Consider the following 70544-nt stretch of genomic DNA (forward strand, 5'->3'; position numbering starts at 1 on the left):
TGACACTGGTGAGAAACACTAGGTGTTTCTAGTCAAAGGCAGAGATTTGGCAATCCCAGGGCCAGCTGTGAATTCCTTTAGTCACGCTAGCTAGCACCTTGTCATTGCAGATGCTTGCAGAGTCACCACATGGAAATCCAGGGGTGCTAATGCAGCTCCAAGGAGCTGGAAGGATCCAAGTCACACCACTCACACACAGCTTCTTTCTGGAGCCTGTCCTCCAGCCTGGAGCACAGCCACCCTCTAAGGGGTGACATGTGAGCCTCTGTCAGTGGGACACGGGGACACTCATTTTGGTGGCTGCCCCACTGCCAGCTCCCCAGGAGCAGAAGTGTTGGGGTGGGGACACCTGGACTTCAAAGGTGAGGAATTGTCTTGCTCACCCAGAGATGTCTCTGGTGCAGATCTGCCTGGCTGGGGAGCTTTGAGGCTGCTGGAGGTTTGGTCTGTCAGCAAAAGCCTCGCGGTGAGCCAAATTATGGCAGGGAGCTGCGATGCCAAGCAAAGCTGGGGCTGCAGAGTGCAACCTCCTGGGGGCTTGGTCTGCATCTCCTCATGGTCTGTGCACAGTGCCCAGCACCCTGCTCCCAGTGAGCAGTGCCACACAGCACTGCCACCCCCAATGCCACCCAGCTAGGACCTTCCCCGAGGGGCAGCATCGCAGCTGGGCACAGAGCACAGCTTCCAAATTCATGCCCCAGCTGACAGCACCACCAGGAGACACTCAACCCACCCCATCACAGACAGAAACACAGGGAGCCTCTGTCTGAAAACTGGGATCATTTCAAAGGCAGCATCACCGAGCACAGCAGGAATGTGAAATTATCACCATGGAGAAGCAGACTTCAGCTTGAAGCATCCCAAAATGATTTCTCCTATGGCTCTGCAAATGGCTCACAGGAGCCATAAACACACCACATTCCCAAGGACACCTCGTGGCAGGGCTACTCCACGAGAGTGCCCAGGGATGAATTCCTTAAAATGTGAATTTCTCAGCAGGCTGCCTGTATTTCTCTCCACACCTACCAAACCTGCAGGCAGAGCATCCAGGTGTGCTCCTGCCTGGTGCCAGCAGCACCTTGCCCCCAAACCCAGGTGTTTCTCTGGGCAGTTTCTGAAAGCCTGTCACACCACGAGGCTTGAGGAGCACCTGGTGCCCCTTGGCAGGACACGTGTCCCTTGTCCCAGCCACCAGGCCCTGCACAGAGCAGCCTCTGACTCCCTGGGAATGGGCACCTGGGGAGAACTGAGCCTGGGGGATGGGTCAGCCTAACACAAAGGGCTTTTTTCACTGTGTTTAAAGGAAAACAGCTTTAATGGGACGAGAGGAGGTCTGGTAACAGAGGGGAGTCTGAGGGCAGGCAGGATCTGCCTCCCATTGGAACAGGCAGCAGGAGGGGGTTGCTCTGCCTGGAGACAGGATTAGCTGGCATTTCAAGAGGAGGTGGCTGAGGAAAGGATTTGGTAGGAAAAACCACATGCTTCAAGCGTGCACTGAAGTTTCAGGAATTTTCATTTTCATATGCCTCTGAAATATTTCCTGCTGGACAAAGCCCGAGAAGGACCAGAAGAAGAGCCTGGTGCTGCCTCGTGTGGCATCTCTTCAAACAACTCCACAGGAAGGACTCCGAGGTTGCCAGAACAGGCATTTCTTGCTGCACTTTCTTCTCTGAGTAAGGAGACATCTTCTTACACATTCATATACACAAGCATCTGGAGACCCAGTGGTTCTGCATGCACAAGGAAGTCTGGTACGTGCAAAGAGCGTGAAAGGACTTGCAAGGCAGCGGGGCTGGCTTCTTACTCAGAGGCCACCAAACTCCAGAAGGTAATAGGGCTGTGGGTGCCAAAATCATTCATTGTTGGAACTCAAAATGTCCCTCAGACATTTTTAGAGGTTCCAGGCCTTGGTCAGAAGCATTTGAGACCCTGGCAGGCAGCTGGAAACAGCTGGGATTTTGGGTTTGAACCATGGAATGATTTACCAACTTTGGAGGTGGAACAAGCAGTCACAAAGGGTTAGATAGGATAGTAAAAGTAGTTACAAAACAGAGGGGAAATTTTTATTTAGTATTGTACAGGGGGGTTTTAGCACCTGTACAGGGGGGTTTTCACTTTGTACATGGGGGTCAGAAGTTCTAAGATGGAGGAAAGTGGGTTGATCCTGTTCTTCCTCCTTCTTCTTCCTTGCCTCCATGTTCTTGGTAATATTGGCACTCACAAATGAGTTTAGAGTAGAAAAACACTTTATAATATAGGTAGTAGATATTGGGGAAAAACTGTAAACATGTAACACGTAATGTACCATATAAAAAATAGCAGCAGCCCTGGGTGGGGGGAGAGAAGAAGAGGACAGCAGACAGAGAGGATGTCAGGGTGTGTGTGTGCCTCTGCCTGAGCTGTGAGCAAACCACAGCAGCCCCAGAAGAAAATCTTTTAGATAACTTGCAATAAACTGCCTTGAGACCAAACAACAAGAGGCTGCAGAGTTTTCTTTGGAAGCATGGGTTGGAGGAGAGACTTTTCCACCACACGAGACCCCAGACCAAGCCCGGGGTTCTCACAGTTCATCAGGTGGGAGGAGGAAAACTTGAGGCAAAGATTCCTCTGAGGAAGGGTTGAAGGGCTGTGTAATAATAGATGAGGGTTAAAAAATTGTCTGAAAGACAAGAAGTGTGGTCCCTGCACAGATTGGTGGGTCCTGGGAGGGCCTTGCTGCTGCTCCAGAACTGTATTTAAACCTCAAGCCATTGGGCTGATCAGCTGTAATTAAAGGAGAGATGCTTCAAATGACTTTCACAAGAGAAGTTATCCCAAACACTATCCATCATTTCACTTTGGAGGGGCGTGATTGATTTTCACCCTTCCCTTTAGGGAGAGCCAGGATCAACATGAACTTTGGTCTTGCTCTTAGGTCTTAATAACCTTTGAGTAGATCTGTCCAGCCATGAGATGTCCACAATTGCCTTTTCTCCAAGCCTGGAGTGGCTCCAGGGCAGCAGGAGCAGCTGGGCTACAGCAGAGTTATCTCTGTGCTCACTGAGCACCAGGCAACCCCACTGCACTAAGGCAAATTCTGGGCCTTTAATTATTAGCCAAGCAGGGAAGCACTGCTCTGTCTTTAAAGCAATCTGTGTCTGTTTAAAGGGAAAAACAAAGCTTTGAAATCAGAGATTTAGAAGGGGGGAGAAAAAAACTGAGCTCAAAATGATTCCGTTGGTCAGTGGCATCTCTTTGAACCAAAAGTTTTTTTGGGAAAAAAAAAAATCCATCCCTCTTGTCCCTCCTCTGAAAATCAGTCCTTGGGGGTGTCAGGGCTCCCCTTCATTGGAGGGAACTGCAGAGAGGGGAGGTAGGGGTGCCTCAAAGGAAAACTTCCTGGAAGCTGCTGGACCGCTGCCTCCATCACCTCCCAAGCTCTCTGACACCCAGATATCTTGCCCCAAAGCCATGACCAGCAAGCTTTTTCATTTTTCATCAAGCATGTAAGATAATACCTATATTAATATCTGCACCCAACAAGACACACATCTAAATCTGAAAGCTGCACAGCAGAGGGGCTCAGGAGATCAAAGGTTCTTCTGCCTTCCTTGAAGTTGTGCTTGAACCAAACAACTATTGTTTTCAAACCCTGCATTTTATTCAAAGCTCAGTTGGAGCTGATGCCTTGCCTGTTTATTTTCAGTTGCCAGTGGTTTGTCTGCACCCAAAATAAGACTTTTCTTAATCCTTTCTGTGCAACATCACTCGAGGAATGGAAGCCATACGTGTCCCCATGCCAGCCTCCATGCACAGTCCCAAGCTGCATTTTGGGGATGTGCTTTGAGGTTTTACTGCTGCAATGTCTCAGTGCTGTCGCCAAGTGCTCACCACAGAATTTCCTCTGTTTGCAGGGCCCTGCCAGCAGTGGCCCCACACTCGCTGTAACCTTGTGCAGCTGGGTTTTTAGCACCAAGTCCCATTTCAGGCAGAACCCAATAAAATCATTAGGTGTTACCATATAAATCTCCATCTGCCACGTCACAAGGTGGGTGACATTTCCTGACAGCGTGTTCCATCACCACAGGACCTATTTTTAAAGCACTGATTTAAAGTTGTAATGAATATCAGGGATTAGCATGCTGATGAACCCACTTCTGCCCCAAAACCCCTAAAGCTTTGGACTCTTTTATTCTACTTTTCCTAAGAGGGACTGTGAAACTTTTAAGATTTTTTTATTGGCATGTACCACCTGGCACAGTCCTGCAGTCTCCATTGAGTAGGGACACTTGCCTATTTTCAGCAAGACACTTCAGAGGGTAGAACCCTCCAAGATTGTTATTAAGACTCCATAGTTTTTTCACAAAGAATGGTGAGTGGTTATAAAATTAAAAAATAATCCTGCTGACGGCTCTGGCTGTGGGTTACCCTGTCCCATATCAGACATCAGAGAATCCACATGAGAGAGCTGATGAAAACCAGACTTTTAGGCACACTGAGCAGGTCACTCCTGTGAAGCATCTCAAATTCAGATTCACATTTCTCCTCTGTTTTCTTTCCAAGATGGTCATTTCTTCCCATTGGGTTCACCTGCGTTTACAATACCCCACAAACCTGTCCCAGGCATGTGGGGACAGCTTGGGGTAAGGAGGAGAGGTATCCAGTACACATCAAAGTTTTGTCAACTAAGAAAATGAGAAAATGATGTTTCCAATTTCCTCCAAATGCACTTACTGCTGTCTCAGCAGATTCCTGTCACCCTCTGGGGTGCCAAAACCAACCAGTCCAGTCTGAAAGGAAGATCAAGTGCATCTTTTGCTGTTCTGTAACATGACAGACATTTCTGCAGTTACCTGGCTTCAAATAGGCATCTCCATGAGCAGAAAATGCCCAGCCTAAAGGGATGAGCAGCCTTTGGCTTCAGTAATCGACTGGTGAGATTCGTCATGCCCTTAACAACTCGAGGGCAGGCTCAGCTGCCAACGCAAGGATCCTACTCCTGATTCAAAACATGATGTAATTTAAGAATCAATCATTTTTCCTAGGAAAAAAACAGTTCAGTCTGCATGGCAAGGCTGTATATCTGTGCTGCCACAAGACTTCCCCTGCGTAAAACAGGGAGACCTTTTGACCCGAGGGACTTTGCCTCCTGCGCAGGAAATCAAGAGGGAGCGAAGTTCACTGCGATCGAAATAAATCTTGGCACAAGAGCAGATTTCCACACACTGTATGCAAGAAGGGGGTGCACAGCCCCAGCAGCCCAGAAAATATCTGGTCCAGAAAGACATTTTCACCATGGCTGCAGATTCACGCTGCCTCCAGGCTGTCTCTGAGCAGAAGAAAAGCCACCATGGTGCTCCAATTCGGTGTGGATCGCTAGCAAATCCCCAACCCCAACGTGGCCGTGGTGCCTTTGAGGGCCAGCAGCTAATGGGATTGGTGAGAGCTCTTGGGATATTTGAGGAAAACTGCCTTGGTCCCTGCTGTCCTCAGGCAGCTCCAAGTCTTTGCTGCCAGCAGGAATTTCTACCATGCTGGAGTTTGGTGCCTGGGTCAGCATCTCTGTGTTGTCCCTGTATCCACAGCTGGCCAGATGGGTGCCAAAGGGAAAAAGCCCTGGGAAGAAAAAGGTTTGAGGAGGGGGAAACCAGGATGTGCTCCTCTCTCTTTCCCACCCTGCCACCAGCAGAGCAGAAAGTGAAAAGGCCACGGGTGGTGGGAAAGGAAGTAAGCTTGAGGCACTTGCTGCATTCCCTCTGCATTCCCATGGTGGCTGGAGGTGGGTGAGCAGCAGAGCACCACCACCCCTGGGGACAGGAGCATCTGATCAGCCCCCCAGAATGAGGACAGTTACCCAGAATTTTGGAAACAAAGGCACCATGCAGGGTATCTGGCATTGGCAAGTGACTGAGGGGGGGATTTGTGCCCAAATGCCAGCAGAGCGAAATGGGATGGAGAAGGAGAGCAGTCCCTTTTATCAGCACTGGCTGCTACTTTTCTCACTGTTGGGGTAGAAAGTTGAGCAGCTGCTGCTGCTGGGACTGCAGGAAAGCTTCCCTGGGCCAGTTGGCATGGAGGGAGGGGAGCAGGTCCATCCCTGGGGAGTTCTGGAAGGAGTCTGGCTCTTCTTGTCAGCCGTTTTTATTTTGCTTCCTTTAAAGGCTGGGAGGAAAGAGGGAGGGAGGACCTGAGCAATGTGGTGTAAAAGAAAAAAAAAAAAAAAAAAAAAAGAAGAAAAAAAGGCAAGTTAAAGATGTGAAGTGCCTGGCAGAGACCCAAAGCACAAGAGCACAGAGACCGTGAGAAAAATGTAAGTTTGCTGTCCAACTGGATGGAAATCAGATGTCGCTTGGGACTTCACAGGACTTGCAAATGAATAAAGGAATGGGCAGGAAAGGGGAGAAGATCCAGCCAGGCTGGAGAAGACGAACCAGCAGGGCCTTGATCCCAAAATGGTTAATATCTGTGAGACTTACCCCTACAGGCAGCAGGGACTGTCCTATGGCAGCAGAAATCCTTCACTGACTGCTAAACCAGATCTCCTGAGAATGGAGCATGGAGACTTCAGGGCTTTGATGCTGCAAGCAGCTGAGGAGGAGGAGGGAGTCATGAGGATGGGGAAGAGAGCCTTGCTGGAACACGGGGGAACACAGCTGCTCTAGTGGCACTGGGCAGCTTCCACTGCTGTGCCCAACTCACCTACGTGGCCTGTGTATGCCAGGGCATCTGCTGGGCATGGATGACCCCGAGGTCCAGAGTGGCAGGAGAAGGACAGAGGGCTGGCAGAAGAGGGGGGATGCTCCCTTGGGAAGCTCTACAGCAGGATGGACACAGCTGCCTTTGGAGATCAAGTGACTTTTGCTGTTCCATGTGCAGACCATGGGATACCCCTGGAGACTAAAGGAAGGAGCTGCCCATGCCCGTGCCTTTATTATACACATGCACACACAAATCCTTGAGACACCACTCGATCCAGCATCTCCTGCAGGACCTCCTGTCTGCACCCACCTGCTAAAAGGGGAAACCCATGCAAGAAGCAGCAGGGACAGCCAAAGAAGCCTTTGTGAGCTCTGTATCACCCATGCCAAATAGGGGAAAGCTTAGAGACTTCTATGAACCCCTCGGAGCTGAACCTGGGTGGTGCTGGGCCCTGCCTGTCCTGCACGGAGGCTGAAGGGGTACACCATGATCCATTTTTGGACTGAGAGAGCAGGTCCAGGGCAGGCTCTGCTTGGAAGCACAGTGTTCCTAAAAGCCAGGGAAATCTCAGGAAAACGGGAAGCTGGACAAGACAAACGCAGATCTGAACCAATGTGGTTAATCAAACGTTCCCCCCTTATTGGAGATAAGATGGTAGTTTATATAAGCTTCTACATAGTTTACAGTTACAAAGGCACTCTGATTGGCAAGCTAACATTGTTTACCTTTGCCTTCAGGTGGCTAAACTTTTCGCACTGCAGCTCTGCTCTAATTCATGCTCGGATAGCTGATTACTTTGTAGTTACCTTAACACAATTTCTGTCTGCACCACAGCTGAATTCTCACTGCATCGAAGCCTTCGAGGCCCCACCAAGGCTGAGGGGTGGCTCAAACCTCATTCCAAACATAAACCATGCCCTCTGTCTCTCAGAAATTCAACAGTTCCTAGCGGCCCTTTCCATGCACCAGGCTCAGCCTGCCAGGCAGGCACACACAGAAAAAGCCTGTCCTTGCTATTTCCCAGCAGCTCGCTGTGGGAAGCCCATTCCTGCTCGCCCTGGGCTGGCTGTCACCATGGGCTGGGCACAGAGCCACCGTGGAGCCCCACAGGAGCTCCCAGGAGGAAACCAAGTCGTGCTCCTTGCACAGGAGCCTGGGTGAAGAGCTGGGAATGCCGAGCAGGACGGCTGCTGCCCCAAAATGCTCCCAGCAGAGCTGGTTGTGGGGCCAGGGCGCTGAGCTGCCCTCCCTCTGTTGGTGCAGTGCCCTTGGAGGAGATTCCAGCCCTCTCCAGCGAGGTTCAAGATGCTGGAGGTGGCTGGGGAGGCACTGGGGAGATGGGAACACGCAGAAATATTCGGAGAGGGCAGGCAAGCCCCAGCTGCAGCCGATGGAACCATGAGGGCAGCGTGAATCCTTAAGGGAAAAAAGCCCAAAAACCGACAAATCCCCCCAAAACCACCATGGGAACACGCTCAGAGCATCTTTGTGACCTCGCCTGGGGATGTCTGAGCTCGGGGCTCCCTCTAGAGGGTTTTGCACAGCGAATGGCCACGGCCTTGGGAAGGGCAAGGATGGGGCTCCAGGCCTGAGGAGCACCCCCAAAGTGCCCTGAGACACCGAGGGTGTGCAAGGAATGCTCACACCTGTTATGTGTAGGAAATATAATTTCATTCCTTGTATGAAATATGGAATATTGGATACTTGTTAGATTATGCCCGTTGTATTAGTTCTCCCCTTTGCAGGCGAGACTGGGTGTATATTGGAAACTGATTTGCAATTAAAAGGATTGGCTCGGCCAGGAGATGGGCCGTGTCCAGACTCCCATCGGGACTCCAGGTGTTGGTCATCGGGTGCTGATCATCCCATAAACAGCCCGAGATGGATCTCATGGAAATCCTCAGACAGATCCATGTGAATGCAGCCTTCCTGTAAAATCTCATCAGGAATTCACCTACTCCGGACACTGAATTATTTCTCCTCATCACCAAAAAAAGGAAAATATTATTAACCTATAGACTCTGAATAGAAGAAAAGACTGATTGCTGAAATCTTGGCCCCAGGCGGAATTTTCCCTATAAAATCCACATGTGCCAGGATGGAGGTGTGTGGGCACAGAGGAAAACCTCTGCTGAGGCTGACTCCTTGTGGCACACCCAGGGCAGACCCCGGGCTCGGCTCTGTCTTTTTCCATGGCTGGCTAGATAGAATTTAACCGCTAATGAAATTAATTTTTATTTTTAATCTGGCTGAATAAATTCCCATTTATAACACACAGATCATTTCACCAAGCAGGATTTGGGGACAGGGATGCTGGAAGTGACTTTGTGCAGAGCTGAATCCAAGCCTGGAAATCCTGCTGAGGGCTTGGAACCATTTGGGGCCAAGCAGCACATGCTGGGTGAGAGCAGGACTGTGAGCAGGAGCTGCTCACCTCGGGGCAGCAGAGCTTGGGGCAGGGGCTGCCAGCAGGAGACACGTCCCAGCAGGAAGGTCTGTCCTAGGGTGACGTTATGGGGTTTGTGTCTCCAATCCTGTGTTCTGTTTATGCCTGATATTCTGTTCTGTACTTTCAGAACTGACTCTGAAAGTGAAGGTTTGTTTTGCCTTGTTATCAGCCGGCTCACCTCCCACCATGGTCTGCTGGCTAGAAAAGGCTGGTGCTGGCTTGGCTTGCTTGCTTTGCTTTTTGCTTTGCTTGCTTCTGCTTTTGCCTTTGCTTCCTAGTGAGTTTAGCCAAGCAGTCCAGTTCTTTCCCTGGACCCTTTCCTTTCCCTTTCCCTTTTCCTGAATACCATCCAAGCTGCTCCAGACTGGGACCTGGAAATACCAAGGAACACCCAGAGCCTGCATTTTGTCATCTGCAGCAGCCATCCCCAGTGCCCAGACCCAGGAGAGATTTTCTGGATTTGTTCATCTCTTCAGAGTGGTGAAAGTGTTTTGTGGTCATCTGGTGTTGTTAATTTTTTGTGGTGCTGGGGAGTGCTTTGTTTGTTAAATAAACAGGTTCTTTTCCACTTCTCTCAGAGGAAATTTTTTCCCAAACCAGGTGGGTGGGGAGGGGCCATGGGGGTTTGTTTTCTAGGGGCTCCTTCCAGAGGGTTTTCCCCAAATTTGCCCTAAACTAGGACAAGGTCCTAGACACCAGGATGAGCCTCTCGTCAGAGCAGGAGCAGCCTTGGAGGAAAACCCAGCCAGGCACCCCTGGGGCAGCTCAGCACGGACAGGCTGCTCCTGGCTGGGGGTGCTGGCAGGGATTTGCTGTCACAGACTGCTCTGCCACCAAAAAGGCATTTTCACCCCTGCTTGACAGCCCTCTGAGATATTTTGTCATAAAGGGTGATTGTAAAGCTTAAAGTTTTCTTGCTAATAACTTAGTTACAGCCCAGACTGCCCAAAGCAATGAGGAACTTCAAACACATTAAAAAAAAAAAAAAAAAAAAAAAAAAAAAAAAAAAAAAGATGTTAGCCATGTTAGCTCATCCTTGAGGGTTTAATTAGAGCAGCTGCAGGGGCAGGCTGGCAGGTGGGCAGGTGGGCAGCATCTCACAGCTTTGGGAGGGAGTTGTGCTCTCCAACTCTCAGGCCGAAATCACAAACAGAAAGAGGTCACACAACAAAAAAGAGCACCAGGAAAGAGCTTTTGGGCGCTTTTAAGTTTTCCTTGCACAAAATGGTTTGAGGTCTAAACACATGGAGCTGTAGGGAACCTGAAATTGTCCCCAGGCCCTTTGACAAAGGGCTCTGCTCAGCTGTGGGAGCAATGCCCAGCTCAGCTGTGCCCAGCTGTGAGAGCAAGGCTCCTGCTTTCTGTCTGCATACACATTCCAGCTGCCCTGTCCCCTCCAGAAGGGACAGGAGAAAGCTGGAAAAAGAAGCACCACAAGCAGCTGCACTCCCTTCTAATGCCCACTTTTTCTGCAGGTGAGACAAATCTTCTCAGTGCAAACCCTGGGAGAAGACAAGCAGGATCCTGCTCAGTGCCTACCTAAGGTGTAAGCACCTACAGCTAAAGCCAAAATGCTCTTGAAAGGAAAGTCATCGTTATTAACTGAATATTCCCCACTGGAAGGGTGCTCAGACACTGGAACAGGCTGCTCAGGGATCTGGTAGAATCACTATCCTTGGAAATGTTTAAAAAATGCATTGATGTGGCACCTGGGGACACGGTTTAGTGCTGGGCTGGGTTCGTGGCTGGGCTCGGTGATCTCACAGGTCTTTTCCCACTCCAGCAATTCTGTGATTCTGTGATTCCAGGACACAGCTGGTCCCCAGGCCGGTCCCCTGGCTCGCCTTCACTAGATGGTGCTCTACACCCTCCCAAGAAATGCCTTTTACAGCCAGAGCCCTTTTCTCTCCTGCTGCATTTCCAGCTGCAGCCTCGGCTGGGAGGAGAAGGGATATTCTCCTGTCCGGGGGATGCTTTCTGCAGGATGGGCAGTGGGGTTTGGAGAACCCCAGGCTGTGCTGAAATGCAGTAGGAAATGCATCGAGAAAGAGGAGGAGGCTGAGCAGATGGAGCAAAAGGCACCATCATTCCCCCTGCCTGGGAGATCCCTGTTTGCACTGATTTGCCCCCACGGAGCAATCGTGTCCTGGCAGAGGATGTCCAAGCTTTCCCTCACCAGGACGTGGCTGAAGGAGGAAAATTTTCCCCTCTTTTTTGAAAAACTCCTTGGAAGCTTTGTGGGCAAACACTTCCAAAAACATCCTGGGAGCCCCAGCACCCCAGCAGCACCCGTGGCTCCTCCATCACCCCTTGGAAAGCCAAGGGCCGGCCCAGGCAGCCCTGCCCTGCCACGGGCTTTTCTGTCAGATAAAAAGAACCCTGTGTGGGGCTGCAGAGAGCTGGGGGCTGAGTGCCAGCTCTGCCCTGGCAGCACCAGACACACTGCAGCTCCCTCCTGGCACCCACGGGCAGGATGCCTCTTTGGGACCCTGGCAAAAAAAGCTCTTAAGCGGCGCTTGTCAGCCAACAGATAAACACACTTGCAGTTAAAAGTGTGTTCATCACCCTCTGATGGGGAATATGGCATGTGTTTATGTACAGCTGGGAAGTGGAGAGGCTTTCTGAGAGCTGCCCAGGGACACAGACGGGCTGCTCTGGCTGGAAAAGGGATTTTCAAGTTTTTTTTGCCTGAATATCCTGTATTTGCTTTGCAAAGTCTGTGTGGGGGGTCTCATCGTGAAGCCTCTGACCCGTGAGTTAGCCAATGGCTTTTTGCATTTGTTGCTCTTTTTGAAGCCTGTCCAACCCCCCGTGGCGAAGACAGAAAACATTGCCCGAGGACAAGCCTTTCCTGAAATCCAGTTTTGCAGGGCAAAACCCCCAGAGAGGTTTGTACACTGTCATGGATGCCTTCAGTGCACACAGCCTCTCCTTTGGAAGCTGTCAAGAGGTTTTGGGGGATCTTCTCTGCTTTACACACGCTGGTGGGAAAGCCTGAGCACAGAGCTTGGCTTTGCAGGAGTCACGAGCCAGGCCTCTTCCCACACGTGGCATTTTGGGCACTGCCACCCTCCCAGATTCATTAGAATCATTTCAGTGTAACAAAAGAATCAGGCCCAGCCTTAGAGACATCTCAAGCCAAATTCTCAAGCCAGATCACTGCTGCCCGTGGGGGAATGAGATTGTTTCCACAGGCTTTCAGAGCAGCAGGCCCCCGATATTCCCTTGGGTTGGCCACGTCCTCCATGCATTTCCTTAAAGCTGTGGCACCTTCCAGGCCTCTTAAAAAATCATTTCCTGAACATGCAGAGGAGAAACAAGCAAATATTGGGAAGCACGATCAGGATTTCAGGCTGTGATGTCACTTAGCCTTGCCCAGCCTCCAGGCTGGGACCAGAGCATGGATAATGTCTGCTGCTCACAGCAAGAGCTGTCCCAGCAGAAGAGCTTTGATTTGTGATCCATCAGTGCTGAAAGGCAGCAGATCCCATCCGGGCTGAGGAAATGAGCTGCCTTTCTACCAGAAGAGGGCAAAGGGATAAAATGATTCTTGTTTCACCAGCTCAGTTGGAGTAATGTTGTTGTCGAGGCAGGACAGGAATGAAGAGAACTCTGACTCGGAAGGCTGTTGAGAGTAAACTCCTTTATTCAAAATGCACCACTCTTTTATACAGAGCTCCACAAGGATCAAATCCATTGGTTCTGAAGTGAAAACAACCCACCACCATTGGTGCAAAGTGATGCACAGTGATAGAACTTAACTATAAACAATGTGAAAAACAAGAGAGATAAAGAATTATTTACATTCTTTCCCAGCTCTTTCCCAGGCCTCTTCCTGGACAGAAACTCTCCATTTCTTCCTTTGACTGAATCTGAGTCCCACAGAGTAATTTCCCTGACCATCTCCATCCCAGTGCTGCTCCAGTCCTGCCTCCCACCAAGTGTTTTTTTGCTTTTTGAGAGACATTTGAAGATCAGGGGGTTTCTAGAGGGGTGTGAGGAGATGAGTAATGAGGAAACAGCATTCAGGAGGTTGCTGGGGCCAGTGAGGAAGCCCAACCCTTTATGCCAAGCCTTGCATCTTTTGAGAGGCTCAACCACTTCTGCATCTGGACAGCATCAGTGGAAGAGGGAGAGAAATGGAAGCTTCTTTTCCCCCATGGGCTTCTCTGAGCCACACATCAAAGGCAGCACCATGGGAAACCCCACAAGTGTGTCTCCTCCTTGAGATGCTCTAGGGCTTCCTAATGTGGATTTTCTTTATGCCAGCCCCAAGTCCCAGTCTAGATATGAGTTTTTTCCTGCCCCCAGGCACTGGATAGCCCCAGGGTCTGGTTGAGGTGCTGAAGTTGCTGCTGCCCATTCAGCAGCACACCTGCAATCCCTGAATGGGTGGGAGCAAAGTGTTTTTAAACTTACCACTGGAGATTTTTGGTAGGGCTGAAGCTCATCTCCTAAGAGCTTGAGTTTCATGTAGCACGAGGGCTGGTGTCAGCCAGCCCCAGGACACCTGGTGCTGCTCACTTCCTCCCTTTTAACAGAATGAAACATAGAAGGGTTCATTAATATTGAAAAAAAACCCCATCTCCCTGCACCCTCATGCCTGTGGAGATCATCTCAGCTGCCTGCAGCAAGCTCTCTGCACCCACCAGTGGATGCCCACTGCCCTCAGTGTCCAGGCAGATTCAAACTTGGCTGGGTTTTAGCTCAGCCTTTGTGGAGTGGTGCTGGGGCTGGGCTGCAATTCCTGACTGCTTAAGGAGCACACATTTGTGACTCTCAGCATATATATATATATATATATATATATATATATGCCCTCGGGGAGAGCCCCAGGGCCAGGTTTTCAGGCAGAGAATGGGGTGGTGAGCAGGGCTGGCATCCCACACAGGACCATGGGCACAGCATCTGAGTGAGGTCACCAGGCCAGGATCAAGGGCATTTTTGGGATGGCTTTTTGCTTTGTTTCAGCTTCTCCCTGCCCAAGCTGATAACATGCAGCTGATCCTGCACTCAATAACCTGCTGCAGAGAGCAAAGGAATCCACAGGCAGCCGTGGCTGGCTCTGCAGGGTTTGGATTTGCTGCAGGATCCGTGTCCCCACTGCCACTGTAGTTCCTCAGCCTGGCAGCAGCTGTGTGACCAAATTTCCCAAAGGGCAGCAGGGATCCTCCCTGCCCTCAGCCTGGAATATGGGCAGGAGCACCACAGCAGTGCTGGAAATAAAGGAAAAAGGATCAGATGCTGCACAAGTCCTGACCCCGTTCCTACCCTGCCTGCAGATGTTCTGTGGTAATCTGTGATAATTCTCAGATGCTTCCTTTACATTTTCCCAGCCAGGCACCAACATCCCTGCCACCACCCCGTCTCCCTGTCTCCTCAGGAGTGTCCTCAAGGAGCACCTTTGCATTTGGCTGAACAAGATGTTCTTGTCTGAGGAACCACAACAGTGTTTTTCCTGGTTTTCCATCTATCCTATTAAACCACACCAGCAGCTTTTCTTCCCACTATTTTGAGTAGGATACACTCCTCTGGCTAGTGTTGTGTGGACAGTATATCCCTCGTTTCCTATCACCTTTTGGCCAGGTGAGCTCCAACTTCTTGGCCAAAGGCCTTCAAGACCCTCACTTCCCAAAGAGGAGGGAGGAAACAGCATCCTTGTGTGGCTATTCAAGGGCTTTGAGTCCAATTTTCCAGCAGGGAAGGCCCATGGAGCCATTCCCCCTGCCAATGGCTGTTCTGAGCAGTGCCCCAGCTCTGCTGGGAGCAGGGTCAGGCTCTGGGGCTGCTCCAGCATTTTTTTCCCACATGTTCAGCCCATGCATGAGTCCTGCCCCAGCCCACAAGCCTTTGCTGGGATGCCTTTGACAGAGGGAGTGAGCTGATCTCCCGACAGGGGCTGTCCCAGCAGATAAAATAAATATTTAGCTGGAGAACATCTAACAGTTTTCAAAGAGCTCAGGATGGCCCGGCGTGTTTAGACTGTGTGCACAGCAAAGGGCATTGCTGTCTTTAATCATCCCTGTATGTATTCCATGCTTTTATCTGCACTTCTTCCCAGTCCTCCACAGAGAGGTTTGTCCTGTTCATCTCTGCATCCCAGATAAGGAAATGGGGGTGCTGGGGGTGCCATGTTTAGAGCCACCCTTCCTTGTGTTCCCTGTCCAAGGCTCCTCCGACAAGGTGACATGAGAAGTGTTTTCCTGTTTTCCTGTTTTCCTGTTTTCCTGTATTCCTGTTTTTCTTTTTTCCTGTTTTCCTGTTTTTCTGTATTCTGGTTTTCCTGTTATCCTGTTTTTCTGGTTTTCCTGTTCTCCTGTTTTTCTGTTTTCCTCTTTTCCTGTATTCCTCTTTTCCTGTTTTCCTGTTTTCCTGTTTTCCTGTTTTCCTGTTTTTCTGTTTTCCTGTTTTTCTGTTTTCCTGTTTTCCTGTTTTTCTGTTTTCCTGTTTTTCTGTTTTCCTGTTTTCCTGTTTTCCTTTTTGCCTGTTTTCCTGTTTTTCTTTTTTCCTGTTTTCCTGTTTCCTGTTTTCTGTTTTCCTGTATTCCTGTTTTCCTGTATTCCTGTTTTCCTGCTGCTGGTGCCACTTGTGCCCATAACTCAGCAGCAATCCCTGTGTCCCACTGTGCCCCTGGATGCAGCCAGGAGAGAGGTTTTTACAAAGTGGAATTGCAGATGAAAATCAGTGCTGGTCTCTGTCCTGGTGCTTTGCATCGTGGACTAACATCTCTTTTCTCTCAGCTTTATTTACTTATTACTCCATTTCACAGATGTTTTAATATAAAGTAATTAGTCCTGAGGGTGACATTAAGGCAAGAACAAATCAGGCTGCAAGGCAATGTCTCCCCTGCCTGGGTGCTTGGTTTTTGGGAGCCCAGCGGGCGAGGCTCCTGCCTGGGCTCTGTACCAAGAGCATCACGAGGGGGTGCAGTTTTTGGGGGTGTGGGCAGGATGAAGTGCAGGGAGCTCTGCTTGGAGCAAGCTCCTGCTGCTGGGAGGTGTCCAAGGAAGCTGCCCCAGCCCCAGCCTCCCATCAGCTCTCACCATGGCTGAAGAGGAGCCAGCTGAGCCCTAAGGCAAGAAATGAAGCATGGTTTTCTCTGGAAGCTGTGTGGGCTTTAATAAGAGCCTGACTCAGGGTCTTATAACCTCTTTTTTTTTTTTTTTTAGAGGAATTCCTTTTGAATTAACACATTCGCTTTCCCAGTTCAAATGCATATTTCCCTTGCCCCACAGCTTCTCCCATGCAGCATTCTTTTGAATCAGATTTTCACAGAAATTTTACTGAAAACAACAGCCTAGCAGCCTCAGAAATGTCCAGCCCAGCCAGTACATCCCTAAGGAAAAGCTGTGATGAACTGATGGGTCATTCCCAGAGGGAGCTGGCCCCAGACTGGGGAAGGAGCATCCCCACACAGAATTAAAGTTGTCTACCCAGTGGTGTTTTACAGATCACTCTGCTTTTCCCTTTTTCTCTGCAGAGGTGGGAAGTGTAAACCCAGATTTTGTATCAGAAAGCAAAATAAACCTTTGTGTCCCGGGAACCTCATCACACCTGGCTTTGCCAGCCCCATCCATCTCCAGCCCTCGTGTCCAGGGCACTTGGGTCACATCCCAAGCTGGGCTACAAGGCACATGAACCTTTTCAGAACCACTTTTCCACAAATTAAACTTATTTTTCAGACCTTGCCTTCTAAAGGCCACCAGCTTTCCAAGAAATTTTAAATCCTCTAAAATTCACCCAAATCCCATAATCCCTAATGGAAACAAAGGCTGGACTGATTTTTTTTGTTGTTGTTTTTTTGCTAAAAGGTTGGCAGGCTTCCAGCTTTCTGAAATGCCTCTCTGCTGAAAGGAAGATCTTTTGTAGGCAAAATCATGTACACTGGTGGTTTTGGAAAGACAAGTAAAAAATGAGGCATTTCAGGAAAAAAAAAAAAAGCCTTTACAAATGGTCTTGAAGCTATCTTTATCCCCAAGTTTGGAAGAGGGAGGGTCACACTTTTTTTTTATCTGCTTCCTCCTGCTGTCCACTGAAAAAGAAAGGGGCAGGTGGTTTATTTTTAGGCTCCTGTTCCTGCTGCAGATGCAAGAAAAGCCATTTTCCCAAAGCTGGCTGGATCTTTGTGTGCTGGGACAGCTGTGGGAACCTCTGTCTGCCCCAGCTGTGAGAAAACAGGGCTCAGAGAGGGTTTTGAGGACCAGGAAATGATTTGTGGGTGGCCAAATGAGGGTTGGGGCAGCTCAGAGTTATCATTGCAGGGCAGTCATCAGGGGCTTTCTCACAGGGAGGATTAAATGGGCGAAAAGGGCCTTGGAGTCTCTCCTCACAGCTGGTTTTGGAGAGGTGAGAGCAGGGGAAGAGCAGCACCCACTGTGCCACCACCTCAAGGTGCCCATGGGGAAGGGGCTGACGTTCCTGAGCTGCTGCTCAGCTCTGGGAGCATCCCAGTCCCTGGTGCCATTGCTCTGCCCAAACCCAAAATAATCTCCTGGGAGAGCAAGGGCCAGTGCTGCACAAAGCCCTCAAGATGTGGGGGCACAGTGGCTCTAGAGAGGCAGGAGGTGCTGTAAATTTGACTCCTTTCCTGCCATTCCTGATCCATGGTTTGCCTCTGCTGCTGCCAGCTGAGGAGGTGTCTGGGTGAGAATGGCTGCCAGCACCCCAAACCCTGTGCCCAGGTGGCAGGGGCCAGGTAAGGGGGTGTCACTTGCAAGGTGAAGCACAGCATCCTTTGGCACAGCCCTGCAATGACCTCTGTCCTCTCTCAGTTCCAGAGCAGCTTTTTGCAATTCCCCAGTCTACCTCCTCCTTTACCATCCTAAATAATTTGTCCATCCCAAAGCAATCCCTTAATTTTCAGCGAGCACATTATCCAGCCCCTGGCACATGGTGTCATCAACCTCCCTTCCTGGAGGAACATCCCCTCTGCTTCCCAGCTTTAGTCTCCAGTGGGAGGACTTTGATTTTCGTGGCAGCTTTTGTGCCTCTGTAGTGGCCAGTGACAACAGGAGACCCTTCACCCTTGCTTGTGCTTTCTGAGCCCTTCAGAGATTTGTGAGACAGAGTTTTTTTCCCCTTTGCAAAAGCCCTGTCAACACTCCCCAGACAATTAATTGCATTCTTGATATAGTTTCTGGTCATTGGCCAGCACAGAAATGAGGTACAGACACCAAGAAACCTTCTGAGAAGGCATTTTTTTAATTTTAGTGCAGCTGCCCTGGCCCAGGAGCTCTTTGCAGTGCTCTTGCTGCAAGAGGGAGGCTGCAAAACCTGGCCATGCATGAACTGCTGCACAGCCTCACAGCAGCTTCTCACCTTGCCTGGACCCCCTAATCCCCCTGCCAGTGGCTTTAATACCTCTGTATTAAAGAAGGCAGCTTAGGGAGAGGCTGCTGGGAATTTATTAGCTGGGATCTTGGGAGGCAGAGCCTATAAAATAGAAACTTAATGAACAGCGTGCTGGTCAAAAGAGTTTAAATCATACCTAGCAATCTACATCCTCCAACTCCTCACCTCCATGAGATTCCAGCAAGGGACCAGAGTCACTCTGGAACTCTGGGCATGAGTGAGGCAGGGGCCAGGACAGCTGCTTTAGATGATCTACAGAGTTAGTGGCAGAGTGTAGAATTAGCTGATTTATTTGAAAATTAAAAAAAAAAAAAAAAAAAAACCAAAAAACAAACAGACCAGAATGATGAGGGGAGATGCATTACACTGCTTTTGGTTTTTGCTAAATGTGAACAATAGCACATGTTGTTTTAGAATTTAGCTTTGTTAATAATACTGCAAGATGCACTGAAAGCACCTTCCTGGTGCCAGGACTTTCCAGACACCTGTGAGGCACCACCAGCTCTCAATTAGGCACAGGAAGGAAAGGCAGTGGTCCAAAAATTCAGTCAATCCAGTTTTAGGCTTCCTAATCCCAACTCAGAAGTGGTGAAGCCACATGAGAAGGCAGCGATCCAGGATGAACTTGCTCTACAGGTTCCATTTTTATTTATTTTTTTTTTTTTAACAGGCTTCCTTTGAAGCATCAGGCTTCACCCCAGATCAGGGACCAGCTCATCTGTACATCTAACCTCCTTCCAGAGCAGCCACAAACTGCCCCAGTGAGAGACATCCAGCCAGCCCAAGCTGTGCACAGCTCAGGGAAAGGCAACACCAACAGGTTAGTGTCAGAAACCTTCAGTCCCTCCCCCTGCCCCCTTGAATACCAAACAGCAGAGCTGACACTGCAAAGGCAGATGTCAAATCCTAGTATCTGCTCCTGTCATGCTGAAGAGAAGCAGGAAAAGGAGCAGTGGCTGCCTGCAGGAGATCTGCTGACATCACCAGGCGTGAGGATGCTCAGCACTGATGCCAAGGGAATGAATGACAGTTCTCCCCCCTGGAACCCCAGGGACAGTTCACTTGGGTCTGCACTTCCAAGAAAGTGGGATACCAAGGGAAAAAACAGGAACAACTGTGTGTACAGGCCTGCTGGGTGCCTGTTGGCAGCCCTGCTTGCACTGGCAGGAGAAGAGAGCCACGGCCCAGGCATCACAAAGCTGCACAGGGCTGCTCAGGACCTTTTCCTGAACTTTTCCAGGATAAAACCAAAGGAACTCAAGACAGGGTTGTGAGTAACTGATCTGAGAGAATGTGGGAGCAAGACACATTTGCAGACACAAGACATCTGCATTTGGAACAGAGAATAAGAGAGAAATGCAGAAGGGAGTGGATGCAGGAAGGAAGGGCCAGCACATGCCCAATTCTTTTTTCTCCCTTTTCAAGTATCAGCCACCATGTGCCAGAGGTCTCAGGCCACTGTGCCTGATGGACCTCAGGGTTCTCATGCTTCCAGTGGTCTCTTCCAGTGTCTCCACATGACCAGTCCCAGCCGAACAGCAAAGATCAAGCACGTCAGTGCCAGCAGAACAACTGGGGAAAAAACACAGAGCCATGTCAGAGCATAAAAAAGACAGTTCCTCTTGTCATACTTTAACTCCCAGAACAGGGGTATTCAGGGAAAGAGAAAAAAACCCACAATTGCCTGTACAGGATCCAGAGTTGTATCTCTCAGAGTTTTACTGCTACACAGTGAAATTTGCCCAATGCTTCCAGGTCAAGGAATGTCTAAAAAGGGGGAGGCTTCCTGGACACAGGGGTTAAAATACATTACATTAACAAAATACTCCAAGAATAGTAGAACTATATAAAGAAACATGTACTAGTTTGGGAAAAGCACATTCTTGTCCTACCAGCCAAACCAGCTGAACCACTACGAATGAAGTTTTGCTGGTAAGAAATGTACCTGCTGCAGGAACAGAGCTGCCTGCTAGAGACCAAGCACACCTCCACACTCCTGGTGGCCACAGCCATCAGGACACGAGCTCCCAGTGCCCCCCTGGCAGTGGCAGAGAAGCTTTGCCAAGTCCTGCTGGGTGTTTTCAGTGCCAGGCTCCAGCTGCACTCACAGCAAAGGGAGCTTGACTGGAGCAGCTCCAGTGGTGGTGCCAGTCCAGAATTTAGCTTGAGCCACTGGTTTGTGGCAGTGGGAAGGCTGAAGGGTGGGAACATGCTCCCTTCAGCTGACCCCGTGGTGGGAATGGGCATCTCAAACTGTTTCAGCAGGATTCAGAGTTCACAGAGCTCAGTGCCTTTCATGCCAGCACAAAACTGCTCATAATAGTGCAGATCCTGCCAGACTGTGATTGTACAGAATTTGGACAGCTTAAGCCCTTTTACCACGGATGACTACACTCAACTCTGCTACAGTGGCTGGCAGCAAACAGATAATCCCAGGAAAACTTGTTAAGGCTAGCCTGAGCTGTGCATAGGAGAGGAGCATCTGAAGCCCTCTGCCCTCATGCACCTCCAATGGGCAAATGGGAGCCCTCAGCCTTCATCCCAACCCTGCTCTGTGTCAGATGGAGCTGCTGGAGGAGCCAAGGGGGTGCTGGAGGATTGCAGGACAAACACATTGCTCTGGGAAGTGAACTTGAGACAACACAAGGTTTGGGTTCAGCCCCGAGGCTCGTGGGCCATGATTTCTGCTCTGCTTTTTCCTTAGCAAAACAAATACCTTCCAATACATCCCTAGTTCTGCTTTGAACAAATAGAGCTCTTCATGTGGCAAGTCAGAGGAAGGATGGGAAGTGTTTACAGGCCTTCTTTTACAGGAGCTGGAGAGATTCACCTATGAAAACGTGGTTGGTCTGTGGGGATGAAAAGGAGCCGTTCCCACAGGCGCTGCCTGTCAGAGCTGCTATGACCACGGGGTAGACTGTGAGGTTGTAGCGGACGTACTTGTCAAGCAGGTAGTTTTCTAGATAAAACCTGTGAAGAAAAAGAGTGACCAAAGTAAGGATTCTCTCTGTATGTTGTTTTCCATTCCCTAAGAAAGGAATTAGACAGGGAATGGGGAGGTTTTGTGGGCCAGCTGGGACAAGAGACCAAAATGTTTCATTTTATAATATTCAAAAAGTTCATAAATCATTTATTTAAGGTAACTTTGGGGAAGAATAAAGCCTTGTTTCATATGGTTTCGGTATCACACCTTCAGCTGTAAACCTAAGGCAGGTTGGGCTCGTGCATGTCGCTACAGGACACGAGAAAGCACAACACGAGCCACTGCGATGGCAAGGTAAAAAAGAAGAAGGTTTATTTGCTGACTCCAACTTTTATACTTTCCCAAAGGTGACAGTGGATTGGAGAGTGAATGGGCCACCTCTCCAAAGACATTGGACAAACCACCAGTACATCAACTTCCTCCACCCCCACGAAGGAATGCAAAACAATATGTTGTTTATAGAAAATGTGTGGGAAAGTTTTCTAACAGAGTGTAAACTCAGAAGGCTTTAGAAAATCTTAAGGATCAAGGCAATACATGCAAGTCACAAAAACATGTTCCTGGCCCACAATACTTATTGGCATTGCTGAGGTCAGGGCATAAAAGCTCTGCCCAGACTCGTAGTTCATCTGCCATGAATTGTACCAGAGGCCTTTGTCCTCAGTGTTGGGGGAGGGACAAGTGATGAGTGAAGTGGAGCAGCTAGTCACCACTGGTGACAGGTGGAAGGGGTTTCTGAGGCTCAGTGGGGATCCTCGGGGTCGCTTACCATATCACCAGGCTGAGAGCCAGGATGCTCAGGGAAGCAGTGGTTGCTTTCTCGTTGGGCACGTTCCACTTGTGGATGAGCACGACGGTGAAGTTGAGCAGCGTGGCGATGCTGGTCCACGTCAGGTACAGAGCCAGCCCGTTCTGCACCTGCCACGCAGCACAGCAGGGGACAGGAGTGACACACTCTGCTTGTCTTTGCTGGCCCCTAGGCCCCGCTGGAGTTAAGCCAGACTTCTGGACCCAGCTGCAGGAGAAGTCCCTCAACACAGAGAAAAGGTGAAACCTTGGAGTCCAGAGGCGCTCTGGAGATCCAGCCCAGCCATGTGCTACACTGGTGTGCCAAGAAGTGCCAAGAACAGAGCCCACCCCCAGTTTGTGCCAAGAGATGTGGATGTAGATGACATGTAGATGCCTTTCCAAAAGTTCCTGCTAGGAACTTTCCTGTGCAGGGCAGAAATTTTTCCTTACTTATGTTCTGCCACTGGATATTTCACTCCTGATGCCTCCAGCACTGCCCAGAGGCTGTTTTTATTTACCATGTACCCACAGCTTCTCAAAAGCCACCTACCAGAATGCGGATGAGCCAGAGCTCAGCCTTGTGAGCCTTCACAAACCACGAGGAATGGATGCTCAAGGCTCGGTGGGAAACAAACAAGCAGGCACATGTGGTAAGGGACAGGACTGCCAGGAACACCAGGGCTGGAAGGAGGTATCTAGGACAAAGAACATGTACACACACAGCAGACATCACATTTTTCTCAGTGGTGTCACAATGCCCTAATTTGTAGCTTTAGTGTTTGGTCTTTACTGGCTCTAAGTTGATCGGCCTTTAATAAAGGTAATCACTACATAGCCCTCGTTTTGACATATTCCTGTTGCAGTTTTACTCTGTTAATCATGAAGTTGTTTTCCTGGCTGCAAATTATTTCTTCACCTCTTGACAATGGTGCTCTCCTAAGCCCTTAATGTGACCATCATTATGGAAACAATCCAAGGCAAGGAGCTTAACTGCATTAATACAGGGAGGCATGGCTCCTGTCTTACCTATGGAGGCAAAAATGTAGAACAACAGCTTTGAGGAGACCTTAGACTTCAGGGACCAGTCTGTTTCATGGGCAAGATGACAACAGAATGCAAAACCCCCAAACTTTTATGAAGGCTACATTTTGTCAAAACCTGGCATAGTTTTCCAGGTGTGATTAAGTGTTCACACACTGAGAAAAAAAAAATTAAAAAAACCCAAAAAAACCCCCCAAAAACCCCACAAAACTACTGGGGCAATCCCATGAAGAGTGTTAGAAAGTATTTGTAACAGAAGACTTTGTAACTTACTCTCGGTCCCACAGAAAGAGCCATCCAACATTGAGGCCATTATTCAGACACCACGCCACATAAAAAGGTATTGGCAGCAAGTCTGGCTTTATGAAGACATATCCAAGTTCATTCCTGCCAGGAAAAAGGGGGTATGGAGAGAGAAAAACAATGCCTGCATTGACCAAACAAATCTTTCTGGCCTAATTTGCCTTATATTAGGAGGGACTTTACATTGGAATTAAATATTTTGGCTCTGTAATCCATTAATTTTGCCCCTGTGGATTCTCAGCCTCTAGCAGTGGGTAAGTGCAGGTACTGGGTAAATCTGTCAGATTCCCTGAATTTCTGGAAACAAGGATTCATTGAGGACTTTACACACTTTGATAGCTGCCCACACTTCAGAGGAGTTCATGTAGACCTCCAAACTGTGTCCCAGGTTTGGATGCTGGATGTAAGAGACGCTCCAGCCACAGAGCTTCAACATTTCAGGCAATGGCAATGGGTTTGCTCTTGCTAGAAACCCCTGAAAGGAAGGTAAGAGCCCAAAAGAAAAGACACTGTCCCTTCTCATGTATACTGTAAAGAGAAATAGGGGAAATACCTTCGGCAGATCCCTGACAAGGCGTAGAGCAGCCAGGCGAGCTGCCAGGCGTAGATGACGTTCCAGATGAGGAAAGTCCAGCCAGCTGGTGTGAAATCTGTGCTGTACTTGGCTGAGATGTTTCCAGGGGTTGTCCTGAACAGACCTGTGGAATGTTGTTGCAGGCAAAAGTGTTATTGCATCCAGAGGATGGGGAAAGATGCTGATTTTCCTCAGCCTTCAGCCTTCCTCCCTGCCTCAGTGGGTTCAGGGATGATGAGAGCATGCCCTTGGTGCAAACCAGCCACGTGCTGCAGTTGGTTTAGACACCCATGATGGGATCACTGTCCTTTATTGGGAACACCGTGCACCTTCCCTCTTCCCCAGAGCCAGAAGAAACAGCTGTCTGTGTAATGCAGAGGGTGGCGTGATGGCAGGTTCAGCCAGGAGTGTTCAAATGCAGCACTACAAACCCACAGCAGCATCCTGAACCTCTTCCAGCAGGGATACAGGGGTGTGCAAAGACTGCCTTCCAACCACCACGAGCTCCAGTGGGGACATTGACTTGGATTTCCAGGGACTGGATAGGGTTCAGGCATTTGGCTGTAAACCTGGAGGATGCACCAGCTACTCCCACCTTTCACAGAACAAGGTGAGTTTGGAGAGTTGGTGAGGCAGCAAACACATCTGTCCCATATAAGACACCTTGTATCACTGCATAATACCAAGCATGAAACCCACCTCTGAATAAAGAAAATTTGCTTGTATTACCTTTGAAAGTCCCAGTGGCATTTCCAGCATTCATTATCACCATGATCATGAAAGTAGCCAGAGACAGAAACATCACCAAGATCTTCAACTTATGTAGAGCATCCATCTTACTCTGAAACACATCAGAGATATTGTTGGCTTATCCTAAAGGAAGCCTGGATTTGTTCCACATCCCAGAGACTGTTTTGGAAATAATGTTGCAAATTCACAAATTTTAACTGCCTAGTTTCATTTGTGGAGTTTTCATTAGAACTGAAAAGGCCTTTGCATGGGCTGGGAGCATCTCTCTTTGGTAAGATCTTATGAGGTTGCAGAATAGAAATGGGAAGTTTTGATAGAGCCACCTGCTCTGCCACCCTCCATTGCAAGAGCCATAACTTAAATTTGCCTAAAGTTTTCACAAAGGCCTAAATAATTAGCCCACAAAATCAGCTTATCTGGCATCACTGTTGCAGTTTTACTGAAGCAAACAGGCTTACCGATTTTGCCCACTCTAGGAAGCAAATATGAAAATGTTGCAGCCTTCACTTTGCAGCCAAATGCCTTTTAGTTCAACAAAACTTCTCACATTTACCTCTCTAATCCTATAACTGTGACAAATTAACTTCCTTTCATGGTGGTATTACCTCCTCATCTACTAGCTGCAAATAAGCTTTAAATGCTTTAGCACGTCTCAAGAACTTTATAGACTATAAAATCCACATTCTACAATTTTTCAAAGCTAGTAAGTAGTGGATTGATCTTTCCCAAGAGATTTCCACTAGTCCAGCATTTTTTCTATGCCAGAAAAATTCAGTGCCACCTCTAAGAGGAAGCACACACACACCCAACTATAGGCAACAGCTTTATTTCTCCTCACAGCTCAGCACTTGAGCTGCTCTCTCTCTACAGTGGCACGTCAATGCTTTCCAGGGCTGGCAGGAATAACAACTGAGTTGTTTCACGTTGCTCAGTCTTGAACAATAAATTCCAGTTCCCACTTCAGTGGATTGTTTTATAGTTCCAGCTTTTGTTCACAGAACGCGCTGCATCCAGACACGTCACAAGGAAGTGGGAAGGGAGGTCTTGTTTCCTGTGAATCCCTATATGGTTTTTTCCTTTTCAGTTCTATCTTAACAGAAAAAGCACCATTTTAAACAATAAAAATTAAAATCCTCTGTGGAAGAATGCAAGATATGAAATGCCATTTGATTTATGTAAGTCAAATCCCAGAACAACATGTTGTCTTCAACAGATACACTGGATTAGCAAATTCTGAAAAGAAAAATCCACTACTGTACCTTTGTGTTGTACTATTGCATTGCACTATTAGGGATACCATTTCTGGCTCAGGAAATAACTGACATGCAGATTTCTGAAGGCTATGAAAATGTAGATGAAAAATATCACTGTACACTTGTCAATGATCAAGGAAATAATATAAGAATAGGACATTTGCCTGCTCCAAACCAGCACACGGGGCTAGATGGTCCTGTGATCTCCCTGTCAGGCCAAAACTCTGACCTCCCATAGTCCTGTAGTTGACTTCAGAATCACATTTCTTTTCATTAGCATATTTAGAAGAACCTTGATTGCACAGCTTCAGAGAAATCCATGTTTGCTTTCACAAGTCCAGGAGGAAAGCCTTATTAAACAGGTCAATAGTTTCACTAGTGTCTCTCACCTCCTGCCGCCCTCTAACTTATTGCTTGCAATAAACTGCAACATTTCCTGCCTGCAGTCTCCAGTCACAAACACCCATTAGAAGAATCAGAAATATTACTCACAGGAATCCACACAGGCTTTATGGCAGAGTTTTACAGCTGTGGTTCAGCTATAAGCAGCGCTGGGGAATCTCCGCCTCCTAACCTTATCTAAAGAGATTTCATACAGCTCTCAGCAGATTATTAATCACTTATTATTATTTAAAAAAACACCTCACAGAAGTCAGACATACTTTCTCTCTGCGTGCTGCTGCAGCCTCCAATTGGCTAAAGCCTCCCAAAAACAAGCACTTATGCAAGAGAAGTGTGATTACTTAACCAAAGCCTTTTATAACAGCCAGACATCTCATAGAACATTGCATGCTCCCAACTTGTTGGCAGACAGAAGCTAATGAGTGCATGCTCTGGGCTGTTGCCTGCTTTGTCCTTCCCCATCCCTGCCAGGAGGAGGGAAACTGAGGAGTACTGCATCTCAAAATCTGAGCACTCCTGAGTGGGAAATGCTGGCAGGAGGGCTGGAGAAACGGACTGGATGTGGGGTTTTGTTGCCCTAATTCTTAAGATTTTTCTAAAGCCTTCTGATTTTACACTCTGTTAGAAAACTTTCCCACACATTTTCTATAAACAACATATTGTTTTGCATTCCTTCATGGGGGTGGAGGAAGTTGATGTACTGATGGTTTGTCCAATGTCTTTGGAGAGGTGGCCCATTCACTCTCCAATCCACTGTCACCTTTGGAAAAGTATAAAAGTTGGAGTCAGCAAATAAACCTTCTTCTTTTTTACCTTGCCATCATGGTGGCTCGTGTTGTGCTTTCTCGTGTCCCATAGTGACAGGGTTTGGGCAGGATGGAGATAAAAATGGTTTGAACTGGAAGGGACCTGAAAGATCCTGTGGCTCCAGCAGGGACACCTCCCACTCAGCCAGGTCACTCAAAGCCCCACCCAGCCTGGCCTTAAACATTTCCAGAGGTGAGCACAGAGAACCACGGGAAAGGTTGGGTTGGAAAAGAACTCTAAGATCCAGTCTAACCATAAACAACCTAGATCCATAGTCTGGATCCTGTGAGCATCTTCAGACCTTCCTACAGCCCCAGATGGAGATTGGGTCACAAGTAAATTTTTGTTCTTTGATATAGAAAAGGTTGCTGCCCCCCCCGTGCAAGCCCACTCCGCAGAAGCAGTGCAAGCCATGCAAGCTGATCACCTGCACCTTCTATCTGCTGCAGAACCAGTCTCACCACATCCACTACTTTCATTCTATATTTCTGCTTGTTTCCTCTTAGATTTTGATTTTATAGCCAATTTAAAATATTCCTCAGCACCAAAATGTTGTTTACCTTGTGCATCCACAGTGCTTACCAAACAAACAGTCTGGCTGGGAACTGCCCCATGTCAAATATAAAGGCAGTGAATTAATTAGCACCTATTTTACCCATTGGAAACAACATCATGGGACTGGGAATTAACCCAGCTGGAGCTTCCTTGGCCACTGAGCTAGGGTGGAAAGCCCACATGAACAGGGATTTGCCAGCCGTGGGAAGTGCAGGGCATCCAGCCAGCACTGTTGCTGTCTATTTATCAGTGTAGATGTGAGGTCCACCCTTTGGAGGCATTCTGAGGTCCACCCTTTGGAGGTATTCTGATGTGGAAACCAGTGGTTTACATATGATTATTTCTTATTAATTAAGAAATAATTGTGCTCTACACATGGATCAGAAACAAGAGCTGCTTGTGCATAGTGTGCTCCTTGAAGAAGGCAGAGGCCTGAGCTCACAGCATGGTGGCATTGGCATTTTTCTCTCCCTTTTTCACTTTGTGAACTCCCCCCAGATATGTGCACAGTGACTCTGCCCATGTCCTAGAAACTGCCTTCAAATCACAGGTTTACCAGCCCTTGTTGCAGCAAGCATGGGCTGAAGTACAAGCAGAACCATTACAAACACTGGATGGCCTCTCCTCCTAATAGATTAAAATCTACAATGCACCTTTTCCCACACTGGAGCATGTCTTATTTATGGCCCTCTCATACATATCTAGTGTCTATAGGCATATATATGTCTCTACTTATCAGACAGTCCAAATGACCTCAGCATGATGTCAGACATGACATTTTCTTAAACCCAAATTCTTCAATGAATACAGGCCACTTTATCAAGCCTTTGCCTGTTAGGCACAGCTGGTCAGCCAGGTCCATGCTGAGCTAAATCTACAGAAAGTTCTGCATGCAGAAAACACTAGACAAGTGGAAGAACATTCCCACACACAGCTTGCTGTTCCATGTTCTTGCTGGTTGTTCCAGAATGCATCTTTTGTTGCAGTGAGCCAAGTGGAAGCAATGCCACCACAGTGGTGGCCTTGTCCTTGGCCACACCCTGTAATCCAGACAGAAATTTAAAGCCCACATTCTGAGTTTAAGAAGGTTTTGTTTTTTTCAGAATAAATCACAACACAGGCCTTGGATAAAATATTCAGAATTATTTTATCATGCAGCTCTACAAAAATCCCCTCAGGTATGTTCATAAAATACAGAGCAATGTACTTAGTGCTTATAAAGTTATTAAAATTGAACGTCTCTTGCTTCACTAGGCTGCACAGATTCCCACTTTTGGGAATGCTGAGGACAGCTATAGCCTTAAGGTACCAGAGTTAAACTCAAAGGAATCCTTTATGGAAAGGCCCTACCTTTCTATAGTGTATCTTCTCTGAGAGAGCTTTTAGGCTTATTTCTTCGACATGGGTTTGAATATCTTTGCTGTGGAAGAAATAAAATTATATTGTCACAGGAGTGGCAAATGCAGTTATATGAATTTCAGACATGAAATGGATGCTAATGTTTGGATGCACAAAGAGAAGCGTGATAAAATCCATATTTACAAGAGGATGTGTCTTGAAATCCAGATAATGCCACCGAAGGGAATCACTGGGACCAATTCCATGACACAGACAGTGGTTGGTGTTTTTCAAGACAAGTTGCTTTGAATCAAATATAAGTTTGTATTCATCTGGCTCATGATAGAAAAAACAGTTTCCAGCTAACAGTTATTTCACCATCAAGGCAGTTTTCCACTGATAAGCAGAGGAAAATACACAAAGAGAAAGATCCTATATTTAAAAAAAAAAACCCTCGACATGAATCCTCCTGCTAGTAGCTGAAATAAAACATGATGAGCACAGACAGTTTGAGTCCCAGAAGAGAAAGTGGAAGCCAATTGCTTTCTACCTAGAGATGTGCCTGTGGAGGCTCTGTCCTCAAAATAAACTCATTTTGCACTGTGCAGGAGCTGAGAAAAGTTCATCTGTGGGCAGCTCACCCACCTAATGGCACACACTGCCATCAGCAGGAAACTCCAGAAAGCCAAGCTCCAGAAACACCTCCCCAGCAGGGCAGGAGCTCAGATATTATGATCAGCCTGCCAGAGCCTTCTGTCCCCACCAGCAGCAATGATGGGTTTAAGTCCTAAAGACATTCTGCACACTCAGTGCTCCAGTTTCATCCTTGCAGCCACTTTAACTCCAGGGCTTTCCCAGTGTGCTGGGCAAACTGGCACCCACGAGTCTGTGGCCTCTTGGGAAATCATTTTCAGGCCAAGTTCAGCAAGTGTTGACAACCAAATATACTAATCTTCTAACAACAGCTCAAGCATCCTAATCCTGCAGTGGGTTAATCTGGGTGCCCTCAATGGCAGGGATTTGCTTTTCCTTGCTGCTAGAAGGGATGGGATTTGGCTCTGCACTTGAGGATGGGCACACAGAGAAGAGGATCTGTGTTAGCAATCCCCTTTGGGTATTTTAAGAAGGAAAATCATCTGCTTTTTATTGTTGGAGAACAGAACAGATCCACCCTTTGGCAGCAGGGAAATATCCCCATGTTTGAGAGAGCAAGAAGAGTAAGGAACTCACTACCCTCATATTCTCAACTTGACTTTAAGCTGCCATGCTAAAAATCATTGATCTCCAAATCTTTTCATTGAACTCTAGATTAAGGACATTATTACAAACATTTAAGTAACTCAAACTAAATCCTGCCAACTCTTGTGAGAGAAAGAGGGTAAAAGACAATGTTTTTTCTCTAAACTGAACATCTAAGAAGTAATAAAACAAATTATCCCCAGATGTTCTCACTTACTGGTTAAGGACTGGTGAGTTTGCCTTCTTCAAAGGCAGCCCAAGAGTCTGCCTGCAGCAGTGTCCAGTGTCTGGCAGACAGCATCCACAGCATCAGATCAGGAGCACGGCAGCAGGAAGGCCCAGGGAACCAGAAACTCACCTGCACAGCCACCCCTTCAGAGAGGATGGCTCTGAAAAGGTGAGGAAAACAGCAGAGCTGAGCAGCAATGAACAGAGACACACTTACATGGCTGGATATCTTCCATTTACAGACTTCTTAATTGCATAAAGGTTATTTTATTCAATCCCATGGCACTACTGTTGCTCACAGGACTCTCCCAGGTTCTCCTCCACCGCTGAAGGAATGAAAAAACCAAGAGCACTCATTCAGCACCCTGTTTGCTCAGTGTCACTTCTCTGCCCTTACTGATGCTAAGAACACAGACATATTATTCTCCTGGATACCTCATCACTATCACCCAGGAATGCTTCACAAGCATTTCATTGTTTCTCTCCCCACAGTTCCACGAGAAAAGCAGAAGCCAGCCCCTTGCAGTGACAGCAGTGGAGCTCTAAGCCTTCACTGGGTACAGTGGCTGCTTTGCAGAGCTCACACCAGCATGGTCAGGAACAGAGACAGGAAGGAAAGGGAGGAAAAGCACCTGGACCGTGCTCAGAGCACCAGTTTTTCTTACTTCTGTGGGAGCAGAAAGCTGCCTCCATTTATAGCTGCAGCATCCAGGTCATCCAGAACCTCTCATGCAGAAAGCCTGCTTGAGAGGGAACTGTGGTGGCCTGATTTTCTTAATGGTGCCTTTTTTTGTGGCACTTTATATGCTTCAATGCAGTAGTGTCACCTATAATTGGCAGCATTCAATGCACCTCTCAAGCTGAGCATTTAGAAAATGAGAAATATTTGGATGGCAGCAGCTTTCCTACAAGAGGGCAATTAAACAGACAACTTCCATTCACAGCAGCTGAGTGCCACTCTTAGGTAGGAATACTCCTTTAACACAGCAACTTTGCAATCTAATTATCTAGGTGTTTTTTAAGGCAACTGGGGTTTATATAAAATGTATATGGGTATATGTCACCTCCTACATGCACTATTAGCAGAACTAGAACATTTAATCTCATTACTGTGGGAAATTTGTAGAACAAAACTCTTTGCAAGACCTTAGAGGTAGGGAAGGTGATTTTTTGTTAAAAAGATTCCAGTAAGCTGGTCCTACCCAGTCCCACTCTCCCACATGCACAGGACTGTATGGATCAACCTGCTCAGGATCAGGATCAGCCAAGCACTTAGGATAACACCACCACTTCCCTGCATCTCTGGGATGGGCTCTTCTTCATTTTTGTATGCTCCTTCCATACCCTTCAGCAGTGGATATGATGATCCTGTGTCTATCCCTTCAAGAGTTTCAGGCAAAACGGAGTCTTTTTTTACCCTTATCTGGGCATTTCACAGTTTCTCCACTGTGGGTCATCATCTTGTCACCTTATCTCTAAGGCTCCAGTTTGGGTTTTGTCCTCTGGTTATTTATTTGCATGAAACACATGGTGTGGTTCTGCAGCAATTAATACACGCCACTCCTTTAACCCTTCACCTGCTGCTTTTCTGGTGCCTTCAGGCAGCTGTTTCCTTTCACATCTGTATTGGTATTTCTGCTACAAAACCTCCACATCAAGCATGCCTTAACCACGTGAGACCCGGGCACAATTTGGAAGCTGTTAACTTCCTGTGAACCAGGGCAGGGAACAATTTTGGCAACAAATTACATGGTTTCTGTCTGGCCATACAGAAACACAGAGGTTGAAAATGTCTGTGTGTTGTGGCAAATTTTAGGCAGCAGCCCCTTTAAGTGATTCTTCTGTTTCTATGTTACCACACAAGCTTCATTCACCCTCCTGCCCACATCCCTTATCCTTGGTTTTCCATCTGCTCACCTGTCTCATTCTCAGTATTCCATACAATTGCTCCCATCCCCTTTCCCTTAGAAGAAATGCCACTTCCAAAGGCTGGTTTCTGCCAGTGCCTACCCTTTCCTCTCCCACAAGGATCTGCAAAAGTATTTTCAGACCTACAACTCAACAGAATCATTTGGCTACTTCCTGAAGGCAAAAAAAGCACACCCTTTACTCCATGTTCATCTTCCAGTCAAATTTCCAGGCTGCCTTTCAGAACATGGAAGTGTTCAAATAATGAAAAAAAAAAAAAATATTTCAGACAGAAAGTTAAGACAAAACATCAGTTCCCTTCTAAACTTAGTCAAAACCATTGAGACCTCTTGTACTGTAACTTTGCAAAAATAAGCCAAGCCTGAGGCAAGAAAGAAACAATGGAAAATTGCAGCAACAAGGGAAAACTGCAGCCAAAGTGGGAATTTTGGTGAAGTCAGAAGAGAAAAAAGGGAGCTCTAGCAGCAAGAATAAGGAGGCCATAACTGCAAACAATGGTGTGGTTTTTGCCTACAGTAAATGCATATTTTACTGAAGGCTGCATGCACACCCATCCATGCAGATCCTCACTTTGCAGCCTCCCCAGAGTCATGCAGTGGGTGCTTTTATTCCTTCAAGCAGGAGACCAGGCATTTCCATGGAAAGCCAGCTGAACACAAGGGCTTTGCACCTCAACAAGGTGAAATGCAGGCTCTCACAGAAGCCTTTTTCAACACACAAAAGCTCCCAGGCCCTGCCACCCACTTCTGGAAGCCTGCCTGCTCCTGCAGATGCACAGGAGGACCTGCCCCCTGTGCACCCCAGTGCAGCTGGAGATTTGGGCTACCTGTGCTTTGCACCTGAGATGCCCTATCTTGTCCTTTGGCTTATTCTTTGGAGGGACTGGAATCCTTTCCTTGGGCAATGTGGAATATTAGAATTGTTTAGGCTGAAAAAGATTTCTAAGACCATTGAGTCCACAAGTTAAGCCAGCAATGAATGTGTTTCCAAGTGCCACATCCTACACATCTTTTAAGTACATCCAGGCATGGTGACTCCACCACTTCTCTGGGCAGGCTATGCCAGGGCTGGGCAATGCTTTCAGTGAAGAAATGTTTCCTAATATCCAGTCTAAACCTCAGAACATCAGAAGCATCCAGAAGCATCCAGAAAGGTTAGAAGTGATCAGCTACCTCTTTCAAACACAATTAGCAACAGATTGATGAGGACTGAGCTCCCACAAGTGTCAGAAAAAGCCAATAAGAGTCCAAATCCTGTGCACATTGGAGAGGTGCCTCTTAACATATTTTCCACATATCTCCAAGCCTTATGTTGTCCTAGCTCAAACACCCTTCAGCATTATCGTGGTGCAACTTTTTGCAATTCAATCATCAAAGCAGTGTCTGCCCTTCCTCCTTTTCCTCCTTCCTACTAATTAATTTTTAAGCAAAACTTATGGTGTTAGCAGTTTTGATCTGGTTGTTCTGTTGAGGATTGCCTACAGTCAGAATCCACAAAGCCTCAGCAGTGCCATCACTGTGAGCTTGCTGTCACGCCTGGGAAGCCAGCTGAGCTATCAGCTCTCTGGAAAATAGCACAACAGCCTTTTCTCCTGCATTACACCTTCCAAATCTTTGGCAGACTCACAGACTAAGGCACCTCACTGGCACGTAGTAAAGTGGGCCATGCAAGACACAGAACACTGGCCAGTCAGTCCCCACCCCTCTCTCATCAGCTTTAGAAGCTCAGACACAAGTTGAGGCATATCGTGACTCAATTTTGTTTGAAAGTTTGCAGAAGTGACGGAGTCCAGTCCTACAGATAAACACAGCATCATTCTCACCAAGTGTATTTTTTTTTAAAGACACTGGTTATTACTGCAAAAGAGGTTATGTATATCTGCTACGTGGCCCTGCAAAACTCCTGTGCTAAAACACCAGCAGACCTAAGACCCACTTAGAAAAACTCATCTGCTGCAAATCAAGGAGACTCATGGCTGGTGCCAATTGCTTAAAGACTTGTTCTGACCACTGATGCTTCCAGACAGAACTCACCAACAATGTGAGAAGCAGAACACAGGAATTTTGCTTTCAAAAATTAGGAGATACACACTGAAAAGAGCAAACAAAAAGAGAAAAGGTTTGGGGTTTTTCTTTTGGCTTCTTTCCACCAACATAAAACCCTCCACACCTTCCATGCAGAGTGGTTTTTCTTGAGTGGGTTTGAACCACAACAACTCCAGTGTTATCCTTCCTAAGACGTTCATTCTTTGTGGCAAGTGTAGATCAAACCTACCTGTTACAGCAGTAAATCAGAGTAATAACATCACAATCCATGATTCATTGTGATGAAAGGACTGTCATGGCTGGATCACATTTTATCTGTGGAGGCCATAAATCTCCTTGTATTTTACTCCCCACGAAAAGAGCACTTTCCCAGTCAGAGAAAGCTGCTGAGCCAGAGCTGTGCTCTCAAGGCATGTGAGTGTTCTGCAGGAACACATCCGTCACTTGGCAGTGCTCACCCAAAAGGAGAGCCCTGGGTGATTCAGCACAGAAGTGGAAGCTGTTTTCTGCAATGTGCCGTACAACAGAAAGTGAAAGTGTCTGGAAGAAGAGAATTTCAGCTTTACTGGGGGAAGAGGCATCATGATCACTTGATAGAGCTCCAAATGTTAACAGCCATTATGCTGTACTCACACCCTAAGTATACCACACTGAAGAAGCTCCACTTCCAAAGGCTGCTCCACATGCCAGATAAATCTTTAATACATCAACTTCTACATCCAACATATAGGGAAATAAGTATGTAAAACCCAACAAAACCCCTCGAAGTCCCAGCTCCCCTACCTGACCATGAGCAGGAGGCTTTTCAGAGATGCCAACAGGATCTCTGCAGGTATGGATGGTTTACTCAGACCATTGGATGCACAGCAGCAGAACAATCCTGTTCAGTTCTGCCCTCCCAGCTATCAGTGAGAATCAGATTTATGCCCAGAAGTTCACTGTCTCTTAAAATAAAAGCTTGGAAAAGAGCTCAGACCATTCCAGAAGGATGAGTGCAAAGCCAAGGCCTCCCAACTAGACTATCTAGGGATCTTTGTGTCTTGGATAAGGCTAGAGTTCGAGTGCTCAAAGCTACTCATTCATGGCAGCCACAGACAGCAGGATTTCACCATCATCCAACACAGGGATTTCCAGATAAACAATTTCGTTCACAGCACTTGCTAAAAGAAAACTTGTGAAAACTCTCTGAGAACAGGAGAGGACTATACAAATATATATATATATATATTTGTATATATATTTGTATATGTATATCAGGGACCAGCATTGTCCCACAAAGCGGGACAAGGAGACCCACAGCACAGTCCCTGAGCAGAGCTGGGTGCTGGCAGGAGCTTTCCTCAACAACCCCAGACACAGCAAAGGGGTGGCCCAAGCCCAGGTGTCACCTGGGGGTGAAAAAGGCTGGAGAGAAGCTACAAAACATCCCCTCAAGGGCCCATCCTGACAGCAAAAGCAGAGACCAGCTCACCTAGGAGGCAGCCCAGGGCTGGCCTTAAATAAAGCTGCTGGGCAGAGAGTTGGGTGGAGGTTCCCAGTGAGGCTGCCCAGAGCACTTGGGATGCTCTGGGTGCTTTGGGAGTGTGTTGGGGGTTTTTCACTGGAAAAGCTGCAGCAGGTCAGAGGCAGGCAGCTGGAGGAGCAGCAGGATGGAGTCTCCATGAGCAGAATGGCAGCTGGGAGGTTTATGCCCACTGCACAGCAGCAGCATGCAGAACTCTGCCTGCTGTGTGAATGAGGGTGACTGACCACAACGGGCCTTTGTTCTTTGCTTTGGTCTGGCTGTCAGGACTGTCAGGGATTATAAACATCAGCACTGCAGATTTTGGTGTTGGTGCCAAAGAGCAGAGCAGCCAGAAGCTGTGCCTCCTCCTCCTTTCCAATTTAAAGTGTTTCAGCTAAAAACTAAAAAGATGTTGGTTTGGGTTTTTTTAATCGCTTCCATATAAACTTCAATGGAAAAAGCAAAATCATGGACTTAAATGCTCCTTTTTAAGGGCCATTTAAACTGGTGCTTGACAGAAGACCTCATTTATCCCTCACTAGTCCTGAAGACTTTTTTTCTCTTGTTTTACTTTTTTCCTTGTTTCTTTCACCCACATCCATTCTCATCGTTTCTTCTGGCATCGGCATCCGCTTTCCTGATCCCACATAACAAGCCCCCCCCCCCTTACATAATTGGACTTTTTACAGGGCCTCAGGGCAACCTCTCTCCAAGAAAACAAGAAGGACATTCACTGAAAAGGACTGAAAAGGTCAACCATGTCTCTTTGCTTCCAGGCTTGGGATGTGACCACACAACAGTTCATCTCCAGGGTAGTTAACAGGAAAAATGCCAGCAGGTGGCATTCCAGAATAGCTTCTGGAATTAGTGATGACAACAAAACCTGAGCTGCATCCAGGGCTCCTCTTACAGCTGTTGACATCTGCACAGTGGAAGGGGATGCAGGAGAGCTGCAGCAGCATCTCCACCCACAGCACCTTCAGATAATGGCTGCTGCTGCTGCTGCTCCTCTCTCCCTCTCTCCCTCCCTCCTCCTTGCCTTCAGTCTTTAGGTTGTTTATCACAAATAAGCATTTTCATGACATCTGTTTTGAAATTTTTCCTTGGAAGAGAGAATCCGGGTGATGGATCAGGCTGCCACCTGAACACTGAGTCAGTCTCCACTTCTCTCTACAAGCACTTGAGTATCTTTGAGTGCCACCTGAAAGCCCTGAATACAAAGTCACACTGGAGAACCTTCAATAGAAGATACGTACATGTACATGCATGCATTTGCATGTAGCATCCAGTGGTCACTTTGACTCAGCCTAGTTAAGACAGCAAGTTTTCAAAGATTTCTTTGCTTGCCCTTAAGATTTAGTAGGGTAAAAATAACATTCTCCTGTAGGAAGCTGAGCAAATGCTAAGTAGGTCTTCTGATTGTGGCTGGAAGTAAAAGCCATGATTCCCATTTACAGGTTTCCCTCTGCCATCAAAGTCACCCCTTGCCACAGCTGTAGCTACTTCCACTCTCAGCAAAAGCAGGTATTGCCCAGGCTGTGAGCAGCAAGACACCTGCTGGCTGTGCTAAAGCCTGTTATTTCAGCCTGGTGTAGAAACACCTTCTTGTCTTAAAAGCCTCACTGCTGCAATGTAATAAGTAATGAATCAAAGCCAGAAAAAAACTTGTTCTGAGCATTTTAACTTGATTTGCCTCCTGGAGTTGGGTAAATGGCTGTAGACACACAGCAGTGTGCTCAGGAAGCCACAGTGAGTGGAGCCTCAAAGCTCTAGATTACATTTTGACCCAAACAGGAAAATTATCTCAGTTGTGTAGCAATGAATTCTCCTCATTTGCTGAGACAATTCTATCACAACCATAGGAAAAGAAAACCCTAGGACAAGCAGGTGGATAAACCTCCAGAGAGCCTGTGGAGATGCCGTGAGCACCTTGGCTTCCAGAGCTGTTAGAACAGCTGGCAGTGCCTAAGGAAGACACAGCACCCAGGCTGTGCAGGCACTGAGGAAAAAGAGTTTGAATATTCCTGCCCCAGAGTCAGCAAGAGGGGTGAAAGAGAGATCCCTTCCTCTGCTTTGGCACTGTTTATTCAGAGCAGAACACTTTAAAGCTATCCTTCTCCCTCATCAGCCTTTTGGGAAAACAATGACTAAATGCTGGCTTTGAGGAAGCAGTGCCTGGCTTATCTCATCTCTGCACCTCCTAGTACAGCCTCTTCTTCCAGGCTGTGCCTCAGTTTTCTGGAACAAGGAGCCTCCCAGTGCATGGCTGAGTGGCCACAGGTCCTGTCTGAGCCTGCATGAGCATTCCTGCCATTGGAACACAAGCGACAGAGGTTGGGAACCAGGAGCCCTCTGTGGATGGTGCAGGGTGTGTATCACTGTGGCTGCATCCCAAACCTCTGACCTGGATAAAGCCAGGAGTCCCTGGCTGGCACAGCTGGAGTGGTGGAGCAGCAGGGAGCAGCCAGGTGGGCGATGCCTCAGCAGGTAACTCTTTCCCACAAGTAAACTTTAGGATTGTTGGGAGGACAAGACTATGACAATCCAGCTGGTCTCAGACATACAACGTGCAGGTCCCTGGTGCCAGGCTGTGTTCACCAAGTGCCAGCCCATAGGTGCATCCAGAGACATTCAGCTGGGCTGAGGACTGGCTGTGGTCTGGGCTTTGACCTAGTGGTACTTTTGTCATGCTTATCTCACTGTGGTGTGTACCTGACAGAGGTGGCACTGGGATCCAGGTGCCAGAGGAAGTCAGGAAAACTGGTTTCTGTTCTCATCTCTGCTACTCATTTGCTGTATATCCATGAGTAGTTAATTAAACCTCATCTTTCCACACTTTAGAGCTGTGATAATTACATTTATCTCTCTTTGTGAATAGCAAGGGCTTAGAGGCATTTGAATAAATGGCCTCAAAGAGCCAAGAGTTTTTATAGTTAGTTATAATAATCTTGGTCCTCCCTGATTTTTAGAAGCTCTCCTATTCCAGTGACTCTGCTTCATAGACAAGGCAGAAAAAACTGGAGTATAATTACAGAGTGACTCCATATTCTGCTGTGGGCTCCTTGTGTTTATTTGGCTGAACCCAGCTTACCTCCAGCCTTCTTGTTACCTTGCACAGGTCCTAGGGGAGCTGTCAGTTTTGCAATGATATAACCACCACTGCAAAGTAAGTAGGATTTTTGTCATGCTGTGATGGTGATTAAAAAGCAGCATCATAGCTTTTAACTTCTGAAATAATACTGGAAATTACTAAGCTACAGGAATTCTGGCATTGCCTAAGTGACCTTTTTTCAGAACAAGGGAAGAAATAAGATCTTACTCTTCAAAGGTGTTTAGCAACTTGTTTTTTTTTTCTTTAGGTGCCTAAATTTCAAATTAAATTGTGAGCTCTAATAAGCAAATACCTCAAGTATGGCTGATGTTTACAGTGAGGAGCCACTCCAGGTTTCATGGGAGACTTCATTTATGGTGCCAATGGGGAAATCCCACCCCTTATGTTCTGAATGAGCTTGTTTTACAGACTTGCAAGGTTCAGGGTTAATTTATTGCCTCAAGAATACTCTTGAGGGATTACAAAGTCTGAGGTAGAACTCACTCTTTTTGCTGCTAATAGATAGTAAAATGAGAGTAAGCTAAAACCTTTATATCAACTGCAATATTTAGTAAGTTGAACAGGAACAATCCTGGGCACTGGGAGATGATCAGTGCTGTTTAATTCCTTAGAAAAATGCCTGGTTTGACCCAGGCCAAGCAGCAGCCCCCCAGATGGAGCCTGAAATTGCCACTCCTGCAGGAGTTAGCATGGGGCACAGATCTTTGCTGTTTGCATGTGCCTGCTCAGTGCAGGAAGCTCAGGAAGTTTAAGGTGTGGACAAAAACCTATAGGATGAGCCCCACCAACCCTAAAAGCTCTGTCTTGCTTTTAGACATAAATAAAGGAGATACATAGCAGAAAGGGTTAATTGTACAGGTCAGATGTGCTGCTCCAGAACTTGAAAGCTCCAGAAGAAGAGGGAAGTATCTGCATTTGCAAATGTGTGTGACTCTGTGTGGGTGTGAGTGTAAACATGCACATTTAGAGGGAAAAATCTTTCAAGAAAATCACAGAATATCCACCACCTTTTTTTTACAAGGAAAAGAGATGCCAAGATCTTTGAACTAATTATTCTCTGTGAATCACTCTTGCAGTTAAAAGCCATACCAGCATTTCCAGAAAAACTTTCTGTTCAGTATATGTAAACAAATTTAAAGAAAACAAACAAACAGACAAGAAAATGTGAAGATAAAAGGCTTGAGATAATAAGATTAAAGATGTTAATTGGAGACTGTGGCTTCTACAGACTGACAGTGGTAGCTGAGTTCCTACAAAGGACTCCAGCTCTGCCCTGCCAGTCCCAGTCATTGTGAGCCTGTATCCCAGCAATGCTCTCCCCAAACCCACCTCATTGTGCAGCTTTGACTCAGAAAAGCACACAGGCACATGTTGAGGTGACAGGTTTAGAGTTTTAGGTTTGTGCATGTATTTAAGATCTTTGGGTCTGTGTTTAAATTCATAATTACAGGCAAGTGTCTGCACACGTGCTTTGAACTTGGGCAGGGATCCCCAAAGCATGCATGTCCCCCCAGCCCACTTCTCTCTGGGTCACTTCATTCCTCACCAAGGATGCCAACACTTCTCACCCCTGCCTCAAACCAAGACCTCAGTGTCCTCTGCCTGCACATCATCGTTGTTCCCCATGCAGAGCCCATGATTTTAAAGTCTTGAAATAATAAGCTTTCCAAAGGAGGTGAATCGTCTAAAGAACAGGTGGGGAAAAAAACAGGGCAGAAATTTTATGATGTGTTTGTTTTACTTTACACACTGGATTTACAGCTGATGAACTCACGGGGAGTCATCTATTGTTCTTATTCTGGCTGAATGGTTTTATTTGGAAAGGGAACCAGTGAATTAAAGCATTTGACTTTAATTATCTCACAGTTTTTGGTGTTGTTAAAAAATGCCTATCAGTTTTAAGCCTGTATTTTCCAGGAAACCACTGGGTGAGTGTGTCTACAAGGAAAGCACGCTCATAGGATAGGCAATGACAACATCAGGAGTTGGAAGGCATGTCAGTATGATTCTTTCCCACTGGTATTCACATGCACCATGCTATTGTAAGTGTATTGCTGCACTTGCAATACTCTGCAAGAGATGGTGTCAGCCAGAACAAGAAGCCAAGAAACACACTATGTCTTTACAATTAAGCTTTTTTACCTAACAAGTGTTTATTCAGGTTCACTCCAATTGCTGAAAAAGATAAAAGATTCCCTGAAAAAGGTTCACATCTCCTGTATGAGATACAGCCAGAGCAGATGAGGGAGAAAGGAAAAGCCTGTGCAATAATAGAGATGGGCTAAATGCATGGCAACAAAAACATTTCAGCCTGAGAAGCTGCTACTGGTTCGTGGGCTGCCAGCAGGGCAACGTGCCAAAACGCTTCTGAAATGCGACTGCGGTTGCAGAGAGCAATAAGAAAACGTCTCACATGCCAGTGCAAACCTCTGCTATCCCAACAGAAAGCACAGAGGAAATGGGAATGCAAGCAGAAGCCTGCAAGACCAGCTCTCACTCCCTGACATACTTGTCACCCAGCGAGGTGCGAGACAGGAGGCGACAGAAGTGTGCTCACCCCCTGCTCATAAGTAGCGACAAATCCTGCCTGCAGTTTCTGTAGTTCTTCTGAAACTGTTGCTCCAAAGTGCAAATCTGGCCTGGTTACGTAAAGGCTTCTGCTGTGTCGGACCAGCTCTCTTCAGATGAAGCAGGACGTGACTGTGCCTCTGGCCAGAATGCCAGGGGTTTAATTACTGCCTCTGCCACCAACGTCCCACCAGCCTCACACCAGCCATGACATCAGCTGCAGAAATCTGCTCTGAGTCTCTAAAACCCAGCTGGGTTCACCCCAGCCATGACGTCAGCTGCTGAAATCTGCTCTGAGTCTGTAAAACCCAGCTGGGTACGTGCTGTCTCCCACCCCTTCCCCTGCCTGGGTGGATGCTGCATCTCCCTGGGCAGAGCTGCTCTCCCACGTGGTGTATATCCACAGTGCTAAGCAAGGAGGGAGAGCAATGGGCTGAAATAAAACCCTCACTGGAGAATACTAACTGCTTGGGTCTTCTACCCTTGTTTGGTTTCATGTTTTTCCCTTGCAGGTTTTCCTTGCTGCCTTAGCCTCGAAGAACTCCTCTATAACTGGCGCCCACACCAGCCAGCCATGCCTGAGAGGGAACCTTCTGAGGCAGAGCATTTCTGGCATATTTTCTGCTTGCCATCTGTCTGTAGGGAGCCATCCTCAGGGCAGGAGCCTTCTGTGACACAGGTGATATTCTGTTGGTCCCTATCAGATGATAAAGCTGTTATGAATTAAGACAGGATGAGCAGGGACTGGTGCTGTATATACACAGTGTGCACTGCACCCAGGTGAGTGGGAGGTAAGAATGGGAGTCTGGAGGGCTACTGAGAACCTCAGGGGTCAAACACAGGATTTATCTAGGTTGATGCTGGATATTTACACTGTAAGTGGCAGTTCTGGGCTCCCTTAAAACCCTGTGGAAAGAAATAAACAATTGTAGACATGTTTCCACAGGAACCATGATGGCTCATTCCACCCTGAATTCCTGAGAGTCTCAGTGTCAAGCTGATGGTGCTGAAGTTGGACACCTGAAGATGGTGAGATGAGTCTGACTCCAACACACTTGATTTCTCACAGTTTTCCTTGCTGATATATTGAGAACATTTTTCAATTGGGTGGCCTTTGAGTGAAAAACAGTACCCATCTTATTTTTGTTTAGAGTTATAGTCAATGGCAGCACTGGCTTTTCCAACATATGAACAAAACCCATGGTCTTGCTAACATAATTTCCACTGATTCCCAGAACCCAGCATACATATGCATTTTTATGCTAGAAAAAACATACATACCTTTGCTAGAAAAGACTCCAATATTTGAATGTAATAAAACTGTCATTAAAATTAACTTCTTTTCCCAAGTAAAGCTCTTATGGAAAAAAAAAAAAAATCTAAAGGAGATGTACTCTCAGCAAAGAGGACTAGATACATATCCCTGTCAGAACACATGGAAGAAACTAGAACTAATATCACACAGACACTTCCATGCTGTAAAAGTCTGCCAGGTTAGGAAGTGGATTTACAGAGAGAAAAGCTTCCTAGTTATTCTCTGGCACAAATCAATGTCACAGAGCTGCTGTGATGGAATGGGAGCTTCATACAGCAGCACTGTTATTACATATTGATTCAGAGTGTCCTCAGGGTCTGTGCATTTAACTGGTGCACTACTTTCAGAATGGGTTTTGGTGTGTCCCATCATGCTGCATTCCTGCTTTTGGAAAGACCTGATGGAATGATGGAATTGTTTTCCATAAGGACACTGAAACCATGGCAGTTTCTGAAACAGGTGGCAGCAAACATGGGCACCTTAGGACCACCCACCCTGATAGGACACCAACTTGCTATTTGGGTCACGGTTCTGGGAAAATATGGCAACCTTGGCTTTGAAGGACAAATGGGAAGGTCAATTCTTCTGCAGATGGTTTGATCATTGAATGCCTTTGCCCTCCAGCTCCACTTGTTTAAATGCATAGCGCTTCTTTAGGGATAGGAGTGGCTGCTGACCTCGATATTTAATAATTAAACCTGATCATTGCAAAAAGGCAAAACCATCGCTTTTTGACACAGATGATTTTGGGAAGGAGGACATTTGGGACATTCAGGTTGCCCTTGGAAAGCCCTCTGTCACCCTGGGAATTGCCCACCAGAGCTGAAACAGCAGAAGAAAGTCACATAAAAATGGGGAGATTAAGAAAAGGGAGTGATGTGGGGAAACTGGAAGAAGCAGGGAGAGACCTGGAGGAGGAAACAGCTGGAAAATATGCTTTATTTATTCTGTGGACAAACAGTGCAGCTCCTCCATCATTAACAATTAATCACTCTGGGTGCTCTGGCCCAAGACTGACAAAGGGTTTAGGTGTGGTGACAGAAACTCCTCCACCTCCCTTCTGTGTCCTTGGATCCAGCAGGGAAATATCCAAACCCCAGCTACTCACCTACACCTTCAATATGAGGTACCATAATTGCTGGGTAATTGCAATTAATACCTAAAGTGGCCAAGATGAAACACTAAGAAAATGCACCTCCTGCCTCCTCCAGGTGGATTTTGAATCCCACTGGTACATAGGAACAAAGGATGATTGATCCTTGCTTTATCTCTTGTGTTGTCATGCCCAGATTTGGGCACTGTGACACTCACCAAAGGCAAGGCAGACACAGAAATGTCACCTTCAGTCTGAGATCAATCCAGCACATCCTGTCAAAGCACCCACGCTGGCTGGAGGGAAGGAAAGATGTCTTGGCTCATCTTGGCACCAGACCACTGGGCAGCCAATGAGGAATGACACAGAAGACACAGAAGAGATGGAGGAGGACCACCCAGCCCAGTAAAAAGAATATTCTTCTGGTAAGGTGTGAAGGAGAGGGATCTTCAGGTATCCCTCCCTGAGCATCATTTGTGCATGTTGTCCAAATAATTGTTTGTGAACAACAGCCTTGGTATTAAGGGAAGATTACTAAAGCACCTGGGGATATAAAATATTCAGTAGACAGCCAGTGGACTAGAAGCTAATGGGTGAGGGCCTTACCTTCCAGATAAAGCATCCTGCCAGGAGTAAGCAGATACACAGGGATCCCACCCACTGCAGCACCCACTGGAAGTGTCACTCACAGCACCTGGAAGGAGAAAAAAATATCTTTAGCAAACCTGCTTTCACTTGTAAATTCCCATTGATTTTGATGCTTCCTACAATATGAGTAGAGTGGGACAATCTCCCAAATTGTGTCTGTGTTTCAGAGGCAAATCCCTTTATGGAGAGCACTCCAAGATCTTCAATTAACTTATAGCCATATCACACCATGAAACTCGTGCCACTCATCCAGCAGCTGTCATCTAGTCCTCAGAGAGCACAATGCTCTCTTCTGAGCCATTAGAAGCATTCCTAAAATACCAGGGGGATTCTTTAGTGTATGTGCCTTCAGTTTTTGGCCAGCAGACCTGTGCCTCCCATGGTCTACCTTTCACAGGTCTGTTAAAGTTAAGGAAACCAACTTCTTATCAGCAGGTTTCAATTTACCAGCCCACCCAGAGTATTTCCAGAGTTTACAAATTAAGACAGCTTACAACCTGCTGTGTTAGATCTTCCCATCAAAATTCCCATTGAACCTCTCCCTCTCTGGGTAACTAGATGTGAGAGGACCATGACCCAAGGGGGCATGGCTGCAGGCATGAAGAAGCCTTCTCACTCAAGTTATTCATCAAATGAATAACATGAATGAGTCTTACTGTGCTGTGAGCCTCCCAGGTCTCAAAGAAGTTGAAGCTACAGAGCTGAAAGTCCAATTTTGTCTCTCCCCTTGGGAAATATTCTCCCATAAGTGGTTACTGGACGAACATTGTGAACATCCTTATTGCACCACACTGTATCCAGTTCCAGAACTCTGTTACAGAATAGAAAATGTTAAATTTAAAATGTTAAAAGCCACAAATCTGCAGCATTAAAGTGCTGACTAATCAAGTAGTTCCATAGGATAAGGCAACCCCCAACTGCAATGCTGAGACAAACGTGCCTGTGTGTACATGCAAGGATGAGTTCTTTGTGACTCCACTGCCGCAGTGATCACAGACAACAGGAAGGCTCAAAAATTCTCAAGTACCCCAAAGCTTTGGGAAAACAGACAAAGCTGAGAAGCTAGACTCCCCCAGTACCCTTGGTGAGAGAAAGACAAGTGGAACCTCATTATTGTGACATCAAAGGCAGTGTCACTGTTCCTTCACTGCACTTGGGACTCAGCTGTCCTGATTAGGTGAGGACAGGTTTGTTCTCCTCTGCTCTCTCACCTCTGCCTGCAGTACAGGCTCAGGGGACTCTTGCCCTGCTTTGTCACTGACCTGCTAAGCCACTTTCTCTCTCAGCACCTCTGTTTCCTCATCTTTGAAATGAGGATTACGACCTCTGTGAGACACTTTGATGTCCACAGATGAAGTGTGCTGCAGCACATATGAGCATTCTCTCTATTTTAAATATACTAGGCAATATATTGCTGTGGGGCTTTTTTCTTTTGTTTAATTCACTTTGATTATTAAAAATGGAAATCAATGAACCACCCTAAAATATATGTGTGTGTATATATATATATATATATATAAAGGGAAACATTTTGGATCAGCTTTCTCTTTTGAAGATAATTATGGGAGAGAAAGCAATTTTGAAACAAAAGTGGCAAAGTGCAATGCTCAGAAACTGAGAGGCAGAATGTATTTGTCCGCCCCGCAGTTTACTGTTGCAATATTCCTCTTCCATTTTTTAAGTCACGTAGAAAACATTCTTCCTAGATAAATTATTTAGCCCTGAATTGCTGCAATGCACAGCAGGATGCCTGTAAGAGCAAAGTGCTGCTCATGGAGGGTACCTCACATGACCCAGACAGGAAGAGGAGTTCAGACTGCAACAAGTGCTGGGTGGGAATGCAGTACCTGAAACCCATGTGCACAGGCTGGGAAACCTGGCTGGATCAGCCCCTCAGTGCAGCTCCCAGCTCTCCTTTTCCTCACAGGAATGGCCTTGTTCCCAGCCTGGGCAGATGTGCTGACTGAATGGGGTCTTCTGAAGGCATTGTGGACGTTGTGAGTTTTACACTGTACCTGCAGATGTTTGGGACTCAGTCAGATGCTGGCTCTGCTCCTGATGCACCAAAACCAGCAAACCACTTTGGACAAACCAGTGGTGTGCAGGAAATCCAGCAGGGACTGCATTGCCCACATATGACTAAGTGCAGAATTTGCTCTGCATAGAACTAGGACTGCTGGGCCACCAATTAAAATGTAAAGATGAGATTCCCATGTTCCACATTTCATTTGCAGAAAGTACTTCAAAAGCAAGAATATTAAGGCAGTTTTTTTTAAATTACAGGTGAAGAATATTCCCTGCAGAGGTTTTAAAAATAGTGAACAGCCCTCACCCTGTCCTGCAGAAAGTGAAAAGCTACAGGAAGCCTCTTCTGGACTGAGCAGTGTCATGGTATGTTTGGATACCTCATCTTCGCAGTACAAGGTACTTCATAAATTCAACTATATTTTATGAGCTCATTAGGAAAGCAAACAGGAAACCCTGGCAAATAAAGACTCAATCCCCTTTAAACATAGGAATCTAACATGTCATTTCACTCATTCACCACTTAATTCATTAGGTTTCCAACACCCAGGTTCTCTAATCCATAACAGCCCTTCTGGCACCATGCCCTGTCTATGTCCTGCCCCCACTCTGAGCATGTAGCCCTGCTCTAAGGAGATCCCCTAAACTCACCAGGACATGGTCCTGGCCAGCCTGCTCCAGGGAATACACCTGGGACAGATGTTGGACCAGGAGACCTCCACAGGTCCCTTATGCTCTACACTTGGGTGGGATACTATGATTTGGTTTGTCTCCTAAGGCACCTCAACTCAGACCAGCTGTTAGGAAGAATGCTGGGACAAGGAATGATCTCAAACTCAATCCTCCTTCAGGATTCATCCCCAAACAATAGTTCCCCACTCCAGAAAATCCTGTGGCAACACATTCAGAAAAGACCATTTTATTGTGGACATCAACTCCTGGGGGGCCAGGAGTCACAGCCTTCAGCTGCTGAACACGAATCCACACCTGCAGCAACAGAGTCCCAGAACTCTGAGAAAACCAGAAGGCAGAAAGAGGCAGGATTTTGTTCCCTTTGGGAGAGCAGCCCCTCAGCAGAAAGGACCACTGGTGAGTTGTCACCTGGCACTGGCACCTGAGGACAGCAGAGCCAGGACTCTGTGCTCCCAGGCTCCCTGTCCTGCATGACAGGTTTTCTCCCAGCACTGCCAGGGAGCACATACCAGTGCTGCTGGTGGCTCCCCAGACCTCTCCATCTCCCTGACTGGCACCAGTGGGACTCCACTTTGCTCCCTTCCTCCTACACAAGTTCAATCTGCACATCCCTGTACCACAGCATAGCCAGAGGCAGCTGAAAGTTTCCCACTGTCACCTCTGCTGGCCTCCACCAGTTTCTCCAGGCTCCCAGCACTGGCTGGACTCCACTGGGAGAGAGAGGAGTAGGAGAAGGTGTGCAGAGATGCCTCTACAGCTTGGCTGGAGCACCAGCACTCAGTGACAGCCCAGAGCAGAGACTCCCACTGGCATGGAGGCAGCTCAGCTCCAGCTGGGTCACCCAGGCTCTCCTGGTTCCTTGTGGTGTCCTGTGCAGCAGGAATGGACATGGAGTGAGCTGAGCTCCAAGCCACCTCTTCTCTCTTGTCAGGCAACTCCTGCTGCAGCCACAGGGACCCCTCTCCCCAGCTGGGAGCTGTGTTCCCCATCCCACCTGTGCCTGGAGCATCCCCCAGCTTACCCCAATGGTATGTCCACCCACAGCTCTTTCTGCTGCAGAAACAGCCTCAGGCCCTGCTGACCCCAGAAGGAGAGCAGAGATGGGTCTTTGCACTCCTGGGGAAGGGCACAGTGGCAGAATAGAGGCGCTGTCCAAGCTCTGGCTCCCTCCTCTGCCCTCTGTGTGGCATGGGCACAGCTGGGAACCTCTCCTGCCTGCCTCTTAATGTGGGAAGCACGACTCACCTGACACTGGCAACGCAGGAGCCAGTGGGAAAGACGCAGATAACAAATGTCATGTCTTCATGGTGACCTCCCTGCTCTTCTTCCCCAGCCAGCTCATTCCTCCCACCTGGCACCCACAGCTGGTCCAGGGGACAGAGGGAGTTGTGGGTGCAGTTTGGTGCCCTGTTTGCTACAAGGAGGGGCAAGCAGTGAGCTGGAGGTGGCTTCCAGTGTGTCTGACATGCATTCGTGTACATACCCTCAGATCCTGGGGCAAACTTCAGTACACAGTCTTTAAAACTATTAGATATTTCTGATACCACATGTGCAGCAGTTCTGTGTGCAACCAGCCAACTCAGCCACCAGGACCACCTCCTTAAACACCACTTTACACAATCTGTTACTGGGAGCCTCAGAGAACAAACTTCTCCAGGGGATTCACACACAGCCAGAGCTCAAACCCTAAGGGCAAAACCCTCGACCGCAATGATTCAGGGGGCAACAAGAAGCAGTGAAGCCACATGAAATAAATGTCAAGAGAGGGTTGCTGCTCCTGGCCCTGGGTTCCCTCCTCCCTGCCCGGGGATGTGACAGCACGAGGCTGTGAAAGCACACAGACTGCTGAACACTCCCTCCACGCTGTCCCTGCTGATAACTGTCACTTGTGTTTCCCACGGGTGAGCATGGGAGGACAGGTCCAGGGACACTCCACCAGAACACAGCAGTGGTTTCGCCTTGGTGCACGGTGCCAGAGGAACCTGCCCTCGGAACGCCTTGAAGCCACGCAGCAAGAGGGCATGAACAACATCTCCTGCTCTGCTCTCCAGCCCCTGCCAAACCCCTGTAATTGGCAGTACCACCCTCTCCCAAGTCCTGCCTTGGACACCCTGCCCAGGGTAAATTTGTACCTGAAAAAAGCCCTCTAACTGAGGATTTGCACTGGCAAAGCTACAAAGGTAAAAAAAAAACCCAAAACCACTGTGCAATCCAAATAATTGTTTATCAGCACTGCCATTCAGGTGTAATCCTGAAAGGAGCACTTCCTCTAACTGTTAAACACTTGGCTCCAACCACTGAATCACATGTATTCCCAAACATTCTCCTTTATTGTATTACTCAGCTTTTTCCGAGTCTTACAAAAACCAGGAGTGGGGTGCCTTGCCACCCAGAAACCAAAGGAAGCTTCCATGAAACCAGCAAACACCTCCCATCCTCTCAACATTGTCATTAAAAAAGCAAAACAAACCAGAGAGGTTCTACAAGTCAGCCTATAAACCCAGGCATGAGGAGAGTAATGTCAGTGGTAATGGGGCAAGAAAGGCAGGGTAATTATACCACACCAAATTTGCAATCGTACTGCATTCCTTGCCAGTGAAGGCCAGCTAAGAATTAGATACACCTTTTTAAATCATCAAAGGGAGTGGCTGCAAGATACAAGGTGCTGGGATTAAGATGAAGTTCTGGGTTTGCCAGTTCTCAGCAATGGCTTTGGTGGCTGGGCATGTCATTAATTGCTCCCAAATGGTGTTCACACCATGCCACTTCTTTTTAATCTTTACATGATTCTCTGCATTTCAAGAGTCCCAGGCTCCCACTGAGCAAAAGGCTGTACGAACCCAGAAATGAAAGACAATACCTGTCCACAAGGTTTTTTGCACTTGGCCAACGAGACAAGTTTAGTAGCTTGTACTTCAGCACCATTTCAGTGGTGCACAAATATTTATGTTGCCCCAGCTACTACCACAAGGTCTGCAAGCTCAGACCCTCAAGCAGGATAACTCAAGAGCTTCCCTGCCAAGAAAGCTGTTAAAAATACTGATTGGGGGCTATTTTGTACAGGATTTTACAAGCACTACATGGGTGAAGGAACAGATTTGGCTCAGATGTCTACATTTTCAGAAGAACAAGCAGAGGAGCTTAGGTGCAGCACTCACCCTGCAGCTGTTTGCAGAGGGGGATTTCCTGGGAAGCTGGGTCCCAAGGAAGCTCCTCCATGGGTGAGAAACATGGTGGAATCCTGCTCCATGGACTGCTGGGCAATGCAGGAAATCTTCTGCTGGAGAACACCTCCCTACAGGAGTGACCATCCCACAGGCAGGACGGCAGCACACCGAGGCAGAGCTCCTCTCTGGTTGCCTCACACTGTTCATGGTATACAGAGAAAGATTTTGGTGTCCTCCTGGACTGTTTCAGGCTATGAGGATAACACGGCACAGAAACACAGAGGCACAGGCCACCAGAGCTTTAAAAACTTATGAATGTCCTTTTCCATCAAAATTTAATAGTGCGGGTTGTTCCAGTCAGTCCATGGCCAACAAAACAAATGCTGCATTTGTGCTAGTTTTGGGAAAACATGCCAAAAAGACAAGCACAAGGCAAAGCAGCTAGCCAAATGGACAAGTCTTGTTATTTAATTGTTTTGAAATGAAAAAGTTCATTTAAAAGCAGCTACAAAATAGATACATAATGATGGCCTCTCCCTTCATAAAACATCGTTCTTTGGCACAAACAACTGGCTGGCCTGATTTTATGTCCAATGAATTTAATTTTATCCAACAAAGTGTCTCTCTGTACAGCAGAGAAGACAAAGGGTTCTGAAAAGAGCTTTTTGGATAACATGTAACACCATACAACTGAAAAAAAAAAAAAAAAAAAAGCTTAGGATGATTTCTGTTCTCTCTTCGGCCAACAGAAAAAGATAACATAATGCAGTTGGCATCATCATCACGGTGAGGTGAGCAGCATACAGGAGGTGAAACACATCAAGCTAATTCCAGTTCCACTTTGTGGTAAACTTGTGAATGCACTCACCTGACCACTGTAAAGCCAGTTGTTTCTCATGTGTGATGGGTTCATGTTACTGCACTATTTACAAATTCATTCTCTAGCAAGATGCTTTTCCATGTGGTGATGAGACATTCAGGGTTTTGGCAAGAAGAAAACAGTCCAGTGGTTCTCCCATGCCGAGACCTGGGCCACAGGGATGCTCGCTGCCTCTTGCCCAGCTGTGCTGGTACACCCTGAAGGAGCCATGACTTCAGTACGTGACTTCCAAACATGAGCTTCTATGAGCCATCTCCAACTGGGCATCCAGAGAGGAAAACATGCCCAAATTAGTGGGCACTACTGAAAAAATAGCCACAGCTAAACACTTGCACAATCTGTTCTTTACACTCAGTACCTCTCGATTTCCCAAATGGCATCACCTACTGATTGCAGGTGTTTCCCAACAGACACCATCATATTGAAACCCTAAATATTGCAGTGACTTTGCTTCCCCCACTCCACTTTACCCAATGTAATTAACCCTGACAGTGCCTCGGAGGAAGGAAGGACGAGGACACTCACCAACCCAGCCCAGTGTGCAAGCAAGAGCCACAAAAAGCCCAGTCCCTGTGTGAGCTCCTGCAGAGCACAGGCCAATTCCAGTTGCTGTGTCACGTTCCTAAGGGGATGCTCATGCCATCAAATCCCAAGCGACAAGAAAGCCTTCCTCAATTCCCAAGACCTTGAACTCATCAAAAGGACCATGACAGCGCGTTCGGCGGGGCGGGTCACCCCTGCTGTGGTCCAGGTGAGGCACGAGCAGGGCCGGTGGTGGCCGAGCTGCCGCAGAGTGGGGCACCCGCAGAAGGGACACCCGCAGAAAGGACACCGCAGAGGGCACACCGCAGAGGGGACACCGCAGAGGGGACACCGCAGAGGGCACACCCGCAGAGGGACACCGCAGAAGGGACACCCGCAGAAGGGACACCCGCAGAGGGGACACCGCAGAGGGGACACCCGCAGAAGGGACACCGCAGAAGGGACACCCGCAGAAGGGACACCGCAGAGGGCACACCGCAGAGGGGACACCGCAGAGGGCACACCGCAGAGGGGACACCGCAGAGGGCACACCCACAGAGGGCACACCGCAGAGGGCACACCGCAGAGGGCACACCGCAGAGGGCACACTACAGAAGGGATACCGCAGAGGGCACACCGCAGAGGGCACACCGCAGAAGGGACACCCGCAGAGGGCACACCACAGTGGGGACACCACAGAGGGCACACCGCAGAGGGCACACCGCAGAGGGGCACCACAGAGGGCACACCGCAGAGGGCACACCGCAGAGGGCACACCGCAGAGGGCACACTGCAGAGGGCACACCCGCAGAAAGGACACCCGCAGAGGGCACACTGCAGAGGCACACCGCAGAGGGACACCCGCAGAGGGGACACCACAGAGGGCACACCGCAGAGGGCACACTGCAGAGGGCACACCGCAGAGGGCACACACACCGCAGAGGGCACACCGCAGAGGGCACACCGCAGACCCCGCCGCGTTGCACACCCGCGGGCACGGCGTGTCAGCGGGAGCTCACGGGCACGGCCCGGCTTATGCACTGCCCGCAGCTCGCCGGAGGCTGCGGGCACGGCGGGCCCGGGGCAGCACCGGCCGGCACGGAGTCACTCCCGCACCTCGGGGCTCTGCCCACCGACCCCGCTCGGGGCCTCACCCCCTGAGGGCTCCTCGCCACGGGGCACGGAGGGGAGAGGCGTGGAGGCTCATTTCGGAGCAGCGTCCCCCCAACACCTCTGGAGGAAGGGAGCCACCTAGGACGCCCGGCTCGGCACATTCTCTTCGCCGAGGCGTGCGAGCCCGGACAGAAAGGCGATCCCTGACACGACGGGCGCGGGGCTGCTGCGGCCCCTCCCCCGGCAGCCATCACCTGCAGGCGCCAGGTGAGGGCCCGGCGGGGCCGCGCTCTGCCCGCCCGCTGAGGGCCGGCCCCGCCGCGGGGCTGCGAGCGGAGCAGGGCGGCAGCCCCCGCCCCGCCCTGCCCGGCTCCCCTCGGGCCGAGGGCTGGGCTCCCCGCCGGGCGAGGCAGTGCCAGCCGGCCGCCGGCCACCTCCCCTCCTCCTCCTCCTCCTCCTCCTCCTCCTCCTCCTCCTCCTCCTCGCCTGCCTACTTCTGCAGCGGCTCCGCTCCGGCTCGGCCGCTACCCCTCCGCCGCCGGGGCCGCCACAGAGCCCCCTCCCTCCCTCCATCCCTCCCTCCCTCCCTCTCCCCCGCCCTGTCCCCAGCGCCGCCGCTTCCACAAGATGGCGGGGACCGTGGCGGAGCGGGACGCGCTGGTGAGTGCGGCCGTGGCACCGGGACGGGGCCGGGACGGGGCCGGGACGGGGCCGGGACGGGGCCGGGACGGGGCCGGGCGCCGGGCAGGGCTCCCGCGGAGCGGGGCGGGCTGGGGGCTCCGCCGGCCCTGCCTCAGCGCTCTCCTTCTCACCTGCAGAAAATAGAGGACGGGCATTTAAACAACTCGCTGGGATCTCCGGTGCAGGCTGATGTGTACTTCCCTCGCCTGGTAAATCACCTTTCTTCGTTTTTTTTTTTTTGTTTTGTTTTGTTTTTTGTTTTTTTTTTGGTGGTGTGTTTTATTTTGTCAATGCCTTTACTGTCCCCCGCCCCCGCTCAGCTCCGGCCGCTGGTGATGCCGAGCTGACCCTCACCACCTTCCGCCCGTCCTTTCCAGATCGTCCCCTTCTGCGGGCACATCAAAGGAGGAATGAGGCCGGGAAAGAAGATCTTGGTCATGGGCATAGTGGACCTCAACCCCGAGAGGTAACACCTGCACAGGACTGCCGGTGCTGGGGAGGGGGCGAAGCGGGGCGGCCACCCGCACGTACACACACACACATCCGCACGGATCCCTGCTTTCTGGAAAGGATTATTTTTATCATTTTAAATATAGCATGCTGGTTTCTCCTTTGACCCATAGAGGGGGCATTTCTTCAAGGGATTCCGTTTTCACTGGGGAGTGAAGCATATCAAGCATATATATCTGCATATATGTACAAATATATGCCCAACGCCTTGCACACACACACATATGTACTCCATAACCATGTTGTTGTCCCTGCTGAGCTTTCAGAGAGCTCTGAATGAGCTGAGCTGTCTTCCAGCCTGTGCCACTACATGGCTATAATAAGCTGAGAAATAAGACTGGTGGCATTTGGGGCTTGTTTGCTTTTTTTTCTGGCTGAATGAGAGCTGTTCTGTTTGTGTTGCAGCTTTGGCATCAGTCTGACTTGTGGGGAGTCAGAAGATCCTCCTGCGGATGTAGCCATAGAACTGAAAGCTGTGTTTACAGAGAGACAGTTTGTCAGAAACTCTTGTGTAGCCGGAGAATGGGGGGAAGAGCAGTCGTCTATTCCTTACTTTCCATTTATACCGGACCAGCCTTTTAGGGTGAGTACCAGGATGGCAGTGGCTTGCACCATGTCTGATAAAGTGTCATTTGACACGAGTCGCAGCAGAACCTGACGTGCCTTTCATGAAATCACAGTGCAGCCGGCACTGCTCCGGTTGAGACACCAGTTGCTGGTTTGTTTGTATCCATCGAGTTGCGTGGAGATCCCGCTGCTACGTGCAGCTGCAGGCGGCTCAGATGGGGCTGTGAGCACCTCACCTGGGCGCTATGACAGGATTGTAATACTGTGTGATGGAGCGCAACTTCCTGAGCTTAGTTTTATAACCATAAATTAAGAGGTACCTCTATGTCATTAGAGCATTACAAGTTATTACTGGAGAATGTTAATGTTCAGTGGGGCTGCTGTAAATATTGATGGGTTTTTTAATGGACATACTGTTTGCAATTTAGTGCAGCTAATAAGGATCATGTTCATCCTTTGTCCCCAGGGATGTTACGTTAAGGTTGACCGTAGCTCTTCGTGTTAGCAGATTAAACAGCTAAGCAATAGTGGCATTCTTTTCTGAACCCTGGGATTAAACCTTCCATCAAACTTAAATCTGTAGTCACTTGAAAACAGTGTACATGGAAGTGCTGTGGTGCTGTGGATGGACTGGGTTGACCTAGAAGCAGATTCCCATCTGTAGTGTTTATGGTTATGTGAAGATGTCTTTGCAAATCAGCACTAACAAAGTATGCAGCTGCAGAGGGCTGCTTCCCTCTCACTACATTGAGGAAAAAAGGCTGCATGCCTTTTCCATGCAGCTGACCCAGAAAACCCCTCCTCCTCCCTGTCCCTCTTACAAAACCTCACTGGCCCCTCTGCTAAATGCCAGTACTATGACCAGCTGCCAAACTCTCTTAATCCTTCTTGCCCCCAAGATAATCTCCCCCAGCCCCAAAAGCTCACCATCTCCCCAGATGCTTGATGTTAAGAGGGTGTTTATATGACTGGTTTTGCTGCAAATTGGTTGCGCTCTACTTGCTTCTACAAACTCACCCTCCCATCAGAACTGGCAACACCCTTTGGTGGTGTGGGAAATGCACTTGAAAAGGCTTGGAGGCTGGGTCCTGCTGCATCTGAAAGGGTTCCACTGCCTTCTGCACTGGGTGGTGACTGGGCCCTCAGACAAGCCAGACAAATTACCCAGAACAAGTTTTGTGCATGTCCCACTAATGAGACGATGTTAGAGGACAGCAATATTGCACATCTATCATGGGAGACAGTAGAAGGGGAGTTATTTTTCCTTTTTTTCCTCCTTTTTTTCCCAAATGCCCAAACAGAATTGAGGCTCCCAATTGACTTTGTACCTTTGATGGTCTCCATCTCAGTGAATAAATTAAGACTATTAAGTGTTCTTGCCAATTACCTGTGATCCAGTCCAATTAGCACCGTGGTGTGGCCGCGGGTGACGTGAAAAGCGGACCGTGAGCAGTGCTAACCATATCTTTTACATAACAAGGCCTCAGGCAGGCTCTGTTGCAGTGACACAGGAGCTCCATGGCTGCACAGCCTCTTCCTTGGTACCTGGTGCACTACCAGGGATCCAGGAGTTCCAGCTCTCCTGGGCTGCCTGCTGCCACTTCTCCTGGTGCAGTGTGCTTTAAGTCGCTTGGGCTTTGGCACAGTCAGTTTGTCACAGCCCTGTTCCCATTTTTATACGCTGTAATAGCAGCAGAGTCAAGTGTCTGGTAGCAGCACTTCACTCTGGACTTCCAGCTTCTGGAAGTGACCCAAGATTTACATGTGGCTTCCCTGAAGATTTTCTCCTTAGTGTGTCTAGACCTGGAGGTCTCCAAAAGCCTGTATAAGTGCATGTTTTGTGTCCTCATGTCCCAGCTTCCTGCTGGGGCAGCTCCAGCAAAGCTTAACAACAGGACACCCTCTCAAGCCACCCCAAACATCAGGAATCTCCCAACGTGTCCAAGCTTGTTCAGCTCCAGGCTTTGTTGCTTTTCCAGAGCATTTCTGCTGGTCTCTCAGGAAGAGGGATGAGCTGTGTCCTTCCCTGATTCTGTTAGTGCCTCCTGAGAATGGTCTAGCTGAATTCCCAGCAATCCTGCACTGCATTTCCTTCACTGCAGCCCCAGGATGGAGTCTAGTCTGACAGGGACTGTCTGCAGCCTCAGGAGTGAAGGGGTTTTAGTTCTGCAGCAGCTGTGTGTGTGTGGGAGGGGAGAACAAACTTAATATCCCCTTTCTGTGTTTACTCCCTTCCAGTAAATTAAAAGTAGTGTGGAAAGCATTGCAGAGGGAGCTGCCTCCTTATGCAGGAAAAGAAAAAAAAAACAACAAACCACCACCAAAACCAACAAGTAGTCTGTAGTCTTTCCTGCCTGGTTCAAACTGAAACCGCCACACAAGGAATGCAAGGTTTGGGTTGGAGGTTAAATTTCCTCCTGCTGTGATTAGCAGTTTGAGTCTGTTTCTGGCATTATTCCAGGACACAAAACCTCCCAGTAGCCAGTGGACTGGGTTGCAGTGTGCTTACTGCTAGGACAGCATGAGATTTGAGATTGGATGAATGTCCTTGTGCGGTAAGAGCAGATCCATCAGAGTGTAACTGGTGTCAAGGGGGCAAACTGGTCTCACCTGTGTCTCTTGTGTGGCACATTGTAGCACAATGTGCAGCTGCACCAGTGCTCTTTGTGTGCTGTAAAACAACTCCCCAGTTACCCTGTGAGCAACATGCTTCAACATTTTATCTTTTGCAGGTTGAGATACTTTGCGAGCATCCCCGTTTTAGAATATTTGTGGACGGACATCAACTCTTTGATTTTTACCACCGTATTGAAACACTGTCAGCAATTGACACGATAAAGATAAATGGAGATCTTCAGCTTACAAAACTGGGCTGAGCTTGTTAGGACTGCAGATTCCAAACCAGCTCAGGTGCCGTGGTCCGTTGGGAGCAGCGACAGCCGGCTCTGGACACAGCTGTGGTAGGAAGGCTGCCCTGTTCCTTTTCCGCATGCAGTTCTTCACTCCTGTGCCGATGAACCGGGCTGTGTTTTATCCTAACGAAGAGCACTGTTGGTTTATAGACATTGAGCCGTTTTTCTTGGATCAAAATAGCCCACCTGTGCTGGATAATCAAATTGGAATGGATTCAGAAAGACTTGCAGTCCCGTTTCAAATCTCACAGAAAAGGCAATCTCTGCAATGCAGCGCTAAAACCGGTTACTGAACAGTAGTGACGACAAAAACAAGTTTATCTTTTGCAAATATTGTTTCTGCACTGAAGTGGAGTAGTGTAGCACAACATAGGGCCATGTGCTGACGTCCTTACCCAGGGCCTGAGCCTGGTTCCATGGAAATCAATGGCAAAACTCCCACTCACTTTAATGGGGTACAATCAAACTGTCTAGTCCTTAGTCAAGCACAATTCCCACTGATTTCTATGGCATTTTTGCACAAACCTTGGGGCCTGTCCTTCTGCTGGTGTAAATCAGCATTACTTCCATAACTCTTAGTGGAATTTTGCTGATTGCCCCCAGCTGCTGGTTTGGCCCAAGGACTGTGCAAAAACTGACTGAGGGTGTGTGGACACAGCCTGTGTATTTTAGTCAGGGTATTTGCATAGAATGTAGATTGTTATGAGTTTTTGCACAACGTATTGTTAATACAATTTTTAAAACTTATCTGTAGTTTATTTATTTATACTCATTGTATGTATTATTAGTAAAAACGAACAATCTTAAGATTAAGAACAGCAAAGTGTAAACATTTTGAATGTACAAAATGTCTTAGGTTCTTTGGGTAAACTTTACATATCCTTCTTGAAAAACCATGTTTCCTATTGCACATTTAGTTACATTTTAATGGAGCCCTCTAGGCCCTGGGAAAACGTGGGCATGGTAGTTGGTGGGGGGGAATTCTGCATATTCACTAGAATCTGTTTTTCAGGGCTTACTAACTTTGCTGCACAGGATAGGTTTGAGTGGAAGTCGATCCATTTAAAAAATTTAAACAGCAAAACTAAATTTACTGTGCTTTCATAACCTGAGAAAAAGTTAAATTTGGCAATCTCTTCATTCAGAAAGGGAACCAGCTTCTTTCCAAGGGAGATTCTTTACACTTGTTTGAGAACATATTTGGCCTTTGATATGACAATTAAAACTTGTCTAGACAGCCAAGTTATAATGCTTGAAAATCAGCTACGGCACATGAATAATAACTTTTCAAGTAGCTTTTTAAATAGTAGGTATAGCTGTATAAACACAGTCATTGTGCTACACTATAAATGAACACAGCCACTTTTCTTGACTTCCTTAGGTCTAAATACACTTTTTTCCTTGGCTACTCACAGTGGACTTTAATGGGTCTTTCTGAGTAGTTGTAATCATGATATAAACATACATTTAGGCAATTTTGAGAACACATAATATAGGGACTAAAAAACAGACTACAAAAACATCTTCTGTAGCAGAGTATATAAGAAAAAACAAAAAAAGTTTCTTACAAATGGAACTATGTTAAACCTGCAATAAAAGTGTGGTTTAAAGCAACCAGAACTGGAATATCCAAAGTTAAGGGTAGAATGCCAATGCAAAGCCTCATTTTGTGCTAATTTGGCCTGCAGTTAAGAAGCCTTAGACTTGCAAGCTGAAATTCCAACTGTGGCTCTAGTCCAAAGCCTGTTGAGGTCAATCAGAGTCCTCTGAGCATAGAAGCCTGATTCTTACTTCTTGCAAGTGCAAATCTGTTTGTAAAGAGGTGGGGTTGCTGCTGCTGCTGCAGATGAATTAAGAATCAGGTTACCACCTGTAGCCTGTAAAATACAAGTTAAAATTTTAATTTTTAGCCTTAACATTTGACGTTCCCTGACTTTTCTTCCTACTCCCAAAAGAAAAGAGAACCTGTTGTTTTCCAGATGAACTTTTTGTCTGGTGTGTGGCTTTTAAGCTGTACATCAGATTCTATTTGTATTCCAGATTGAACTGAAATGTTCCTGTCTCGCTCTGTTTTTACTCTTTTACATGATGCATAATGACTGTGTCATTTTCCATTGTATAAAGAATGCTGACAGTGTTTCGGTACAAAATATATTCTTAAAAATTATTATAATAAAAATCCAAGGGAAAGGTGCTTCTACATGAGGTATTTTGGATTTTTCTCCAGCTTGGAAATTCCTTATGGTTCCAAAGCGGATGCAGGCAGGGGATGAATTCTGTTTGGAGAGAAATTTAGCAGCCTCTGTGCCTAGTGCTTTCTCCAGCTGGACATCCAAAGCCAGGTTTGCTGATGCAGGGCCAGTGGGAAATGTAAGTAGCACCATGACCCTACAGTAGCACAAACCCAAAGGGAATCTCCCTGCCAGCCCACCAGCAGAGATTCCCTCTCCATGCCTTTACTGTAGCCTGGAAAAAGCATTTTGGCTGCCTTGGATTTTCACAGCCCCCACGCGTTCTCTCTCCCGCGGGGGCCTGGCGCAGCACGGTGCCTATGCCAGGGATGCCAAGGTGAGCTCAGTGCAGTGTCAGGGGCATCTCTGCTGGAGCCAGGGCCTGGTGTTCCTGCCTTGCTCCTGTTCCCACCCGCTGTGCTGGGCACTCCCATTTGTTCCTGCTCCAGGAGTTTGCTCTCTGGGGAAAATGCTCTTTTGACCCCAATTCTGGTTTTGCCTTTGCATAACTCCACCACCTGCCCTGTTGTGGTTTCTGAGGCAAGCTTCAAGGCAAGAATGGTTGTGAATCCTCTTCTGATGGGTTATGGCTTGGCTGAGAGCTCAAGAAAGGGCAGAAAGTCACAGTTGTAAGAAAGCTTACACATCTATCTGTCTATCACCTGATTGGAAGCCTCTGTATTTTTCTTTTGCTCTTGGCACAACCAGGCGTTGGCAGGCGAAAAAAGGATGATGTCTGTGTAATCAAGGGCTGTTCCACTCGTGCTTGACTTACACTGGCTGATCATGTTAAAATGCAACTGCAGAACACTTGCACATGCAGTGTAAATCATAGAAAACTGAGGCCTTAATTGTTTCTATTTAGTTGGACTTTGGGTCAAATCCAAATGTTTCAAATGGGAGACTGCACTGCAAAATTTATACCTGAATTTTTCATTCTCCACAATTTAGGGATTATTCATATCTTAGTTTTGGATGTAAGCCCTAGTAGACATGAAATAAAGACTATGTCCAGATTAGGCCAGGTTTATAAAATGCTTTTCAGTAGGGAGAAGTAGTCTGTGAGCCTCTTGGAAGCTGCAATTCTTCAGGACTTCAGGAGTGAATGAACCAGCTTTGAAATCTTATGCTAAAATTTACTAGCTGAATATTTCTGTGGTTTCCTCTGAATGAGGAAGTTGATTCTGCAATGAAAGAAGTCTTGAATGGGTAAAACCCATGTGGAGCGGAAACACTCAGCATAGCTTTATTTTTTGAAAGAAGAAAAAGAAAATAATACAACTAACAAAAAAAAACAATCACAACCAAATTATTTAATTATGTTTGGGATTGGCTGTGATAAAGCTGATTTGATTAAGAAAAAAACAAAACTAGGTTATTGCCTGCTCAGAAAGAGCCTTGAAATATTTCAGTGTCATGTGAGGTAGTCTGTCTGAACATATTTCACACAAATGCTTTTTCACAGGCAACTTGTTAAAACTGTTACAAAATACCTTCTTTTTGTGTCACAATTAGAAGTGTTTGCCCCACCTTGAAAGAACATTTTGTACTAAATATTCTTATGTTGTCTATGAGAACTTGCACTAGCATATTATATTCTCCCTCCCCTCCCTGGCTACTTTGAGCAGAAACAGGCGTTAATATTGCTAAACCGGTTGAATGTGACATGTGCTTGAGGCCTAGCATCTTTCTCAAGGGCTGCTTTTCTCAAACAGCCTGAAAAACAAAGGCAGAGCCTTAATCACCATTCTGCTGTGACAGCTTTCCACCCTTGCCACTCTCCTGCTGCGAGGCTGAAGGCCAGAGATTTCCCACAGCGCAGGGAGCAGCGCTGAGATTTTTATCTTTGGCTTTGGAACTGTTGAGTGTGGAGGAAACGAGGCCAGAGTGGCCACAGCGCTCTCCAGCTTGGTAGTGAGCATAATGTGCTGTATTCCTGAGAGAGCAGGACTTCAGAGGGCATTTCCAGGGCCAGACAAGGGCACAGGCTCTGGAGATGCAGGGCAGCTTCCCAGGGATGGGCTTTTCCCCACATTTTTAGCTGCCATCCTACCAGGACCTGTGGCAAAAAAAAACCCCAGCATTGCTTACAAGCTTGGACAGCATGGACTGGTTCATGTTCCTACTTGCCTGATGTAAAAGAAGTTCCCAAATAAATAACAGGAGAGTGTAGGAGTAGCCACACCACTAAGGTGTTTTTTCCCCCATAGACATTCAAACAGGATATCTGATGTGGGACTCATTTGGCCTCCTATTCACAGGAGATGCTCCCCCCAGAGAGCTCCAGCACTTTTTTCTGCACTGAGGGTGCACAGAGACCTTTCCATGCAGAAAACTGCAGAACAACAATTCTGCTGAGCTGGTCAGCAACCTCCCAGCAGCCCTGGAGTTGGTGTGACAACGTAAGGAGCAAAAGTCAGGGGCTGAAGGCAGCCTCAAATGACTGCTGTGATAAGCACAGAAGTAAGGAAGAAAAGCTTACACCAGTGTAGGAACAGCAAGTGACCTGGTGAGGGGTTTTGTAATCGTGGTATTGTTCTGATTTTCTCACATGGATCACAAAGCACACGGGTGAAAGTCACTTTGCAATGAATGGCGTGCAGCGTTAGAAGCAAGGCCAACCCAAACAGGGAGAAAAAAAAATACGAGCTGCAGACGCCCTATCTGGCTTTGATACACCCTCCCAGCTCCTCCCAGCAATCACTGCTGCAATGAACATGCACAATTACTGCAACAAGGAGATTCAGCAGCATGTGCAAGATCAAAATAATAAACTCCTATTTGCCACAGGTCCTCCCTAGCTCCTGTTGCTAGGCCTCTCCATCCGTCTGTCAACAAATAGCTATGTCCTTCTGCTGTTAAAATCCATGTCAAAAATCCCTTTGACTTTCATGGAAATAGGTCCCTAAGAAAAGAGTTATTTCTAGCTCTCACTCTCCAGTTATTTTCAGCTGGGGCATACTCTAAAACTGAGTTTATTTTTAAGTGTGAATAGAGGACTATTTCTGACTGCATTATACATTGGATAGAGTCAACAGGAAGCAAAGCCTCTCTGTGCTGCAGGAACACTGGTTTCACAGTTCGCTGGTGAAATGTCTTGTATTCATTAGCTTCTGATTTTAAAAAGTGAGAGTGTGCACAAAACGCCCGGGCAATAACAGTAATATGTATCATTCACCACAGATCTATTTTTATGTGTTGTGCTGGTTTCATAATGAACTTTTAATAACAATAAAACATGAAATCTTCACTAGGTTGTTCTGTCTTTTATCTGAACTATCAATACTCATTGCATACCCTCTTGACTTCCTTAACTTCTGGCTTTTTTATCTCCTGCCTGATTTTCAGACTCTTCCCCTGGTTAGACTGTAGTGTGGAACTTCAGTATGGGATGTGCAGCTTTGGTAGCAGCTTGTGCAAAACTGCTTTATGGTTTAAAATCCCCATGCAGAACGATGAAATAACATCATTAGAGGGAAGAACAGCTTGCTGACTCTTGCAAGACTCCTGGAGAGATCCCTGGGCAGTGTAAGCCTCAGGAGTTAACAGTGGCACAGGTCACTGATGTGCCCGGGGTTAAATGGCAGTGTAACTCACACATGTGTTTCACCTCACTCTGGTGGGGCTGGATCCATAGCTGAGTGCTACAGGGTGAGTAAAAACACCACACCAGCTCCAGAGGTACATTGTTATGAGATTCAGTGTTTCCCTTTTTGGCATCACCTTAAGAAATGTTCACATTGGCCTGACTGAGTGCAAGAGGAAACTTTCAGGTCCCAGCTGCTCTCAGTTAATGTTATTGGAAAAACTCTGCGTGACCCAAGTGGGAAAAGGGTTGTGCCCTACAGCCTCTTGTGGCTGTAAAACACAGGGGAGGTTTTCTGGGGGAAACCTCAAACTTCAAACAGTACTAAAGCAACAGATGAACAGGATTTGAATGCAGCTAGTCCTGTGGTTTTTCTCCCAATAAAATGACTGATTCAGATGCTGCACAGGAAGTTCATCCTAGCTCTAAGCCATGAATATTAATCTGTGGCCATCCCTGCTCAAAGCCAGATAGAGGCTGGCCCTTTGCCTACTGCACACAACCCTTAAGAAGGGATATGTTGACATCTGGAGATTCTGAGATAAAACATGGCATTTGGTAAGCTCAGTGCAAACAGAAATGGGTGTCAATGGTATAAAAGCATCATCTTGTGCCTACCAGACAGCAGAAGCACAGCACCTACAGACGTGCCTGGAGGGATATAGATTAAATTTCACCACTTGCATGGGCTAACTCCTACAGAGGCCCTTGGCAGGCTCTGTTTGGACCTGTAATACTGAACTGCAGGCATGTTTTGGGGGGAAGAGAGGACACCTGATGTGGCAAGAGCCATGTGTACTTCTGTTCAGATCTGTACTACAGACACCTCACAGCTGGGCCTTATTTTGGTGGAGCTCTGAGCTTCAAGAGAAGCCACTTCATGCTGAGGGATTTACTCACAGGAATACCACCAATACAACTCTTTGCTAGCACTTGATTTTATTTTTAAATTATGACTTTCACCACTTTTCTAAGAATAGAGGCGGGCTCTGAAACATCACATCAGCTCCAGCATTCTTCAGAAGTTAAGTTAATTCTTCAACATTTCTTATCCTGTTGAAGTTTTGAGGCTTCAGCTTCCTCCCTGGTGCCTTGCTGGACCAGGGCTGTGATGCCAGGAGGGGTCATTCTGTGTAAGACCCTGAGAAGGAGATGTCTTCCCAGCAGGTAGGAGGAGATCTGCTGCTCTCAGGGTAAGAAGCAGCAGCAAACCAGAGCTATGCTGACTCCTGGTTGGCAGAGCAGGGCTGCCTTGTGGTTCTGAAAGGCAGGAACAGAAGCCTGGTTAATCAGAAAAACTCCACTGAAGCTGAACAGGAGATGTAAGCAGCAGAGAAAAGCAGGATTTCAGGACTGAGCAAGCTGATACTAACAGCAGAGCCACAGGCTGGAGCTGCTCCTATGGAGCAGAGAAGTAAAGCTCTGTTCTTGTGGAGCAGCCTCTTGCCAAGCATGGATGGAGATGCTGGAGGTTTCTGACAGTGCTCAGTGGCTCTGCCTTTGCCTGGCTCCAAAAATCCCTTTGATGGGCCAAAAGCCAGTGCTGACAGCCTTGAAAAGTATGAGCAGCTCCAGTAGCAGCTCCAGCACTGCATGCTCCAAGGGGCAGAGAGGATTCTTTCCTGGCTGCTCTCTAAGAAGTTTTCTGTTCAGTGGGAAAGATCAATGGCTGTCTAAGAGAGATCCAGACCAGAACTAAGGCCAGAATATGGCTCTAAGTAGAAAAAAACACTCTCAGGAAAGTAACAGATTCACTACAACCTCCAGGAGGAAGAAAAAGTATTTCAATTTAAAAGTAAAAAGCCTGCAGCAAGGAGAGAGGTGCTCCTTTTACACCTCATTTTTGGAAGAAAGATACAATGAGCTAGAGTGGTTATTAAACAGGCTCTGAGGGGCGAAACTGGGAGCAGCTTTGGGTTATTGTGTGAGTGCAGAGCACAACTTGCACATGCATTCCCCTCTATTTCCATTGCCTTTTCTCAGGGGTGGCCAGTCCTCTCCCTGTGGGAGAACCATGGCTGAAAACCCCACTGCCAGAAGAACTCTTCTGTGGCTTCAGACCTTTATCTGTCTTCTAGCAGACACTAACCAAGGTGGATTTTATGTAGCACAGTTGTTCAGTGAGCTACACTTTATGTAGCTCACTGAACAACTTCAAAACGCTGACAAAAAATTAAAATTAACATTAATTCATGAATGTGCCTTGCCATTTCTAACATTATTGTTCTTATTCTATGGGCAGGGAAAGGAAAGAACAGAGATGCAGCAGCCACACTCAGCAGCCTGTGCTGTAATTTGGAATACACTGATTTCCACACAATGTCTCATCCCTGTGGCTTTTGGCTACAACACTGAAGTTCAGGCTCCCAAGCCCCCTCTCTTCTGCTCACCAGGCAGACATTATTTGGGCAAAATATACAAAATATACAAATATACAATGGTAAGGTTGAATAAGGCTATACACTGAATCGCTTCTCTGGAATCAGAGGCATTATTTATAATGCAAAATCCTTCCAAAATACAGCTTTTTATAATAGTAAAATGAATGGCATTCTGTCAGTTTTTTTCACAGCCTCCACTGACTCACAGTGCTTTCAGCTGCCATTTAAATAATGCAGAAGAGGAGATAGAACAAGATCAGGAAGTTTAAATTTAAAAGACAGTGTGCACACGTGTTTCCCTAGACAAAATACAGCAATCACAACCTGAGTGATGCAAAATCTCTCAATTTTGGTGGAGGTACACTGATAGCAACAGAGTACCTGCTGGAGTAGGGGCTGGTTTAAGGTATAATAAACCTGACCACTTTGAGCTACTCCAAAGGTGCTCTCAAGCAAAAGAACAGGATTTTATCTAGCAAAGGGAAGCCCATGACTATTTTAATGCATTGTAAAGCTGAAGCTGTGATAATGCAGGCTAGAAGATGAGGTTTTTAAGTGAAAGGGAAATTAGTTGTAATTATAATTTTTGTAGCCTCTCTGTATTGATTTCTTTCTTCCTGTGTGTGACTGGCAACTGGGGAACATGATCCATTACCTCATGCTTGTGTTGGAGAGCAGCAGAGCCCGGTGTATTTTTAGAAACAAGATTCCCACAGTGTAATTGTAGCAACTGGATGATCATACACATGCATATTAAAATACCAACAGATGAATTCCTGGACAGTGCCAACAAACATTTCACTGTTTGGGGTAGGAGGAAAGGGCGAGAATGCACAGCTCAGAAACTCAACAACTGCAAGCACAGGGGTTTTACCTCTGAAAGTGTCCTCTGAGGGAAGCTGTGAAAAGGCTGAATCTTTTCCCTTTCCTTTCTAGGATGAAAATATTTGAGATCAGAGGGCCTGTATGTCTCCTGTCTTACCTGATCCCACCATACATCCTACATGAAATTATCTCTGTACCAGTTCAGAGAACTGATGGCCATCTCTAGGCACAGCCAAGCATGGTGCAGAGGTCCCTGGTTCTCCAAACCTCACCAGGACTGCAGAAGTGTAAGGCTCATTCCTGGAAAAAATAAAAAACAACTGTAGAGGTGTGGGCAGACAGCTGAGAGGGCCAAGTTGCCTGAGGAGGGCAAAGTTGGTTGAGGGGCAAGCAGGAGCTGCCTGAGCAGGGCCAAAGTGTAGCAGCATCTGTCAGCAGCTTCCAAGTCTCATAAAGCATTTCTGTGTCTCATGTCAGAGCTGTTCCAGACTCTCTGGGAATTAAACCAGCCAGGTTAACAGTCCTGCCATTGTGGCAGCACATTTACATTTACAGCACTGCCATTGTGCTGGTTTAGACAGGACTTGTACAGGACCAGGAGAGGTCTGAAACTTTCCACTAAGAGCCAACACAGGCATCTGTAAGTAGAGCAGAATATGAGTTCACTTGTGGAAGAAATCACTGAAGTACACTTAAAGCATCCAGCAGGCACTCAGGTAATGCCAGAATCCCAGCAGACTGTTATTGTGTCCAATATAAATAAACGGATGGTCACAGACCATCACAGGAGCATGGTGACTATTACACTTGATAAAACTGGCAGAGCAAATAGCTCCCAGGCTTTGGATGTGTTAACTGGAATGTGTTTTGGGGGGCAGCACAGGGAATGCTGTGACAGACAGCTACAGCATAGCTGACCTCAGAAGCCCATTCAATAATACTGAAAATTTTATTTTTATCACTGCTATTGCAATTGGTGTTGGAGGCTATTTAATGCCTGACTTTTTGCAGGATCCTGTTACGTTTATGCATGTGGATATGGTTCAGAAATGGCAACATACTACACGCAAAGAAAATCCCTGTCTGCCTTCAATGTGCCACTCTTCTGTCTCATTATATGCCTTTTCATCCTCTAATAGGTGGATGAATAAAGAGAAGACCATAACCTAACTTCTTAGCTTTCTTTACACTTTGATCATGTTTATTATCACCTTTTTAAAGGTACACAGACCTTTTCAACTTAATGACCAAGTAACAAACTGGAAACTTTTCTAAATGAAGCCTTCAATCCACACTGTAAGAATTAACAGTCACCAGAGTCAAAGTAAATTGCAGGTGGTGGTGAATTGCCTAACATCCTGATGTAAAGGTAAGATAAAGGCCAAATCTGGGGGTGTGAGCAACATGAAATCCAAATGTACAGACTTTGCATATCAAGTTTTATCTTCACGCCAGAAAAGTCTCTAATTATGCTGAAATGTGTGCTTTCAAGCTTTCCTACGCCTGGCCTTAAGAAAACTCCCTCCACCCCAAAGGGACTGCAGCCAATGACTCCTTCCATGTCTTTCTCTCCCCACAAGGGATTTTAGACAGTGAATCTGCATAGCCATGTCACCAGACCAAACAGACCTCCACCTTCTCAGCCTGTTCCTGCCTGCCTCTGGCCAGCCTCCAGATAATTTTTGTGTCTTCCTCTATGTTAAAGCCATCTTCTTCTACCTGCAGTGCTGGAAAGTGCCAGAGCTCACCCTGGGTCAGGGGTGGCTCCATGTGGTGGAAAAGTCTCTCCTCCAAGCCGTGCTTCCAAAGAAAGGCTCAGCAGTCTCTGTTGTTGGGTCTCAAGGCAGTTTATTGCAAGTTATCTCAAAGATTTTCTTTTCAGGCTGCTGTGGTTTGCTCAGCAGCTCAGGCAGAGGCACACACACACCCTGACATCCTCTCTGACTCCTTCTCCTCTTCTTCTTCTTCTTCTTCTTCTTCTCTCCCCGCCCAGGGCTGCTGCTGTCTTTTATATGATATATTACGTGTTAAATGTTTATAGTTTTTCCCCAATGTCTATTACCTATATTAAATGGTGCCTTTCTACGCTAAACCAATCTGTGAGTGCCAACACCACCAAGAACATGGAGGTAAGGAAGAAGAAAGAGGGAGGACAGGACAGGCACAAATCCCAAATCCATCTTAAAACTCCTGACCCCCATGTACAAAACCAAAATCCCCTGTACAGCACTCAAAAATTCTTCCCTTTACTTTGTGGCTACTTCTACTATATATCTAAGCTTCTGTGACTTCTTGTTCTTCCTGCAAGGTTGGTAAATCATTCCATGGCTCAAACCCAAAATCACAGCTATTTCCAGCTGCCTGCCAGGGTCTCAAATGCTTCTGACATCCAAAATTGTCTGAGGGACATTTTGAGTTCTGACAGGAAAGGAGCAGCCAGACCTGGCCTTTCAGAGCATATTGCTCCACAGAGAACACCTAGTTCTGGAGAGGGAATGGCAGGAAGAAACATCCTTCGTAACATTTGGGGTGATGTAAGCCAGGTTTCAAACAGGAGGTCACAGCTTTCACTGACAGAGACTCCCGTGGGTATCAGAGCTTCCCTCTGGCTGCCCTGGCAGGTCTGGGACCCTGGCAGGGGTCAGGAACCCCCTGGACAGAGCCCCCAGAGACACTGTCTGTGATCTCTGTCCATGGAAAAGAGTTTTCAATCTCACAGGATGAATTACCAGCTCTGAGTGCTTGATATGAGTAATAATTAAGTGTGGCACGGGTGCAAAAGTAAAATTTTAGGATTCTAGATAAGTGGTCCAACAGGATGGAGGAAATTGGGTGTGTCTTGTCCTTTTTCTCCTTCTTCATGCCCTCCATGTCTCACTGTGGTGTTGGCATTTTTCTGTTGGTTCAGGCTGGGGACACACTGTCCAACGTAGGTGACAGATATTGGCACGTTATTGTAAATCCAGCCCAGGGAGTTTCTGGTATTTAATGTTTGTCACATCCCACTGAGGGCAGAGCCCCACACGCTGCCCTGCAGGACAGAGCTGGGCAGGGCAGCAGAACATGTGAGAGATAAACAGAATAAACAACCTTGAAACCAGCACAGACCAATTATGGCTTCTGCTTTGGCAATGGGGCAGAAAGACAGAGACTTTCTACATCTCAGAATCATCAATAGCACAGATTCCAACAGACTGCCACCCATCTCAGGCACGGAGCAGCTCCCTTTGCCATCTTCTAGGCTGCTTTGTTTAGACCTCTGAGGGATTCAGAGGGAAATGCTGGTTACCTTCACAGGTGAAAATGCCATGTAGGGCCATGGGGCCACAGGCTGTGCTGGTTGCCTTGCAGGTCTGGCTCAGCATGCCAACACCTCCACAGCTACGTGTAACCATAGACACAAATACAATTACAGACTCATTTCTTGGGAGAAGGTGGTGGAGTGACTCCAACGTGTGTCAACAGCTTCCTGGGGAGAGGATTTAAAAGTGCTGCTT

The 70544-nt window shown here is 47.3% G+C and overlaps 2 protein-coding genes and 2 long non-coding RNA genes across 4 annotated transcripts; 1 reads left to right on the forward strand and 3 right to left on the reverse strand.

Moving 5' to 3' along the window:
* Nucleotides 1–18309: 18309 nt before the first annotated feature.
* Nucleotides 18310–44924, reverse strand: LOC110484903 (uncharacterized). The gene is made up of 8 exons (XM_077781838.1): nucleotides 44913–44924; nucleotides 24898–25009; nucleotides 24148–24292; nucleotides 23565–23678; nucleotides 22801–22945; nucleotides 22231–22379; nucleotides 21309–21448; nucleotides 18310–20050 (listed from the first exon to the last, which is right to left on the reverse strand). Exons 2-8 carry the CDS (start codon nucleotides 25001–25003, stop codon nucleotides 19962–19964), a joined length of 888 nt encoding a protein of 295 aa, XP_077637964.1. The 5' UTR covers nucleotides 25004–25009; nucleotides 44913–44924; the 3' UTR covers nucleotides 18310–19961.
* On the reverse strand, nucleotides 28878–30897 carry LOC110484904 (uncharacterized). Its single transcript, XR_002467843.3, has 3 exons — nucleotides 30730–30897; nucleotides 29286–29355; nucleotides 28878–28975 (listed from the first exon to the last, which is right to left on the reverse strand). It is a non-coding gene; the product is annotated as an uncharacterized LOC110484904 (long non-coding RNA).
* Nucleotides 44925–45621: 697 nt separating the features above from the next.
* Nucleotides 45622–51747, reverse strand: LOC116183355 (uncharacterized). The gene is made up of 3 exons (XR_013339633.1): nucleotides 51708–51747; nucleotides 50831–51529; nucleotides 45622–45765 (listed from the first exon to the last, which is right to left on the reverse strand). It is a non-coding gene; the product is annotated as an uncharacterized LOC116183355 (long non-coding RNA).
* A 2192-nt stretch (nucleotides 51748–53939) lies between these two features.
* Nucleotides 53940–63505, forward strand: LGALSL (galectin like). The gene is made up of 5 exons (XM_021555846.1): nucleotides 53940–54014; nucleotides 54173–54244; nucleotides 54413–54501; nucleotides 54951–55128; nucleotides 57845–63505. The coding sequence occupies exons 1-5, from the start codon at nucleotides 53982–53984 to the stop codon at nucleotides 57986–57988; spliced, it is 516 nt and encodes a 171-aa protein (XP_021411521.1). The 5' UTR covers nucleotides 53940–53981; the 3' UTR covers nucleotides 57989–63505.
* The last annotated feature ends 7039 nt before the right edge of the window (nucleotides 63506–70544 follow it).

The sequence above is a fragment of the Lonchura striata genome, chromosome 3 (genome assembly GCF_046129695.1).
Source record: "Lonchura striata isolate bLonStr1 chromosome 3, bLonStr1.mat, whole genome shotgun sequence".
Classification (NCBI taxonomy): Eukaryota; Metazoa; Chordata; class Aves; order Passeriformes; family Estrildidae; genus Lonchura; species Lonchura striata.

Coding starts and splice junctions, on each gene's coding strand:
- LOC110484903 (XM_077781838.1), bottom strand. CDS start 25,003: ATGGATGCTCTACATAAGTTGAAGATCTTGGTGATGTTTCTGTCTCTG. Junction 24,293..24,897: donor TGCCACTGGGACTTTCAAAG/GTAATACAAGCA, acceptor AACATTCCACAG/GTCTGTTCAGGACAACCCCT. Junction 22,946..23,564: donor CTCTTTCTGTGGGACCGAGA/GTAAGTTACAAA, acceptor TCTTTGTCCTAG/ATACCTCCTTCCAGCCCTGG.
- LGALSL (XM_021555846.1), top strand. CDS start 53,982: ATGGCGGGGACCGTGGCGGAGCGGGACGCGCTG. Junction 54,502..54,950: donor GTGGACCTCAACCCCGAGAG/GTAACACCTGCA, acceptor TTTGTGTTGCAG/CTTTGGCATCAGTCTGACTT. Junction 55,129..57,844: donor TACCGGACCAGCCTTTTAGG/GTGAGTACCAGG, acceptor TATCTTTTGCAG/GTTGAGATACTTTGCGAGCA.